The sequence below is a fragment of the Schistocerca gregaria genome, chromosome 7, assembly GCF_023897955.1.
Source record: "Schistocerca gregaria isolate iqSchGreg1 chromosome 7, iqSchGreg1.2, whole genome shotgun sequence".
Lineage (NCBI taxonomy): Eukaryota > Metazoa > Arthropoda > Insecta > Orthoptera > Acrididae > Schistocerca > Schistocerca gregaria.
The window spans coordinates 36,184,334-36,256,422 of record NC_064926.1 but is presented as its reverse complement, the minus strand read 5'-3'; the positions used below and the strand labels follow the sequence as shown (position 1 = coordinate 36,256,422).

The window sequence follows — 72,089 nt, the reverse complement described above, 5'->3', positions numbered from 1 at the left end:
ATAACCGCAGTCAGCGTTGGTTCATGAACAGGCGCCTGCACCGGAAGCTCCTATGCAGCAATCTTCGCTGAACGGTTGATAGCAGCTTGGTTCGTCTGGGCGGTCAGGTGTTTAGCAGTAGCACGCGTATTCGCCCGCACACATCTGCACAGCCGTCGTTCGCACCTGTCATCTGTGGACCGTGGTATACTTGCCTCGAATAGCGCCATTTTGTCACGGTACGGATTAACAATGGTGGCATGCAAACACTTTACAAGCTTAGCCGTTTCGGAAATGCTTCCACCCTTAGCCCGAAAGCCAATGATGATACCCTTTTAGGTCGTAGAGTAGCTCCGTTTCTGCATTATTTGACGGACTTCTCTGTTTTCCACGTTCACCCTGAAATCGCACTTACAGTACAACGACGCCTTATCGAGCTCAAAAATGTGTTTTATGCCTTATTTACGCCATGATTTTGTTTGCTGAAAAATGCCAGTGGCTCAAGACTGTCTTGTAATCACTCTCTTCTGTAGTAGCTGCCTTAGTTAATGGACGCAATAAAAGGTTGTGTCTTACTACGTTAGTTTCCATTAGCTGAACTACACTCAAATGATGGTTTATTTTATTCATTTCTGTTACTTAATTTATTCCTTAACCTCATTTAGTAACATTTAACGTTTTCAGCAAATATTCGTTATTGGTGTCTCAATCCGACGATACAATGGATCGACCACCAATGTCGCAACCCTTTAAGTGTTCAGAGGACGTTCTAGAAAAGTGATGATATCTTCATTCAGTTACATGATAACGAGGTCCGATGCCCACTTATAAGTGTCATTTTACTGCGAAGTTAATTCTAATTCAGAAAATTGACTAATCATCGTTCTACGGTCAATACCATCGTGTTAAAGATTCAGGCTTCGCCAATTGTCGTCATCCATCTCATCTTTACAATCGCCCTTTCTCTCTTCTGACGTTTGTATTCACTGCAAACAATGTAAATAATTTTCTGACTGGAAAGAGCAGTTATAACTGGCGAGACCGTGAAAGGAGTTTTTATTATCTAACGTCGTTTATGTTTCTATGTTGCATCTACCACATCTCAACGGGCAATTTACATTTATAAAGAGAAATAGAGATATACAAGGGTATACAATAAAAAGGAGAAAAAATCATCGGAGGAATCAATTCACCAGTTTCAGGAAATCCTAAGAATGGCAACGCATCTTTACTTGAGGTAAGGACAATCTGCAGCGCGTAATTTTAGCCTCTCATGCTGCGTATAGTGTAGTTTTCGTCCATGTCATACAGTAACAATATTTTCTTTGATACATTTTGGCATTGTAAATGTAAGTCAAAGTATATTGCCTAATCAACGTGTAGTGTTACTTTGTCTAGGAGATCTGGTCCGAGAATTGTATTTGGTGCTAGACATTCCACCAACACCTGGGTACGTTTAGTGCGTAAATGCCGATCTATAGTCATCTCATCTCCGTTATCAGTACTGTCGTAACCTTTTCAGACCTGAATCTTTCTGGAGGAAGGAAAATTATTCTATATGCTCTAATGGTCCCAGGTGATTTTTTTGTAATTATTTTAGCTGTAAGATTTATACACATACATGTATTCGTGTTCAGAAAATACTTTGTTCTCTTGGCTTCTGTGTAAGGACTAAAACAGTTTTGTAATATTAGCTGTTGTAATAAACTGATCATTCAATAATTGTCATGTAAAATAAGAACAAGTGAAAGTACGCAACACCTTGTGGCGTCCAGAATACAGGGAAGTGATTGGTTAGTTATATTCCACTGTGTAACTGAATTTTATTGTTGCAACCGCTACATGAGAAGAACACCTTGAATTATTGGACCAAATAGTAAGTAAATTTTCACAGGATGATCTCACAGTTAACTTGTTGATATCGAAGAGTGGTCGTGAGGAAATAAAATTTTTGGCTCACATCATATCTCCTGCAGAAACAAGGCCTAATCTAGAAACATGTGCAGTGAAAATTTTTCTAGCTCCAAACACAAAACGGCAGTTGAAAAATTTTCTTGGCCTTGGTTCGGTTCCTGGACAGTTACTTAGCGAGGAGGGGAGTGGGGAGTAGTAGTTGAACAGAGTAGAAAGGAGCAGCCTAACAGAGTGACAGAATGGGGAGCAGCAGATGGACAGTGATGATACGATGAGGAATCAGTGAGCGGGTGGAGGGGGGGGGGGGCGGAGGGGCTGGGAATGGATATGTACCGTCGTTGAGTGACTCAATATTTCTGGTTAACATGAAGAATGCAGAAAAATGTAGAAAAATGCAAGTTAATGCAGGTGAATAGGAGAAACAATCCTGTAATCATCGAATACAGTATTATTAGTGTGCTGCTTGACGAGGTCACGACGATACGAAATATAACGAGTACGTGATGTCGGTAGTAGGGAAGATGAATGGTAGACTTCTATTTATTGGAAGCGTCTTACGAGTGTATAGTTCATCTGTGGACGAGAGCGCGTGAATAACATTAGTGCAACCATTCCTGAGGACTGTTCAAGTGCTTGGGATCCCCATGACATGGGATAAAGGAAGACATCGAAGCAATTCAGAGGCAGTCTGCTAGATTTGTTACTAGTAGAATCGAGGAAAACGCAATGTTATGAAAATGCTTTGGGAACTAAAATTTGAATCCCAAGAGGTATGGAGATATTTTCTTTGAGAGAAAGAATATTTGTAAAATTTAGAGAACTGAAATTTGAAGCTGACCGCAGAACGATTCTACTGCAGCTAATACACACTTAGCGCAAGGGCAACGAAGATAATTGAAATGAGTTTTTATGGGCTTGTGTAGATAGTCGTTTTTCCCTCGCTGTATTTACTAGTGCAACAGGAAAGGGAATGAGTAATAGTCGTACGGTGTACCCCGGACCATGCACAATACTGTGGGACTGTAGAGTATAGACGTAGATGTAACTCTAGATGTTGTTGTACATGTAGAGATTGACTTAGAGATTGACTTAGAGAAGGGAGGAGTAGATGGACAGAGGGCGAAGACGCAAATGGTTAAAGGGGGAGGAGATGATGGTCAGAGACATGGGTGGGAGGAGGTAAATAGAGGGAGGGTTAGAAGAAGATAGACAGAGAGAACCATCTCCAAAACCACTCGCCGATATCCAGAAAACTCGGTACTTACTGTCTAAAAAGGATCACTGTGGGAGTGAGAACCACCTGCCAATCAGTGCGAAAAAGCAGTTTAGCCCATGACACGCGGATACCTATACTTCATTAATACATCACTTGGGAATGAGAGCACTTAGTGACTAGCAACAAACTTTACACATATTGGAAACCTTTATGAAACTTTTTTCTCGCTGACAGCTTCCACAAAATGACGAAAGGAAATAAGTTTCTCATTTACTACTTACATCAGAATGCAACATGTAGTCCAAGACATACGACGTCGTCGTATACGGTATATTGAGTGAAAATGAAACTCAAACGAAAATTACTGGACATACAGAGGAAATATGTGTAGAAATACTCGTGAAAGACGCTAAGTGTGTGTGAACTATATCTGAATGCGTGTACGCGGGAAAAGCCGCTGTTAAAAAGCTTATCCTAAACCTCTTGTGATATTTCCCTTAAAACTGTGCGTGTAGTCAAAAAAAAAAAAAAAGATGGAATGCTAGATTGCATTGTGTCTCAGAACACTAACTATTCAGAAGTGCGAAAAGCACAAAGGCTGCGTTGCGAGTGAAAATGATTTATTTTAGTTTTAAGATATGATTTGAACAAACTCCCACTGTGGCAATTCTGCGCGCGGTACCGCTACTTTTCCCATTGTTATGAAACCAGGGACAGACATTGCTGTAGGAGAGCGATAAGTGATAGTTAACCGTGTTGAAATGTAACACAATGCTGTGAAATATATCGCAGTGTACAGTAAGAATAATATGACTTCGAATAACAAACAACTTAGATTGCAGGTTCTAAGAGAAAGGATGCCAGTACACATATTATCCTGCTACAACGGCGCACAATCGTCGCATCAACGAAGTTACGCTTCCCAGCGGAATTAGGTTGCTAAAACAAGCAGCAAACTTGTGCATGCAGTTACTGATATTTCAGGTACTTATTCAACAAGTAGTAAGTCATTTTAAATCAACAGTAAGATTATTATTCACAATGATCTTGAAGATATAATTATGGCGTTCTTACATGCGGCTAGATCAGTGATCGTCAAACGTTTTTGCCCAAGAGCCAATATAGACATTTTAGGCGACACCTCGTTCCACATAGGGTAAAGTGGCCACTAACAGAAATCTAATTTTCACCAAACCGTGGTTACTTACAGAAGCGTACCATTTAAACATTTTGAATTTACATATTATAATTTGTCGCACCAAATATTTCTAAGTGGCGAAGGAGATAATAATACGAGTGTATAGAACTACGTACATACATTTTTCTGAAGACTTGCGTAGTGACCAATTTTCACGTCATGTGACCAGTCCATCGTAGTAGGATCCCACGTTTGTTTTTCATATTTTAAGGCATATTTCCTGGGCATCAATACGCCCTATTATCTGAAAGAATACAAAGCGGCTGCAGCTGATCGTTTTCAATCGGTTTTTTGTTTTACGCGAAATTTAACAAAAGAAGAGGTGGTTTTATGTAATATTACTTAATTAATTCCAAATTTGCACTAAGGGATAGAATGACGGATGGGAATTCTGTATATAAAAGGGTTTGGAACTCAGTTTCATCTATTATGCGTGTTTTTGCATGTAACTAATTCGTACTGTGGAATGCACCTCTACCACTTTCCCAGAAAAGTAGTGTCGCCACTCTTCTCGATGTGAGGCAATGACGGAATTAGTGATCCACAGAAGAACTGAAAGAAATAACAAGAAACCACATTTGCAGGCCAAACGAAGTTGTACAAAGATTGATACTGTAAAAAAAGTAGTACTCTCCATAAAAGTGCTGTAGGAAGGGTCTTAGATCAGACGATATTAGACCAGACGACTCAGAAACAAAGTTTTTACTAAGAAGTAACGGAACAAGCTTCGTCTCCGTGACAATAACGGCTGTGTGCATTAGAAATTGTCTGACCAATTCTCAACAGGTAGCACCGCTGTTTAGGGAGTATTATAGCAGGTTTAATTTTGGTTCATGTTTCTTGCCGCAAGCATGTACGCCTTTTGAAGATGCCCGTCCGTTAGTAAGCATTCATAGCTCCAGTTAATTTTTTTTCCAGATTTATACCATAGCAGCTGATAGGTGCGAGTTGCGCATGTTGATGAGTTCTTAGTACCGGAAGACAAACAATATAACATACCACCTCCTACTAACGCCACAGTGGCCGCGGTAGGAGGCAGCCGTCATTCAGCTCGCCAACGTCAGTTAAAATCGTCTCTGTATGCACTTTTGTTTGTTACGGAGCAAGAAAAATGCACTCTTAACAAGCTCTTCACGTTAGTTGATGTTCTTGGGTTGTAGGTTGTCAGAAGCATACTATAAAAAATACGGCTGAGAACCGCGGGCCGCGCGAATGCTTGGCCGCAGTTTGACGGTAACTGGTCTAGACAGAACAAGGAATGGGAAGTAACACCCAAACCTCCAGATGTCAGACAGATCGGTTCCAAACGTTGTGTGTCGATAGAGTATCAACCAAAACACCGATTCAGCTCGTGCTGTGTCCTGTTGTCTAGTAGAAGATGCGCAAACGGTAATTAGATGTAACACCAGAACTACGGAGTATAGCGAACCCGTATGCGTGTGAACATCTGTGGTAGGTGAGCTGGTAGAGCGTCACATCGTTGTAGTAGAGGTCCAGGCTTCGAAACACACTGATGACGATTCTTTCTCAATAGTTTACGCGTGAATTTACATGTAAAGGACGTTTCGGAGTTCGTAGCAATGTTCTTTTGGAAATCTGCTTTCGATTCGTTAGTGGAAAGTAGCAAACGGTAGAGTACATTAATACTGATAGCTGTGGTGTCATCTATACAAATCTACGCCGTCGATTTGAACTTGTAACTAACGAAGCGAAAACAGACTGCCAAAAGAAAATTGTTACAAACTTTACATTTCACGAAAATGTTCTCCCATATAGCAATTTCACGCATAAACAGTTTGCTATCAGTGAGTTTCGAAGATTGGACCAGGAGTAGCCATTCAAAAGAGCTGCCATTGGCTTGTTTCGTGAGACATAATAAGATTGCAAATTAGCTATATTTTTTATTCAGGTTCCAATTTTCTATTACAATTTCAAGTAATTGCGGAGTAGAGTTTTATTCTCTACTATAGTCAGGGAGCTAGAAAAAACAGTCATTACAATTTGGTTTGAACGTCTTTCAAACAAAGCTTTGTGGAAAATACATGAATCACTCTCAAAGCTGATGTTTGAAGACACTTTATAAACAACGACGTAATGTAGTCCAAAGCCCTTCGCATATAAAAGTTCTTACTATCACTTTTTGTCGATTAAAAATTCTTTGCTTATTTTTATAGCTTTTAGTATCTAAAGTTACAGCGACCTAACACAATGTGGCTACTCTCCGTACCTGATTAATATTCTCTTGTGATGCCGACGTAAGTGTTCTAGTTTGTGAAGTGTTGGATTTTAGGATTGGACATATGACGTTGCAGATGATGACCAGGAGTGCTGGAGCAAAAGGAATGGTACAGGAGATGTCATTCGGCTGTGTTATTAACTATCCTGGTATCGAGACTCTTGACTGAAGATCATCGGCCGGAACAATAGGCAGGAAACCTGTGTTCAGTTTGCCCAGCGTCTCAAAGTTAGTCCGCTTAGCGTGCAATAAACAGTTGTACCACATAACTACTAGTACTTAGTGCGTGACCAGCGCAGTACTCATTCAGAACTTGCTTACTGTCTTATCCTAATAACTGCATAACTTTGATATTACGAGTAGCACCTATAATATTTTGCATAAATAAATTAGCACCTCCTCTCTTTGTTGAGTCAAAAAGAATGATATTATAATTGGTAGTCCTTCTAACTGGTATTTACATATATACACATAATTTTGTAAGTATTCAAACTGTTGAGGCAACAGTGTGCCTAGGTAATTATCCGTACTCTGGCTTAATATTCCGAAATGTGGCAACTATGCTCATCTGAACACTTGTCCTTAGGTCTATTCGCCTTTAGAGTACCTAAATGTTAGTCTCTTTGACTTAGTAGTAGGTTTATCGTAAAGGTATTTTTTTTTTCTGTCTGGTCCATGGCTAACGTAGACAGTAAGGTTAACCAGTTACACATCATCTTCAATAAGTACACATAAGATAAATATTTTATGTACAAAAATACTATTAAATCCTTGTGAAATTCTTCATATCCTGACGAGAACATAATCTCCTTACTACATCACCTTGTTAATTGCCCTTACATCCAAAGCTAAGTGGGCATTAAAGATAATTTTAAGAGGAGGCCAGCCACTAGTAAATTCATTATACATAGTTGACTGACCATTAATACAGTATGGTAAACGGATATTGCCGCCAGGTTTTAGCACTGCGTCAGCTGTTTAGCGGATTTCATTTGGGTGACATAGATAGCTATTTTATGACACTCGAGCACCTGTTTTATTTATCTACTAATCATTGCTTTCTTAGACCATGAGATGGAATAGGCATTGTCGCAATAAATATCATGGGGGTAGACTTCCACATGGTACTGATGTTTATGATACCATGTTGTTTTTACTAAATACCTATACGTACTTTAATAATGTATTTTGCAATTCTGTTCGTTGTGACGAGTTGTTGTACACTCAATTACTTTGATCATTATTTGTCGTCAGTATCTTCAATTTGATCACTCTTTATAGATGTGCTACTGGTGGGTGCTTTTTAGATTTTAATTAACTTTACCTTTAGCCATTTGCAGTACTTACAATAGTCTACTTATGTCTTTACCAGACCTATTATGATTCTTTGGCTATTGACATTCAGATAGCATTTACCTGTAGAGAAGTCTAATCAGTGCGTTCTTGTGTCATAAAATGTTGAGGCCAAAAATACATTCGACTGTTAGTCCGTTTATCATTAAGAATGGATGTTTTATCACTCCACTTTCTGCTTCCTATGCTTGAATTCTGAGATTCCGCTATTTAACCCAATAGCGCACAGGACTCTACAGTTCTAGGTGGTACCTTTGCAGCCCCGTGTACTTTAGCGTATAAACTAGTTGACATAATACTTACCATAGAACCTGTAGCAGCTGGAGAGTCAATTGGTATACCTTCTACCACTGCATGTATGTGCAATCTCTTTAGTTTCATTAATGCATTCTGAATGATTTGTGATTAATTCTTCCCTTGTATCGGCATCATCGTTACAAAGTAGCATATTTACTAGATTCTCCTTGTTGCCCCTCCAATTTATCGTCAGTGATCCCACCTAATTTAGTATTTGCAATACTTCGTGACGTGTCTCCCTCGTTTGTTCTTATTAACAGAACAGTTTAATGAGAAATCTCGTAAAGATCGATTCTGTTAATGTCAGAGTAGAGCGTGCGTCATGTCCATGATATTGTCTGAGCTATGTATGAGGATAGCTCGTCTGGTTTTTGTCACCCTCTCTGTTCCATTAAATGAGATTTGGTAGGCCACATTCTGCGTGCTAGATATGAGGTAGAGGTTGCGTTATCGGCTGTGTTGCAGAATTGACATTATTCTTTTTTAGTATGCAACTTCATGTGCTGCTGATAGAAATGTTTCGTGCTTCTATTACTGTTGCTACTTATGTTTTAGTTCATGCTGTTTGTATGTACCCGAATTGGGTCATCATCACACAGATGTTAGGTACTTGGGTGAAAGATGTATTTGATGGTAAGAATTTCATTGTGTAGTGCAGAATAAACATTTTTACAATCTGTGAGAAAAAGAGGGACAAACCTGGTACTGCCTGTTTTACTTCAGATTGTTCTAGGTATACATTATGCATCTGTATTGTAACTTCGACACGTGGTTCTTGTACAATCACATTTAATGTATTCTCTGGTGGTTCCACTTTGCACTCGATAATCGTTTACACAATATCGCACTGGATTAAATATGCAGTGTATGAAGGCTGCACTAAAAGGGGTTGGCTGTAATTCGAATTTGATGCCTTATGTGCGTATCATAGTGCAATAAGTGTCTACTCGTCATACATTATGGCAGTGGCTGCATAATTTATGTTAGCATGTTGCAGTCACAAATTTGCTACATCACTGCTGAGGATATTATACTGTAATGTCAACTTTGGCATAACAATTTTTTTGAGCACAGATTTCTCCACTGTACTCATCGCGGTTTGCAGAAAATTCTAGCGACAACACACTGCAAAAAAAAAAACATCAAATGTAGTTGACATCCAGCTCTTAGTAGTCATCTCATTACGCAAATGGCCATCCTGTTTTTAGTAAACATTTCATTGTGCGAGGTGGATACTTGATACGATAATTGAGATGACGTTTGATTTGACTGTTTTGGCATTTGATTTCTTACGTTCTGATTCTGAAGTGTTCATGGCACCTACAACAATATCAACCAACCGATCCTCGCAAAAACATTTGCTATTGTGTGGTGTTGCTATCTCATTTTCCCATATTTACTATAATAGTACAATATGACTGAATTCTCTCGTAATTCAGTTAAACTCAACATTCAAGTACTTAATATTATTGAGCACGAATGTTATTGCAGTAGAGCTTGACTAAACTGAATCACCACTTAGCCACAGTGAATTCAGACAACTTGTATGGAAGATTAACTCGTATTGTTAGATTGCAAAATTATTAACTCTGCTGTGATAAGCAAGTCTATTGAATAATTACTGACTGCGATTGAAGCCACTCTACACATTAGCTGTTGTAATAGACGATGTCGTTCTTACCTCGTTTTCATAAGTTGAGGTCTGACAGCAATTTTCCTTGTTTATCCAATAAAACTTATTTGTCACTATTGAGCCTCTATTCCTATTGATAATCTGCATCTATTTGATATACTTATTATCAATTTTCTCCAATACCGATTGTTGGCAGTTCCCACATGAAAAAAGAAAGATTCCAATAATACAATAACATCTGATATACATATAATACACGTATAGTTTATAGAAGAATCTGTTTGAGGAAGCCAGTGTGATATTTCCCTTGAAAACGGGTGTGTAGTCAGAATAAAGATGGAATGCTAGACTGGACTGTGCCTCAGTTCTAACTATTTTAGTTTTCAGTTAAGATATGGTTTGAAAAAATTCCCACTGTAATGATTCTATGTCGATTACTATTATTTTACTCATTGTGATGAAACCAGGTTCAGAGATTGCTGTACGAGAGCGATAAGTTGGGTGGTTGTTGACTGTGGCATAATTCGATAAAATATGTTGCAGTGCACAGTAACAATAATAATAAACAATTTAGATTACAGGTTCAAAGAGAAAGAATGTAACTAAACATATGGTACTGCGGCATTGGCGAGCAATCGTCACATCAGCAAAGTTAAGCTTCCCAGCGGAATTAGGTTGCTGAAACACGCAGCAAACTTGTACATGCAGTTACTGATATTTCAGGTACCTATTCAATAAGTATAAGTCATTTTAAGTCAATAGTAAGATTATTATTCACAATTAGCTTAAAGATATAAATGTGGCGTTCTTATATACGTCGTACAGATGGAGTGGGAAGTAAATTGGACTGTAAGGAACTTACTTCGTTTCCTGTAAAAGAAGAACTAAATAAAATCATCCACTCTAGGATCAACGATGTACTTATATCCCTGTATAATACATAATTAAACGACAAAAAATAATTTATTACACCCTGGAATATTTTGACCTATGTTTATATGAAATTTTTTATTTAGTTTTACTTTTAGAGTAACATTTTAGAATATTTGCATATCTTCGTGAATCACTCTTTACTCGTAAGTGTTGAAACGAGTCCTGCGATTATAACAACGTTATCTACCGACCCTACATTATGTCATTGCCATGTCTGGGATCCAGCAGAGGGGCCACGTAGCACTCATCTGCCTGGCCACAATTAAAGTTCACCTCCATTTCATTCTCACTACGATTGTAATTACTTCTCCCACTCCAATCTGCTCCTTGACACACTGGTTTGTTTCCTTGCCTCTTCTGATGATTATTAAATGTTCTTACCCACTTACTCACTGAACGACTCGGTGCTTATGAATGGCTTTAGCTTAGAAAGGTCTTGTCTCACTGGCGTAAATTATTCACTGCCTGTGAGCCAACTTTCTCATAAAAATATGAATGCTAGTTTAACAAACTCCATTCACATTATTTAATATTCTCCAGTCCATTTTCCTCTTATCTATTTCATGTCCTGTCCATCCAATCATTACCTTTAAGTTTCACTTTACCATGCGTTTATTCAACGTTATTCTACTTAATTATTCAGCCTTTCGTTAACAATCTGCATTTGTGATTTAGGTTCGCGGTTTACGTAGGTATGACATGCATGTTGTTTATAGAAGTAAATAGTGTTTCAGAAACCACAGAAGGTTCATCTTTATATGCAGGTATTACAGATATATTATTTTCTCGACATTTGGGGTGTGGTTCTGGCGAAAATAACGGAAATTTAGGCGTAAATTAAAGAAAAGTGTACGAAACGAAGAGATATTTTGGGTATTTGCATCACATACCATCTTGGTATCGATAAGAAACCCACTCAGATAGTATCCATTTTAGATAGCATATACACACATGCACAAAGCATTTTAATGCATCACATGAAATAATGCGGTTTGGCAAAGTGTAACAACCAGTATCGTCACTCTGATTTATTTACATTCAGTATTCATTACATAATGTGTACATGACTGTGTTTTTGTACAATCTGCCTAAAGAGTATGTTGGCGGAAAGAACTCCATTTCGTTTCGGACACATTTCATTAACATACGCTGAAATTTTAGTTATTTTTGGAGATACCGCCACACCTACTCTAGATAATATCTTTCTCCGACACCTCCATCTGAAGATGATCCCGCAGTAGTTGGAAAACTAGTTCATGTCACAAATAAAACACCTACAAACGGTGGACAAAAATACCAAAACACCAAAAACACGTTATCAAGACTGACACGTTGTGGGAAAACCATTGGCTTTCAAAATAGCTTCCAGTCGTCTCCCAGTGAGTAATTACTGGGATTGTATTGTTTTCAAGGGAATCTTATACCATTCTTCCTGCAAGATAGTGGCAAGTTCTGGTAAGAATGATGGATGTGGCATAGTTATTACGCATACTTGTCTCGGTATTAGACCACAAAGACTCAATAACTTGAGATATTGTCACTGTGGTGGCCAGAGAAATGCAAAATATTCATCCTCATGCTGACAAAATCCGTCCTCGACGATATGAACTGTGTGTACGGTGGACCTGTCCTCTAGGAACACCACTGGGGAACAAGACATTGTATCATGAGATCGACCTGATCGACCAGAATGCGCACATGCCCCTTGACAATAATGCGACGTTGCAGGGTTCAGTTCACTTTATTTGCAATTATTTACATGGAGATTGTGCCATAGATTATAATAACTTTACAAGTCAAACATTCACAACTTCATGTAGGAAAATTTGTACCAATGGAGCAAAACTCTGAGGATTTGTATTCCATTAAATAGAATCCGTCCCATCTAATAAATACAGTAATTAAAGTTATATTTACTTTGACAAAAATAGTAGATTCGAAACTTGGTTAAGAAATTATAACTGAAGAATGACCATATAGTAGTTAAGGATGGTAACAGGTAACTAAGTCACACATAACGGAAAGATAGTTTTCAAGTATGAGATACACAAATTAACTGTTTTGACACCTCCTTACAGGCCTGTATCCCTCTGCTTAAAAATTAAAAGTTATGTATAGACGTTTATGACTCATTGCGCATATGTACAGTTTTTAGGGCAAGATGTTTTCATGGACTCATATCAATGTTGAAAGTTGTGTTAAAGCAAATTTTATGTTGTTGTCTATGTGATAAAAAATTTCTCCCACGTTAAGAGGAAATGTCCCATCTTTGATGTGATTATCTACATTTTTGTCTTGGACACAACTATGTTAATTTTGTATTTATTTTATGGAATATTTCATGTCAAGGCATGAGTGGATGCCTTTCAACCATCAGCTAGCATGAGAATGCATATGAGAATTGCCATAGTCTGAACTGACAACTTATCGAAACCAGTTCATAGGTTTTTCATCTGGAGGAATACTTGTCACATGCTATGATCTGATAGAATGGCACTCATCTAAGACTGATGCTGGAGGCAACTTCCAGACAGGGTGAGTTGCTAGCTGTCACGTATTTGTGTGGAATGCAATGAGAGGTGACTCAAAGAGGCTAATCTACTGCAAGCATGTTATATATCCATGGCAGACGACATATTAGGTTGAGACATAAGCCACATTACTGCCTACCATTGATACTGTTAAGCTTTCATAATCAAGTACAATTCAGTTATATCGTACCATCCATTTTGCAATATGGCGTAATTAGTGCTTTAAGTATGAGATGCAAGTCATTCGAAAAGTCTCTTTAAAGCCTCATTTGTGTGCGCTGTACGAAACTGTTAAGCTAATCATATGACAAAACTAATCAATCACCTTTCTCTTAATGGAAAAAAGCAAAATAACCATAATTGTCTTATGGATGATGTATCAGAACCTGTAATTTAACGTATACTACTTTCTAACACACATTCAGGTAAGGCAAAAAATATTATATACATACGTGGAGACTGTTTCAGATATGCTCAAAAGCACAGATACCACCCGGGATCTTCAGCAGTGATGCATACTGTGTAGGTTCCAGGGAAGAGGGGAGAAGGGAAAGGAAAGGAACTAGTGAAATCAGATGCATCAGGTTTATATGCGGAATCAGTGGCGACGAATGACGATTTCTGGCAGACCAGGGCTCGAATATAGAATCTCCTGCTTTCTAGGCAGATGTGTTAATGAGTGCGCCACCTGGATGAAGTGTCTATCACATATATCAAAGTGAACAGAACCATGCATTCATATAACTGATTCGCCTTGACGGGCAATGAGTCCGCGACATTCAGTGCCAATGGATATTTATGTTCCACCCCTGCAGGTATCTCAAAGTACCGAGCATGGAGGACCAGTACAGCGACTGCAGCTGGGTGGTGCTAGGTGGGAATATGAAACTACCAGAGAGCATGCCGAGATAGTCCACACATTTGTGACAAATGTGTCTGGTTGGCACAGTGGTTAACGAAACTTTCTACTAATCATGAGATACTATGTTGCAGTCCTCGTCCGTCATATACTTTCATTCGTCACCTTTGATTGCCCACAATGTCCCACTGCAGGAGAAATCATTAGTTCCTTCCCTTTCCTTTCCTTTCTCCCCCTCCCCATTATATTGACATAATACGTATCATAACTGCGGATCCCACCTGGCGCCTGTTCTTATGGACATGTCCAAAGGAACAGACACCCTACGTTCACATAATTAATTCGTGACATAGACAATGAATTGAGGACCTTCACAGCGGTTGCATATTTAGTTCGACTTCAAGCTGTAAACTAAAATCAATGCGTATGGAGGGTGTCGACTGCAGCTTAGTTGTCCTAGATGGAAATGTGAGTCGGCTGGGGAACATACCAAGGCAGTCCACGCATTTGCAATAAACACTCTAGCTGGATGGCACAGTGGTTAACGCACTTGCCTAGTAAGCAGAAGATCCCAGCTTTGAGCCCTCGTTGGGTAAACATTTTCACTTATCGCTGCTGGTTCTGCACAAAGTCCCAATGCAGCTGACATCATTTGTTCCTTCCGTCAGTTTACACAATTATTTATTCATGCATATTTTGTTCCAACATTATGTCTTCTGATTTTAATTACCATATTCTACTTGCAATATAATTCTTTCGCATATTTTGTGCCAACATTGTGCCGTTACTGATTTTGAGTACCCTATTACTTACATGCAAACATTTCTTTCACATTTTCATGTCATACATTTGTGCCAGTATTATATAATACCCATATACTAGTATTATGTTTTATGTATTTATATTAGGACGACAATGTGTCTATTTGTTCAATAGACTACAGGCCCTATTTAATTTAGCTCTGATCATGGAAAACTGAATGATCATTTATTGAGGTCTTCTGCTGTACTTCCAGCAAACGATATTCCAAACCTGCTCAAAAATGTGAGAGGAGTATTATGAAAATTATCGCTTTATGCATCACGTAGCTGCATTGCGTCTTTAAATTTAAGATTTATAAGTAGAACAGGTAAATTGATAGGCTGAGCTCTTGCTCACTGCATGTAGTTTGGATATAAGGTTGACTACTTTTACATTATCGAGTATCATTCTCTGATAGGGTAGCTGCCTTTGATAAAATCAAAAGGAGTACATGACGAAACTCTCTGTCGAACAGGTATGGCTCCCAGTCAGTAGCTTAAACGAAAAAAAAAATGGTTCAAATTGCTCTGAGCACTATGGGACTTAACTTCTGAGGTCATCAGTCCCCTAGAACTTAGAACTAATTAAACCTAACTAACCTAAGGACACCAAACACATCCATGCCCGAGGCAGAATTCGAACCTGCGACCGTAGCGGTCGCGCGGTTCCAGACTGTAGCACCGAGAACCGCTCGGCCACGTGGCCGACGCTTAAACTCACAAATAGATCCTGCAGGTAGTATAACGCCATATGTTTTGGGAATCTTGTCTGTATGTGATGATCTAAACAGAGATTTCTGTGCCTGAGAAACGTAATTAAGATTCAAATCAATTTTCTGAAGCTCATTCCCAGTTCTCATGCAAAAATTTTTTGCCGAGTTTCGGTTCTGTATTCTAAGGTATGGTGCAGTTGTATTTACAGTATTTCCAGAGCTTTAACCATCACTTCCTATGTTCAAATCTACGTTCGGTGTTTAGTGAGATGGTCAGTTTTTGTGTGCAACAATCCATTCAAATACTAGGATAGCTGAATTCATCTCACGTTGTTTAGTGAGAATTTTTCTGTACATTCTAAGAGACAAGGACTTTTTTCTGTATATGTCATTTGTGATGATTTATTGTACCACAAGGTTGATGGATGGATGCTGAGTGCATCAAAACGGCCATAATTATGCGCTAACAGCACACATATTTCCGCGAATAAAAAATTCTGGAGTTTGTTAGTAATGCTTTGTCACTGCATTAAGATTTCAGTATCTTTATAAATGCATGTGCCCTTTGCAGTTGACATGATGCAGTCTCAAGTACTGTTGTAGTTCTTCTGTTTATAGGAGCGATACCAAATTTTTCTGGGTCATTACTACAATCAGTAATTACTTTTCTCAAAACAGTACCAAACAACATTTTTGGTCTATTCCTGTGCCTGTTTTACTGGTAAGTCAGCAGATGAAGATGCAGAGAGCTGCCAATTCATCGCTTTATGCATCGCGTAACTGCTTTGCGTCTTTAAATTTAAGATTTATAAGTAGAACAGGTAAATTGACAGGCTGAGCTCATGCTCACTGCATGTAGTTTGGATATAAGGTTGACTACTTTTACATTATTGATGCTGGACTATGAGCTTACTACAAATTATTACATTTGCGGAATTCAGTCATGTTGACATCTGCCCATTATTATACATTTGACAAAGCAATCTTCCTCTACTCTTCTCTAGTTTTGATCCATAAAAAAATTGTATTCAGGAACAGTTTTCATATCATCTCATTTTCTGTTTATACAGAAGAGACCATTTCATTCAGGGCAGGCTTAAGAATACATATTTATATGCAATCTGACTTTAAAAAAAGAAAGTAGGAAGCTTAAAATTACATAGTTATCACTATATGAAACACATTCCTTGAAAAAAAAAATATCATGGAAATGGAGAAAGCTTTAGAGTGAAACAGTTCATTTAAGTTCCACTGAAAGTGGAGAACGAAGACAGTATGATAAAAGTGGGGCATACAATATGGTTCAGATACACCTATTTTGCAGCTAACAGGTGATGTGACTATGTAAGTGACATAACTGACATAAAAGTGATATGTATTGCTTTATTTGTATTCTGAAATGTACATTTTTTGCATTTTGTAGATCATTTCATTTCCTTTGTATGGTGACTGTACAGTAAGCACTTTCATTCAGCAAGCCTTACGAAGAGCTGACCCTGGTGAAGTAGGGCAGAGTGTTGAGTGGAGCAGGATATTTGCGCAGCCAGGTGGGGCCCTCTGTGACAGGGTGTGCAGGGTCCACCTCATCCCTCCAGCTGCCCTTGGGCAGGTAAATGTCACGTGTTGTTGCGCTGTGAGTCACCACCGGTGCCACAAGAATGTCCTCTCCCAGCAGGAACTCTGCACACAGAGAGCACACAGTCAGGCAAAAATCAGGCAACCTGCCATGCTGGCTCTAATGTCGCAAGGAGACATGTAAGTTGTTAGCAGCTCATGACAGCCAATTAGTAACCTGTAAGTAAACGTGGTGGTGGCACCAGTCCATGCAGTTCATAATGAAGACACAAAATATGTGAAGTTGAAGTTTCATTATCCCTTTTAACTCCTTAATTGGCGAACAGGTGATTGGTGTAGCAGATCAACAAGTGCTACACTGTTTAGTTTACTACCATTACTTAATAATGAGTACACTTTTCGAGACACGGCAGTTTTTCAGTACTGTATAAACGATTAATAAATTCCGTTCTCTCTTGAACTATGAACCTAATGCATGAAAAGTGCACAAACAGACCAGATTTTTCCCATTCGTACTTGCTGTGTAATGTTCCAAATGATTTTAACAGAATCCTGCAAATTTGACTCACCAGTTCTCTTTGTATTTTCGTCTAGATATGGGATGTCATTATAATAACATACTTTCTGTGGTTAAATCATATGTTGATCCCCTAATCATTGAAATAAAATATCTTGGTACATTGTATAAATGAAATTCAAAGTATAGTGAGATAAATTAAAGACAGTATGTTTATATGCGAAAGAAGAATGATTATGGGATGATGATAAATATATTATTCATAGTTTACGAAGCACCAACAAACTGTAAAATAAAAATGACGCTGGAGGTGAGATGACAGTAGTAACTGGAAATACAGTGATGGAAAATTGCACTGTAACCACATAAAAGAGAGTTAATAACAATAAGAAACAAGTCCACAAGAGTATGTGTTCTATCAGAGGATAGTTATCATCCTATAAATAATTAAAGAATCAGGCAAGACCTTTTTAAGGATCTAGGGGTCTTTAAACATGCTTATGTAAATTCAAATTACTTCTTGGCACTGAAATATGTAGACACTGAAGGACAATCGCTGAAAAACTCATTTAGAAATCCAAAGAATGTCTCCTTATAAAAGAAAACTCAGTAAATAAATAGCGACACAGGAAAAGAAATCATACATTTGAGAGAAAAATGAAAATGGGCCAAAAACATTAATTAAAAGTTGAACAATATGAAATGTGTTGGAGTGAAACCAACTCTTTCTTTTTGTAGATGTCAGAGACGTATGAAACAGAACAAAAAATCTTGAATGAAGAAACAGGATACTCAATTGCAAAGAAGAACGAACAATAAATTGTGCCAAATAATAATGAACAGTATAGTCAGAATCGAAATGTAGATACATAAATCCAGTAAGGTTCAACACATTTCGATCGAGAATGAAATTCTGTATTTATTAGAGGCAAGGCTACACATTGCAAAATTGTGGTCCATTCTGGGCAAGTGGATAACTGCAACAATGCGAAAAATTAATTAGAAAAATTTACAAAGATTCGTAAACTTCATTTTTTGCATTATTTTAAAACTGTTACTTTTCGACGACAGCACTTTACTTTTTTAGGACATGATAGTAATTAACACAGAGTATCAATAAGTACACCAACCACTTCCCTTGTGCTGAATATATAATTAATTTTTACTGACAATGAAGAACAGTGTACTTTTCTTGTAATCCATTTGGTAGCAAATTCAGAGCACTGTCTTAGTATTTCGATGGAAAAAATTGAAACCTTGATATTTAAAGGGCCAGAACCAATTAAGAGTAAAATAGTATTTGAAAGAAACTGATAGAGTGGAAAATTTATTCATTCTTATTGGACCAACTGTGTATCTTCATAAACAGATAAAATTACAAATAAAATATGAAGAATAAGTTAGATTAATCGTACAGATTATAGAAATTTATTAAATAATTTAAGGCGTGAAATTATGAGTAAAATTCAAAAAAATGGGTATTCCTATGTCCCTAAGTGATTGTGAGGCACAGAGTCTATTGACACAGAATGAATGTGAATGGCATAAATAGTAAAAGAGGTTCATACTTGAAGAACAGAATAAAGAAGAAGACAACATTAAAGACACGCTTAAACTACATAAAGTGCAAGAAAAGCTATAGAAAGTTGTTTGATTATGTAGTTGGAATGGACGGTACTCTTACTCCTATAAATATGTTTGTAAATATCAGACAGCAAAAAAAGCCCCAAAGCGGTACACAGCTTAATATTTATGTCAAAGATAGAAGATCACGTTGTCTCCGTTTAGATTAGAGGACTATTTATCTCACTCTGAGTAGTTCTGAATAGTATCACGCATCGGACACTCCTGTTCTCCTACAACATGGCATCGAGATTGGTAAGACTTCTAGATAGCTTCAAAATCAAGTTAGTTTAAAGTATTTCGTTAATTGCACAATATTATCCATTAGATGAGAACGAGCGATAGTCGTCTGTAGCACCAATGGAGTGAGTACCTGTCTCAGTTTTTCCCGCCCTTTAAGTTTCGTGTAACAGAATCTACGTATGTGTTGTGACATTGAACCTCCTCAGGTGGCTCGTCACTAGTTAGAATTTATTGTGAAACCAGAATCTAAGAATATTATGTAGCAAATTACGATTCACTCAGTATGTACTAAAGTGATGGTTTTGATTTGTGTATAGTATCTAGAAGAGCTATTAAATAATTAATTCTTATTGGATGGAACCCCCCCCCCCCCCCCCCAAATTTTGTGAATTGTGAGTCACTTTCACTTCTTATTTGGAGAGGCACTTTACATGGTACGTAAGAGCGGCATATTGTCTGGAGTGCTGGGATGTGAGACACAGTAAAATTGGTAATTGAAGTAAGTGTGGAAGTAGTACAGACTTATTTTTTGTGTTCATTATCTATGTTAAATACGTTCTATTCGTTGTTTGCTATCATCGTTGTTACAGATAACATATCAAATTATTTATGTGACATTTTACGAGTTGTGTCTACATCTTCTTTCTGTTCAATTTTTATCGGACAACAATCCCTAAGTTGCACTCTTCCACACGTCAGACGCAGTATAAGGTTTAGAACATCAATTACCGGACATGTAATGCAAAGTAAACCATATTTAGAGAAAGAGACAACGAGATGAAGGCAGAAAGGAGAAGAGAGCCGGAAGCCTCCGCCATTGGGAGAAGGAGAGAGGCGTAGGCCGTACCTGAGTCGACGGTGAGCGCCGTGTCGTCGGTGGGGTCGAGCCACCAGACGGGCAGGTTGACGGGGCTGCCGTCCTGCACCGTCCGCTTCATCAGCTCCACGATGCGCGGCGCGTACTGCGCGTGCAGCGACGTCATGTTGCGGGCGATCTCAACCGTCTGCAGCAGGAGCGACAAGTGGGCAGTAAACCAAAAGGAAATGCCTCAGTGTAGACAGGGACAATGATGTGTCGAGGATATCTCCATACACTCAAGTGTTCAAAGAACAAGGTAAAACGAAACCGTAAAACTGTAAATTTTCTGCTACAGAACAATATTCGCAGTCGTAGATTATCAAGCTTAAATTTCTCCAAAACTAGTGTAGTTATTATTTCGAAAGAAAAATATCCTTTATCATTAAACTTTTGCAGTTCTCCTTTACAACCACCTCGTAGCTGTATCACAGGCAACCACCCTTCCCCACGCGTTTTCACAAAACTGTTATAGATGGGGAGAGTAGGCGAGTAAATATGCAGATGTGAAGTCAGGTCCCGTACATGTGAGATAGATACTCAAGGGAAATAGATTCTTTAGTAGCAACTCCTCTCATTTTGTCTTATATTACAGCTTATTCAGAGTCGCAACTACAGACACAGGAAATGATATACAGAAAATCTGCCCCACCGACTGAGCTACCCAAGCACGACTCACGACCCGTCGTCACCGCTTTAATTCCGCCAGCACCTGATCTACATTCTACACTTCACAGAAGGTCTCCTGCGAAACTTTTAGGGCTAGCGCTCTTGGAAAAAAAGGGTATTGTCAAGTAAGTGATGAAGTACTGGAGGACGTAAATGTGTGAGAACATGCTGCCAGTCCTGCTTGCGTAGCGCAGTCGGTAGTGCACTTGCCAACGAAAAGCAAAGATCCCGAGTTCGAGTCTCAGTGTGGTACACTGTTTCAAACTGCCACACTCCTCTGCAGAGTAATTCCGTGTAAATAGAATTTTGTCTGTAAAAATCTGCTGAACAAGATTCAGTCTGTTCTACTTGGAGCAACGTTTGGTGGGCCATGAGTTGAGTTAGTGACTGCATGGCCATGAGGGATCTGCACATGTAAAGAAAGGGCAATTGTGGTGAAGGTGCAGCATATTCACACACTTTCCATCTATGGGCTATCTGTGCTGCGGTCAGACTCTGAGTACGACGATGCTTGTGTAAGAACGTAGCACTTGCTTTCCGACTGTTTGCGAATCAGCAATCTCAAAATATCAAGCGAAAGTTTACTTAAGATTAACAGTGCAATGAATCGCACTATTGAGTTCAAGCCACTTCTTGGGGAAAGTTTTCCGTTAAAGATGTTGTACGGTTTGGACTCAAAGCAGAATTCTCATTGTTTAGAGGTATCTACAGCGCAATTGCAGACAGTCGCCAAAGTTGCAGCACTTGTCTAAAGAGATAGCTGGCACATGTTCCTTAAACAAACAGCAAAAATTTTGGTACTGAAAAGTTAAACATTTTGCTTTCTGATCTTTGCCAGTAGCTGTCTTTTGATAATATGTTACGTTTCTCGCCATGAACGTTTGCCCGTGACTTTGATATGAATGGAAAAGCAAATATCTCTGGACTTGGTCGTTCATCCTATAGGTAGTGTAGTTGTCACCACATGCTGAATTCGTTTACTCACTTTAGTCTTTGAAGGTCTTGTTCTCGATACAGTGACTAGTAATAAGTAAAGATACTGAACTTTCTGCCATACGAGACACGTCTTGGTGCTTTCCGTGACAATATGTGAAACCTGAGACGCTTCCCAGAGCTAACGACAACAGGCAAAGAATGGTCTTCTGCTGCGTGCTGCAACATTATCTAGTTTCTGACATGGATTTTCGAGACTTGACCTACTGACACGTATTACCGCTCGTAACTAGTACCAAAATCTATAGAAGTAGCTCGAGAGAGGCAACATATATCAAAACATATTTTCGTAGATTTGTAGACTGTCTAGGTACCTTGTATCTCAACTATAAGAAACTCTTATGTACACTCCTGGAAATGGAAAAAAGAACACATTGACACCGGTGTGTCAGACCCACCATACTTGCTCCGGACACTGCGAGAGGGCTGTACAAGCAATGATCACACTCACGGCACAGCGGACACACCAGGAACCGCGGTGTTGGCCGTCGAATGGCGCTAGCTGCGCAGCATTTGTGCACCTCCACCGTCAGTGTCAGCCAGTTTGCTGTGGCATACGGAGCTCCATCGCAGTCTTTAACACTGGTAGCATGCCGCGACAGCGTGGACGTGAACCGTATGCGTAGTTCACGGACTTTGAGCGAGGGCGTATAGTGGGCATGCAGGAGGCCGGGTGGACGTACCGCCGCATTGCTCAACACGTGGGGCGTGAGGTCTCCACATTACATCGATGTTGTCGCCAGTGGTCGGCGGAAGGTGCACGTGCCCTTCGACCTGGGACCGGACCGCAGCGACGCACGGATTCACGCCAAGACCGTAGGATCCTACGCAGTGCCGTAGGGGACCGCACCGACACTTCCCAGCAAATTAGGGACACTGTTGCTTTTGGGGTATCGGCGAGGACCATTCGCAACCGTCTCCATGAAGCTGGGCTACGGTCCCGCACACCGTTAGGCCGTCTTCCGCTCACGCCCCAACATCGTTCAGCCCGCCTCCAGTGGTGTCGTGACAGGCGTGAATGGAGGGACGAGTGGAGACGTGTCGTCTTCAGCGATGAGAGTCGCTTCTGCCTTGGTGCCAATGATGGTCGTATGCGTGTTTGGCGCCGTGCAGGTGAGCGCCACAATCAGGACTGCATACGACCGAGGCACACAGGGCCAACACCCGGCATCATGGTGTGGGGAGCGATCTCCTACACTGGCCGTACACCTCTGGTGATCGTCGAGGGGACACTGAATAGTGCACGGTACATCCAAACCGTCATCGAACCCATCGTTCTACCAATCCTAGACCGGCAAGTGAACTTGCTGTTCCAACAGGACAATGCACGTCGGCATGTATCCCGTGCCACCCAACGTGCTCTAGAAGGTGTAAGTCAACTACCCTGGCCAGCAAGATCTCCGGATCTGTCCCCCATTGAGCATGTTTGGGACTGGATGAAGCGTCGTCTCACGCGGTCTGCACGTCCAGCACGAACGCTGGTCCAACTGAGGCGCCAGGTGGAAATGGCATGGCAAGCCGTTCCACTGGACTACATGCAGCATCTCTACGATAGTCTCCATGGGAGAATAGCAGCCTGCATTGCTGCGAAAGGTGGATGTACACTGTACTAGTGCCGACATTGTGCATGCTCTGTTGCCTGTGTCTATGTGCCTGTGGTTCTGTCATTGTGATCATGTGATGTATCTGACCCCAGGAATGTGTCAATAAAGTTTCCCCTTCCTGGGACAATGAATTCACGGTGTTCTTATTTCAATTTCCAGGAGTGTATGTTATCAATGGCTAAATTCGCACAGCAAATGCTACAGTAATTCATTTGCTACTATGTAATGATATCAGAAATGCTTGAAGGTTCTGTTGTCTTTTGAAATCACAAACATTAACTGTAGGAGTGATTATTAAAAAATGTTCCAATTTGTATGAAATCTCATGGGACTTAACTGCTAAGGTCATCAGACCCTAAGCTTACACACTGCTTAACCTAAATTATCCTAAGGACAAACACACACACACACCCATTTCCGGGGGAGGACTCGAACCTCCGCCGGGACCAGCCGCACACTCCACGACTGCAGCTTCCCAGACCGCTCGGCTAATCCCGCGCGGCGAGTGATTATGGAGAAGCTTGAAAGAGAAGGAATTCACGGAATAGTTCGTGTGCAGGGCCATAAAGACAGTAACTGTCTTCGGAATGAATGAATGGGTGAATAACGACTATTGCCATATCAGAGTATTAATTACCAGAGATCTATCGAAAGCATTGAGAGAGGTTAATGGAATGAAAATTAATTCTACGTCATTATCAAGTCAGTAAAAGAAAGGTACTATCCAAATTTTGTACAGGCTGGCACAAACTAGCTGTAGATATTTCTAATCGAAACACCTTAATCTCACCAGTGTGAATTCAAATAAATACGCCGTGAATGTGTGAGTGATTAATAATGGCTGTCCTGAAGCTGTACAGTGAAGGGTATTCAGAAATAATAATTCACGAAAGCGTGCAGTATTTCTCTTACTTTCAAGTGGGCAAACTTAAGCTATTGCTTGACTTGCAGGCCACATCGTGAACTAGGTAGTTATTCTAAATTCTGATTGTTATAGGTTAGATCCACGTTGGGTTAACAGTATGCGTCATCGGATTTAAATTTTAACGAAGAGAATGGAAGGATATCACTGGTAGAAAAAGGCAAACAGGACCAAACAGGACATTACAGGGCCAACGAGTCGTTGAACGCCTCGAAAGTTTGATAGCTGAAGGGAAGACCGGAACACACTGGACGCTGGGAGCGGACGCACCTCGTCGTCGAAGTCCCACGGCGCGATGGACATCTGCAGCGCCGGCATGAAGACGGTGGCCTCCAGCCAGCGGATGTAGAGCTCCTTGTCGGGCCCGTGGCCGCTGTTGACGTTGCCGCCTATCATGTCGGGCAGCACGAACGGGTGGCCCACCACGTTCATGTGCAGCAGCGAGGGGATGAGCGTGCGCAGGCCGTTCTGGGCGCTCCAGCTGCTGTGCTTGTCGAACATGCGGAAGAAGACCGGCTGCTGCTGGCTGCGAACGCTCGACCGCACCTCGATCAGGGCGCCGAACTGGGACACCGTCTTCACGTAGTCGTCGGTGAAGCGCACCGGGTTCAGCTCGAGCGGCTCGATCGTCGGCTCGTGCGGCAGCCAGCTCGTCTCTCCGGCGTCGAACTTGAACGAGTCGATGCCGGTCGCCTTGTGCAGTGCCTGCAAACAACAGGCAGTATCAGTAGGCTGCAGTCCCTGGTCGACGAGCAGGTGTTAAATGTAACACTAGCAGAAACGAATGTCGGAAAAAAAAGAACGGAAGGTGATGATACTTTCGCCGCTGAGAAATCGAGAAATGACTCTAAGCCCGATATAAATTTCCATTCTACACATACCCGTATCCTGTTTTCCAAATTCTGCAGATCTTCTGACCTCAACTTTGAAACACGGTGGCTGTTTCGCCTCGCTTTGTTGATTAACGTAGTTTCTATACACAGAGACGTCCGCCCCGATAGCTGAGTGGTCAGCGTGACGTATTGCCGACTTACGGGTCCGGGTTCGATTCCCGGCTCCTCTCAGGGACTGGATGTTGTGTTGTCTTCAGCATCATTTCATCCCCATCCGGCGCGCAGGTCGCCCAATGCGGCGTCGAATGTAACAAGACCTGCGCCAATGCAGCCGCACCTGCCCCGCAAGGGTCCTCCCGGCCATTGACGCCAAACGCGCATTTCCATTTTATACACAGAGGCGCGTACAGTTCGATTGAATATACACCTTGCACGACTGCCTTTGGTGTGAAAGTTTTGTGATGTTCTTTCAAGCTCTAGACAGTGACTACTTGTCCTACGAAAATTTTCAAGGGCAGTTCCTGTTGAAATGGTGATGGTTAACCTTACCTGACCAGTGGATACAGATAACAATGGGGTCACATGATGCTCTAATTTGTGAGATTCTCTTGTACATAGGGAACAAACTGTTATTCTACATTATGCGTTAATTTTACTCCACTCATGATGTTTCATTCGTTGTGGTCTTCAGTCCTGAGACTGGTTTGATGCAGCTCTCTATGCTACCCTATCCTGTGCAAGCTTCTTCATCTCCCAGTACTTACTGCAACCCACATGCTTCTGAATCTGCTTAGTGTATTCATCTCTTGGTCTCCCTCTACGATTTTTACCCTCAAAGCTGCCCTCCAATGCTAAATGTGTGATCCCTTGATGCCTCAGAACTGGTCCCTCATTTTAGTCAAGTTGTGCCATATACTCCTTCCCAATTCTATTCAATACTTCACCATTATTTATGTGATCTACCCATCTAATCTTCAGCATTCTTCTGTAGCACCACATTTAGAAATCTTCTATTCTCTTCTTGTTCAAACTATCTATCGTCCATGTTTCATTAGGCGTGGTATAATCATTCATTTTTTTGACCCACCTAGATAGTCAAGCTCGTTAACACGCGGCTTCCGTGATTCAGCGAGGCGCGCCAGGCTTTGTTCATAGTTGCTTGGCAGAATAATGACATAGGTGCCAGCCAAAGTGGATGTGATTCCTAGATGGTGTCCCACATCCCATTAGGTTAAGAGCGAGCTGGTTCCGATGTCCAGACTCGCAACGATCTAGAAAACTATCTCACACTTGAACATGGGCTTTACGGTCCTTACAAGGACAGGTAGAGTGTGCACCGAGCATCATGGTGCCAATTGAGATGGCTGGGAGTTCAGTGTGCTGACGCCAAGCCCCTCCATACCGTATGCAATTACGCCCTGGGCAAGGGATGACGGGGTGACACGGTGGTCGGTCGGTCTCGATACATTCCCGAGGGTATGAAGCAGGCGGGGCTGTGGTCTGTTTGTTGGCTTGTAGCCTAAACGTAGACAGACTGGGGACACGGTTTTCGTCCCAGGGGGAGGGGATGGCTTCAGGAAAGGTGTACAGCCACACACTGTCACTAACATTGTTTCAATCGTTAGGAAATTGCCGGCCTTGCAGTCGCACGGTGAATGCAAGGACAAAGAAGATATTCATTCATTTTACTGATGACTGATGTCAATCAGAACTCAGTGTTTTGCGAGTGGGTTACAGCTTTGTACCCACATGAACGAGGAATCCATCCGGTCGTTCATCATCCGTTCTTGTAAAAAGCTGACATAGGCTCTCTCAGATTCAATCACGCCCTTAACATGGATCTTTCTATTGAGCCTTATAAAAACACTATATTCAATAACCGTCTTTCTTTTTCATGAAAATATAGTGAACTGAAAACTGATCGCGTCGAAATGTGAATTACTTTGCAAAAACATATTACAATTTTTCCCGCTTGCTACTTTTATCATGTTTTCGTAAGCCTGAAACGGGTGGTGCTATGCACGTTCTACGAGTTTTAACTGAACTTTCACCCCAGATATTTCGCGCTAGAAAATGAATAACTAAGAATTTGAGCACTTGTAATTCTCATCCCCATGAGAAAAGTCGACAAGCAGTGGATCCAGTGACTAAGTGCAGTGCAGTGCACTTGCTTGATTCAGAAACACGTAGCTGCCTCTACAAGCTAAGCAGTATGCTTATAATTTGCAGTAAATTGAGTATAATTTTTGGTCTACTGTCTATTATATATTCCTAACGGTTCGCATGTTATACTGATTTTACATATAAATCTTATGTGCAAGAATGTAGTTGTATTGATGTTTTCAGACGCAAGTTGTATATTTTAAGGGACAGCCAACTAACATTGAGCTTGCCCTGACTGCATATTTCTCCAAGTAAATGAATAACATCAAAACATTATCCTTTCACCTTGAAGGATTATCACTCGTTCCAGACAGGAACTGGTAGAGAATGAATCTAAACAATACTCATGTTCTCAGATCGCTCTTCTGGAAACAAATTTCTCTATAATTCATAATCTCAGTTTCATCTTGAATGCTAACCGCTGAATAATAATAGTCGTCAGGAGCAATTCCAGCAGGTTTCGTAAATGTAACACATATTAAAGCCACCTACGACGTCGTAGGAAGGAGTATCGTCATAATAGCAGAGTCTGTACCTGGTGATTCGATTAATCATTATGAGGAGTACAGAAATTTGGCTCAAAGTTTGTTTCATGGAGGCGTGACGCGGCGTACTTTGCAGTGGCGTGGAACGATAGCGTGGCAGCTTCTTCGGAGACGAGAGCATGACAGAGAAAGAGCGAAGGGAACACGCTTTTCGCGAAAATGAACTCGGCCTAAAGAACCAGTGCAGCATGGGCCCGAGGATAGTGCATGCCTTACAGCAGGTTTCTACAAAAAATCTGTACAGTGATCGTACCGCTTTCACTTTCAGCGGAAACATAGTAATTAAGAGCATTACATGGGAAAACTCTCCACTCAACGGCCAAGGTAAGCCTAAATGTATGAGTGCTAACCCGGCGTCAGAGGGTCCTGTTTGTAACCACAAACTATAAGGTAGATTAGCGTGAAGCACGGCTGCGATACTGCACAGAGTCTCTGAATCACCTTGCCTACGATCCTGGTTTCCACGCCGCCTCAGACATGTATTGAGGTATGCTGCACATGTGCAGTTTTCACTTCTAACAGCTCTCGTGAGCTGAAGATAATCGCTAACGTCAACTGGCTTTGATCAATGAAACTAGTGTAAGATGATTTATCATCGAAGAAGTATAAAGGTATCGCTAAAATTTAGTGCTGCATCTATCTAAATATCACGGGGCAGTAGCAAGAGAACAAAATCGGATAGTTTTACCGAGAGTGATTGAGCCTGTTGATTCCCAACTATTTCTCACGTGTTTGTGGCTGCAGTGCTGTGATCTAGTAGTGTACCAGAAAGGGGATGCAATTCGGTTGTTGACTGCAATGGAGCTCTTACTCTGGTACTGGGCATAATTTGCACCAAAATTGAAAATGATTTTGTCGGCCACCTGCATCAAGTCTTCTTTTGGACATCACTTCGACGACTTGCGCATCAGTGAAGATGAAATATATAAGCCAAGCCTGACACCCAGTCACCTAGCGAAGAAAACCTCCGACCCGGCCGCGAATCGAACCCGTGACTCCGCGATCTAGAAGCCACGAGAGTAGCCACTAGGCTATGAGTATGAGGCGTAATTTTCAGCGCAACCATTGCGTTCCCTTCCCACTACGCACAGGTCCTTTGAATGTGTTACGGTAAAACGAAGCCTACCAGAGAAATAATGCGACAGGCGAGATGAAATGACAATTAATTCATCTGCAGGATGGCGCTATAGCTCAAGTTGAGTGCTCGTATACATATGTAGTTTCTGTGATCCAGTGCACTGTTTCATGCACCAGTAGCGTTGAATGGTTTTCTGTGAACCAATTCTGACATTTTTACATCTCCTAGAGAAGACTGAGATGTCTAAAACAGTTACAATGCTCTTTTTTTAATTTTTAGACATAATCACAATTGACAAACTGTTTGTCGGGTTTGACAATGCCAGCTTCTTGTTCTGGGGCAACGTCAGAAATCATCAAACACACGTTGATCGAGGAACCCGACACAGAAGCTAACAGGAAATTCGTCAATAAGAGGCCATGAAAGCCTTAACAATGTTGTACAATCACAATTATCTTTTCAGATGACCGGTTTGGTTGGTTGATTTGGGGGGGGGGGGGGGGGGGGCAGGAGACCAAACTGCGAGGTCTTCGGTCTCATCGGATTAGGGAAGGATGGGGAAGGAAGTTGGCCGCGCCCTTTCAAAGGAACCATCCCGGCATTTGCCTGAAGCTATTTAGGGAAATCACTGAAAACCTAAATCAGGATGGCCGGATGCGGGATTGAACAGTTGTCGTCCCGACTGACCGGTATCGTCATCTTGAGATCCAACTGCTATGCAAGAGGACCATACGTTGTCACTCATATGGTCTACTTGCGCATCAACTGTATCTGAAGGTGGTGAAACGGTTCGTCTGTAAAGATAATTGTGCTTGTGCCGGAAGATTAAAAAAAAATCGATCCCTTTGACAGGGTGCAAGCCAAAGAGATGTACTCGGAACAATATTTACTCAGCGCTGGACTCCAACATGGACCCTTGTCTTTGTGTAAAGTGCTAGCATCAACAAAACGATCCAGATGGGCTGGGGCTGATGGGAATGGCTAGATGCTCACCTGGTAAGACAGGGACTTAGATCGAATTCCGTCGAGTAATACAGTTTCAGTGCCCAAACAGGAAGAAGAATTCTCTATAGTTAAGACTGTAATGCTGTCACCATCCTTTCGGAGCAATGTAAGATTTATCTCAGCCACAAGAACATACTGTAAACTTTATATATTTACTAAGTCAGCATTTTTTTTTTCGTCAGTCTACTGCCCGCCACGAATTCCCTTCCTGTGGCAACCTCTTCATCTCAGAGTAGCACTTGCAACCCACGTCCTCAATTATTTGCTTGACGTATTCCAATCTCTGTCTTCCTCTACAGTTTTTGCCCTCTACAGCTCCCTCTAGTACCATGGTAGTCATTCCCTCATGTCTTAGCAGATGTCCTATCATCCTGTCCCTTCTCCTTATCACTGTTTTCCACATATTCCTTTCCTCTCCGATTCTGCGTAGAACCTCCTCATTCCTTACCTTACCAGTCCACCTAATTTTCAACATTCGTCTATAGCACCACATCTCAAATGCTTCTATTCTCTCTGTTCCGGTTTTCCTACAGTCCATGTTTCACTACCATACAATGCTGTACTCCAGACGTACATCCTTAGAAATTTCTTCCTCAAATTAAGGCCGGTATTTGGTATTAGTAGACTTCTCTTGGTCAGAAATGCCTTTTTTTCTATAGCGAGTCTGCTTTTGATATCCTCCTTGCTCCGTCCGTCATTGGTTAATTTACTGACAAGGTAGCAGAATTTCTTAACTTCATTGACTTCGTGACCATCAATCCTGATGTTAAGTTTTTCGCTGTTCTCAATTCTAATACTTCTCATTACCTTCGTCTTTCTCCGATTTACTCTCAAACCATACTGTGTACTCATTAGACTGCTCATTCCGTTCAGCAGATCATTTAATTGTTCTTCACTTTCACTCAGGATAGCAACGTCATCAGCGAATCGTATCATTGATATCCTTTCACCTTGTATTTTAATTCCACTCCTGAACCTTTCTTTTATTTCCATCATTGCTTCCTCGATGTACAGATTGAAGAGTAGGGGCGAAAGGCTACAGCGTTGTCTTACACCCTTCTTAATACGAGCACTTCGTTCTTGATCGTCCACTCTTATTATTCCGTCTTGGTTGTTGTAGATGTTGTATATAACCCGTCTCTCCCTATAGTTTACCCCTACTTTTTTCAGAATCTTGAACAGCTTGCACCAATTTATATTGTCGAACGCTTTCTCCAGGTCGACAAACCCTATGAACGTGTCTTGATTTTTCTTGAGCCTTGCTTCCATTATTAGCCGTAACGCCAGAATTGCCTCTTGTTAGCTCTTGCCATCTTCGGAATTGTGTGGATGATGCTTTTCCGAAAGTCAGATGGTATGTCGCCAGACTCATATATTCTACACACCAACGTGAATAGTCTTTTTGTTGCCACTTCCCTCGATGATTTTAGAAATTCTGTTGGAATGTTATCCCTTCTGCCTTATTTGACCGCAAGTCCTCCTAAGATCTTTTAAATTCCGATTCTAATACTGGATCCCCCATCTCTTCTAAATCGACTCCTGTTTCTTCTTCTATCACATCAGACAAATCTTCACCCTCATAGAGGCTTTCAATGTATTCTCTCCACCTATCTGCTCTCTCGTCTGCATTTAACAGTGGAATCCCCGTTGCACTCTTAATGTTACCACCGTTGCTTTTAATGTCACCAAAGGTTGTTTTGATTTTCCTGTATGCTGAGTCTGTCCTTCCGACAATCATATCTTTTTCGATGTCTTCACATTTTTCCTGCAGCCATTTCGTCTTAGCTTCCCTGCACTTCCTATTTATTTCATTCCTCAGCGACTTGTATTTCTGTATTCCTGATTTTCCCGGAACATGTTTGTACTTCCTCCTTTCATCAATCAACTGAAGTATTTCTTCTGTTACCCATGGTTTCTTGGAAGCTACCTTCTTTGTACCTTTGTTTTCCTTCCCAACTTCTGTGATGGCCCTTTTTAGAGATGTCCATTCCTCTTCAACTGTGTTGCCTACTGCGCTATTCCTTAGAGAACTTCAAACGTATCTCGTAATTCCTTAGTACTTCCGTATCCCACTTCTTTGCGTATTGATTCTTCCTGACTAATGTCTTGAACTTCAGCCTACTCTTCATCCCTACTATATTGTGATCTGAGTCTATATCTGCTCCTGGGTACAATCCAGTATCTGATTTCGGAATCTCTGTCTGATCATGATATAATCTAATTGAAATCTTCCCGTATCTCCCGCCCTTTCCAAGTATACCTCCTCCTCTTGTGAATCTTGAATAGAGTCTTTCTCCTCTTTCATTCCTTGTCCCAAGCCCATATTCTCCTGTAACTTTTTCATCTACTTCCCCTACAACTGCATCCCAGTCGCCCATGAATATTAGATTTTCGTCCCCCTTTACATACTGCATTACCCTTTCAATATCCTCATACACTATCTCTACCTGTTCATCTTCAGCTAGCGACGTCGGCATGTATACCTGAACTATCGTTGTCGGTGTTGGTCTGCTGTCGATTCTGATTGGAACAACCCTGTCACTGAACTGTTGACAGTAACACACCCTCTGCCCTACCTTCCTATTCGTAACGAATCCTACACCTGTTATACCATTTTCTGCTACTGTTGATATTACCCGATACTCATCTGACCAGAAATCCTTGTCTTCCTTCCACTTCACTTCACTGACCCCTACTATATCTAGATTGAGCCTTTGCATTTCCCTTTTCAGATTTTCTAGTTTCCCTACCACGTTCAAGCTTCTGATATTCCACGCACCGACTTGTAGAACGTTACCCTTTCGTTGATTATTCAATCTTTTTCTCATGGTAACCTCCCCCTTGGCAGTCCGCTCCCCGAGATCCGAATGGGGCACTATTCCGGAATCGTTCCTGGGTTCGATTCCCGGCGGGGTCAGGGATTTTCTCTGCCTCGTGATGGCTGGGTGTTGTGTGATGTGCTTAGGTTAGTTAGGTTTAAGTCGTTCTAAGTTCTAGGGAACTGATGACCATAGATGTTAGGTCCCATAGTGCTCAGAGCCTATTCCGGAATCCTTTGCCAATGGAGAGATCATCATGACACTTCCTCAATTACAGGCCACATATCCTGTGGATACACGTTACGTGTCTTTAATGCAGTGGTTTCCATTACCTTCTGTATCCTCATGTCGTTGATCATTGCTGATTCTCCCGCGTTTAGGGGCAATTTCCCACCCCTAGGACAAGAGAGTGCCCTGAACCTCTATCCGCTCCTCCGCCCTCTTTGACAAGGCCGTTGGCAAAATGAGGCTTATGCCGGAAGTCTTCGGCCGTCAATGCTGACTATTTATCAAAAGTTAGGCAATGACGGGGATCGAACCTGCGACCGAAGATGTTTTGATTATGAATCAAAGACGCTACGCCTAGACCACAGTCAGCTAAATGTGTCTCAAATTCAAAATAATTAAATAATAAACGTGGAGTAAGCAACAAGATACTCATATTTTACAGCAAGACGAAAACTTGGTGCATGCTAGCTCAACTGATTGACATACTGAAGTAGTAAATGTCAAACAAGATAATTTTTTTTTCTCTCTCTAATTTTGAATAGGAATTATATGAAGTGTCCTGTATGACGAAGAACGAATTGATCGACACAGCGCAAGGTGTAGCAGTCTTATTTCTTTCCTTTTGATCAGAACGAAACATTTCAGAAAAGTCACCGCGTTTGATTGTTAAAGGAGTTTCTGCTTCATTCTCAAAGTACCATGAATGTAAGACCTGTCACGTCTTGGCGCACATCAGTGTTTCTTGATGTGAATATTTCGCTAGAAGTCTAGAGCTGTCTGAGAAACAAGAGGAGCTATTCCGCGTGTTTTCCTAGTTATATAATGCGTTTCTCGATAACAGAATGCTAAGCGAAAAGCATTTCTCTTTATCTTCTCGTTCGTGTACGACACGTTGTTGCCTTCTTTGATAGGGATCGTCTAATCGGCGAAACTCCAATTTGGTCACTCTATTTGGTGTTTTGAGATTTTTCAAAAGTTAAACATCCTTATTTAGAATGCTCGCATTCTCTACAGAGCAGCGCTTTAGAGCAGATATCCTTGAGAAGAGATATTCCAAGGCTGAAGTACTCACCCAGACTCTGCACGCCCACCAGGCTGCTGCCTCGGAGTTGGTGAAGTCGATGACGCCGCCCACACCTCTCCACCACTGGGTGTCGACCGTGCCGTTGGAGCTGGTGACGAAGTATCCGCTGGCCAGTGCCTGCGAGTAGTAGGGCTCGCAGTCCTGGTTGACAAACGGGTGCACCCACAGGGTGACGCGGTAGCCCAGCTTGTGGAGGTCGCCGACCATCGTCTTCACGTCGGGGAACTTGTCGGTGTCGAAGGCCAGACTGCCGTAGCAGCTTTCCCAGTAGTCGTCGACCTGCAGCTGGCTCTCGTTGAAGCCGTGGGCGATGATGTCTGCGGCGATCTGCCTCACCGTCGCGTCGTCGATGTCCTTCTTGTGGCGCGCCCACGTCGACCAGACGGGGTGCGTGGCCATGCGCTCGTCCGGGATTGCTTCCGGCTTGCCGAGGAAGTTCTCGATAGCGTACTCGTGCGCCTGCTTCACGTTATCGTACGTGCACAGATTGAACTCCAAAACGTTTCCTTGTCTTCGTGTGGGGTAGGGATCGGCGTTCTCCGCAATGAAACACAGCGCATCCTTCGAGTCGTTCGTATTTTGTTCTATGAAAAGCGGTACGTACGGCGGAACGTGGACGAATCTGCCGTCGGAGAACAGCCAGTAGCGGACGGCGATGCCGACTTTGTCTTCCTTCTTGGGGACGTAGGAGAAGTGGTCGAACACGTCGGACTCTGCGGGCCACGTCTGCTGGGCCTTCTGAATTCCACCGTAGATATGCGCGCCGCGGTGGTTGAGGCAGCCTCTGATGGACCTCGTGGAAGACTTGGCAGACACCTTGATGTTGAGGCAGCGGTCGTCCAGAGTCCGGTGGCGGACGGCCATGCTGGAGTCGGTGAACTGCAGGCAGTCCTCGTCGGAGCGGCCATCCTCACACTTCGTGGGGGCGGACCCGTCGCTCGGTGACGTGACGTAGCCCACCTCCTCCTCCTTGCCGTCTGGAACAGGAGCGTCGCCACCGATAAGCTCAGATCCAGTTTACAATGCAAAATGTGATGATTGCAAGTTTTATTTATATCGTCATCACTTAACCTTAATTCAGCGAAATAGAAATCGGATACTGCCAAACTAAATATTACTTTCGATCTTCATTTGAGCACATACAGGCGCTGTATTGGCTACTAAGGACACCAGATCCTGATAGTCAAGCTAATATTACATACTTTAAATTCGATTCTCATGGTGTTGCTCACTACAAAAGATTGGGGTGATATCTGCAAAGCAATGACCACTTCTTGAGAGCATTAAGTCCTACGAGGAAGCATCACCAGCTTGAGCCAGTATTTTCAAGACAACTAACACCCCAGATATCAATGCTACCAATGGATCTCTCGTGAATATTTGGGTCGTAGTTCTGATGGTAAGGAGTTATGACCCTTCGAATGAACAGACTTTATAAACATTCGCGCCACCTGTTCTTTGTCATTCGGACCACCCCACTGCAACGGCTTTGTGCCTGAGAGTAAAATAGTGTGTAGTGGAGTCGCAACCAGAGCCCTCTTATTGTTTTGATGTTGAAGATGAAGGAACAGGAGGAGAGAGGCAGACTCATTTGTCTAAAACGTTTTGAAAGCTTATTGCAGAACATATGCACACTGGGGTGGGAAAAGTAATACCTCCTAATATCATGGCGGACCTCCTTTTGCCTGCCATAGTGTAGCAACTCGACGTGACATGTACTCAACAAGCCACTGGAACTCAGCTGCAGAAATATTGAGCCATGCTGCCTATATAGCCGCTCATAACTGCGAATGTGTGGCCTGTGTAGGATTTTATGCACGAGCTGATCTCTAGGTTATATCCCATTAATGGTCGATAGGTTTCATGTCGGGCAATCTGAGTCGCCGAATAATGCGGTCGATCTGTCCAGAATGTTTTTCAAGCTAATCGCAAACAGTTGTGGTACGGTAACATGGTGCATTGTCTTCTGTAAAAATTCCACCACTGTTTGGTAACATGAAGGGCATGAATGGCTACATATGGCCTCCAAGTAACCCAACATAAGCACTTCTAGTCAATGATTGGTTAACTTGGAACCGAAGACCCAGTCCATTTCCTATAAACACAGCCTATCTATTATGGAACCATCGCCAGCTTGCACAGTGCTTTGTAGACAACTTGGGCCCATGACTTCACGGGGTCTGAGCCACACTCGACCCCTGTCATCAGTTCCTACCATCTGAAATCGGGAATCATCTGGGCTCCGGTTTTTCAGTCGTGTATGGTCCAATCAATACGGCCAGGAGACCAGGACAGGCGCTCCAGGCCATATCATGCTGTTAACTACGGCAGTCACGTTGGTCGTCTACCGCCGTAGGCCAGTAACGCGAGATTTCACCGCAATGTGCGAATGTATACAATCGTCATACGTTCCACGTTGATTTCTGTGGTTATTTCGCACAGTGTTACTTGTCTGTTAGCACTTACAACTACGCAAATGACGCTTCTCTCACTTCGTTGTCCATGGGGAGAGCTGATACCTGAAATTTGTTATTCTCGACACACCGTTGACACTGAACCTCGGAGTATTGAATTTCCTGACGATTTCCAAAATGGAATGTCCCACGCGTCTAGTTACAGCTTGCATTCCGCATCCAGTCTGTCAATTCGCATCATATGGCCGTAACCACGTCGGGCGCCTTATCACTCAAATCAGCTGATCACTAATGCACCGGCCCTTTTACTGCCTTTATACTTTACTTTATACACTCCTGGAAATTCAAATAAGAACACCGTGAATCATTGTCCCAGGAAGGGGAAACTTTATTGACACATTCCTGGGGTCAGATACATCACATGATCACAATGACAGAACCACAGGCACATAGACACAGGCAACAGAGCATGCACAATGTCGGCACTAGTACAGTGTACATCCACCTTTCGCAGCAATGCAGGCTGCTATTCTCCCATGGAGACTATCGTAGAGATGCTGCATGTAGTCCAGTGGAACGGCTTGCCATGCCATTTCCACCTGGCGCCTCAGTTGGACCAGCGTTCGTGCTGGACGTGCAGACCGCGTGAGACGACGCTTCATCCAGTCCCAAACATGCTCAATGGGGGACAGATCCGGAGATCTTGCTGGCCAGGGTAGTTGACTTACACCTTCTAGAGCACGTTGGGTGGCACGGGATACATGCCGACGTGCATTGTCCTGTTGGAACAGCAAGTTCACTTGCCGGTCTAGGATTGGTAGAACGATGGGTTCGATGACGGTTTGGATGTACCGTGCACTATTCAGTGTCCCCTCGACGATCACCAGAGGTGTACGGCCAGTGTAGGAGATCGCTCCCCACACCATGATGCCGGGTGTTGGCCCTGTGTGCCTCGGTCGTATGCAGTCCTGATTGTGGCGCTCACCTGCACGGCGCCAAACACGCATACGACCATCATTGGCACCAAGGCAGAAGCGACTCTCATCGCTGAAGACGACACGTCTCCATTCGTCCCTCCATTCACGCCTGTCGCGACACCACTGGAGGCGGGCTGCACGATGTTGGGGCGTGAGCGGAAGACGGCCTAACGGTGTGCGGGACCGTAGCCCAGCTTCATGGAGACGGTTGCGAATGGTCCTCGCCGATACCCCAGGAGCAACAGTGTCCCTAATTTGCTGGGAAGTGTCGGTGCGGTCCCCTACGGCACTGCGTAGGATCCTACGGTCTTGGCGTGCATCCGTGCGTCACTGCGGTCCGGTCCCAGGTCGACGGGCACGTGCACCTTCCGCCGACCACTGGCGACAACATCGATGTACTGTGGAGACCTCACGCCCCACGTGTTGAGCAATTCGGCGGTACGTCCACCCGGCCTCCCGCATGCCCACTATACGCCCTCGCTCAAAGTCCGTCAACTGCACATACGGTTCACGTCCACGCTGTCGCGGCATGCTACCAGTGTTAAAGACTGCGATGGAGCTCCGTATGCCACGGCAAACTGGCTGACACTGACGGCGGCGGTGCACAAATGTTTCGCAGCTAGCGCCATTCGACGGCCAACACCGCGGTTCCTGGTGTGTCCGCTGTGCCGTGCGTGTGATCATTGCTTGTACAGCCCTCTCGCAGTGTCCGGAGCAAGTATGGTGGGTCTGACACACCGGTGTCAATGTGTTCTTTTTTCCATTTCCAGGAGTGTATTTAAAAGCTCTACCTTCAAAAGGTCAAGATTGCGTGATGACAGGATTATGATGCAAATTTTCGGGTGGGAGCGAGTTCTGGGGCTGAAATCTTGCAAGTGTACTTCTTGTCCTTAAAATTTGACGTTACGTTGGTAATGTTTACTTGTTAGTGACATTGTATACATCCTTTATGTAAATCTGTCATTCTGCAATGGTGCCATATTCTGGGCAATATTCAGTTCCTATTACAAGCAGAGAGGTGGTCCTGTCACAAGGGAGATACACTCCACATCACACTTGAGCGTGAAGCTTGCTTATTTTTCGAAAGTCCCATTCCCCTATCATACAAATGCCCTGCATCAAATGGAAGGTACAAGAGAGGCACTTTCGTTATTAATAAGAGAGCTGAAACATGGCAGTTCCCAAACACTAGATGTCAGCCGTTGGTGCCGCAACACCTACAGGTTATCTAGACCCATTTCCACTACAGTCACTCGCTTGAAAAGAATAAGAAATTAAGGTCTGTCATCATTAAAACTTATTTGCTCCACTTGGAATCCTCTAATTCGGAGATAACTACCGGTTCCAACATCGCACAGTATAACGCGTCGAGTATTCCTTTAGTGCTTGCTTGAAGCTACTAAATCGCACAAATGCTGCTGTGATCCACTTAAAGTTATTCTTTTGGCGGTGAAAATTTCATGGCCGTCATTTCAGCAATGGAATAGGAAACATAATGCCTCTCAGTTTCCATTCACTACACCACCGTTGAATGAAACCCGATATTGAACACGTGTCATCGATATAAGAATGTGTATGTAACACAGGGTTAATGCTTGCTCTTCTATAGTGCCAACATACGATCTCAGAGCCTCGTTTGAAACTTTATGCCCGTGAATACCTACAGTTTGTTACTTTTCAGTTTACTTTACTGACTGATTTAAACGACGATGAGTTAGGATGCAGAAAAAAATGTCAAAATTTTATTAACTTTTAATGTGCTTCTTTAGCAGCGTGCACTGACCAAGCACTCAGCTGTAACTGGGTTGTGACCTTTTGGCGTGTAGATAGTTCGATGAAATTTCGGGTGATTTGCTTGATATCAGAAACACGGTGCGTAGATATTTCGGTGCAGAGTCTTCAGGCCATCTTCAGTGGAATACTTGCGAAAGTACACAACCTTCTCCTGTTTAAAGTTTCTGTGACTGCTCTCCATGCAGAAACCTTGCCTGATCGACATACGAGCGATTATCTTCACTCGACAAATTCTGAAACAGCTGATTCATAAGCTCTCTTTGTATGTGTGTGTGTGTGTGTGTGTGTGTGTGTGTGTGTGTGTGTGTATGTGTGTGTGTGTGTGTGTGTGTGTATATAAATGAGTACTTCTGTAGTCTGTTGGGTTAGTAAGCGAACCCAATTCCCCACTGCATACTTAATACCAGAACACATTCTCTTCTTTAAGAAGTTTCTGACTAGCATGGTCAAATGCTTTACATGAATTATGGGAAATGATAACTGGTAAGAATGTTGTCATTTAGATATTTTATTTTCTCGTTAGTGATTGGAAAGGGACATTTTCTCTAGACAAAGCCATTTTAATTGCAAACTGAAAGCAGATACATTTACATCTACATGATTTCTCTGCAGTTCTTAATTACTTGCCTAGTCCCTAAAAGCGAGCTGGAAAAACGATTCTTGAGACTTCTGATTTCTCTTATTTTATTGTGATGTCGATTTCTCCCTAGGTAGGTGGGCGCGGATAAAATGTTTTCACACTCTGACGAGGAACTCAGTGAATTAAGCTTCACGAGAAGATCGCCTTTGTGTTAATGATGGCCACTCCAATTTTCATGCAATTTCAGTTATACTCTATTTCCTATATCGCGATAATAGAAAATGAGTTGCCATTCCTTGCACTTTTTCGCTGTCTTCCGGCAGTAGTATCTAATGCAGATCCCACATCGCTCAGTAATACTCCACAAGAGAGCGGACAAGCATAGTGTCGCTGTCTCTTTAGAAGACCTGATGTATTTTATAAATGTTCTGTCAATAAATCCCAGTCTTTCGTTCACTATTCTCGAAACATTATCTATGTGATCATTCCAATTATTCGCAATTGTAATCGCTAAGTATTTAATTGAATTTAGAGCCTTAGATTTATGATTTATCGTGCAACCGAAGTTCCTTTAAATATTCATGTGGATGACTTCAAATTTTTCTCCATTATTTTGAGTTCACTGGCACTTTTCACACCATACTGATATCTTGCCCACACCATTTTGCAATTGGTTTTGTTCATCTGATGACTTTAAGGTAAGGTAACTGTCAGCATTATGTGAAAACAGTCTAAGGTGGCTGTTCAGATTGTCCCCTACATAATTAACGTAGATTAGGAAGAGCAGAGAGCCTGCAAAACTTCCTTGGGAAACGCCAAGTAATATTTCAGTTTATCTCCTTGAGTCTCCGTCAGATGCTTGGAACTGTGACCTTTCTGACAGCAAATGACAAAACCTTTCGCACAACTGAGACGATACTTCACATGCACACAGTTTGATTAGAAGTCGCTTGTGAGGAACGGTTTAGCAGATTCTGGAAATCTAAAACTATGGAATCAATTTGATAGCCCCTGTGGAGAGAACCCCGTGAGGTAAAAGATCTAGGTACGTTAACTAGATCGATATTTCCTGAATATGTGTTGGTTCCTTTGTAACACATAAGTGAAAATGTAACGAATATTTAATCTTGTCCAGTATCACTGCACTGGGCAACATCTTTGATGCTGCGGTTAATATGCTAATAAGTGGTACAAAGAAAAGTGACCTCTACCATGCACTTCACACTTGTTTTCAGAGAATGGATGTAGAGGTAGCATATCATTCTTTTAAATCGGTGTAGTAAGAACTAAGCCAGTGAGAAAACTAATCGAATTATACTCTGTATGTCACTCAGGGCAGACGCACAACAAAATTTTATTAATTTGGCTTTGAGGTTATTTTATTTGCTGAAAATATCTTTAGAATTGGATCGAAATTTTCTATGAATACGGTAAATTTGGGACTGGCATCTTTAAACAGGCGGACGTCGCTCCAGATTTCGTTGTGATCAAGCACTTTAGTTTTGTGGCTGTTGTGTACAACTTTCAAACAGGCTTTTTACGACTATGCAAATCTTCAGTGTTCTGATATGTCGCCTCATAAAAATACTCTACCATAATCGCTCCCAGATAAAATTAACAGTAGAGTGTAACTGATGACTGTTTAGTAGTATTCCAAATCAGTTTTTTCATCGTGTCTTTCCAAATAAATGCTAAATTCACTCGAGTGAAGCTATCAAGAATGGGAAACTCCCAATGCTCCCAAACTCTGAGTCTAAAGTAGGAGCGTCAACACGTCTAGCAGTGGGGCACACGACTAGTTATGGCCCTTTTCTGATGTCTTTCACGCAGGTTCATCAGTGATACCTGGTAACGGATGTAGAATCGTTGTACGCAAAATGTTGTCGGGTAGTTTGCATGCAGATAATTTTTGCAGCCTTTTCTCTCTTAATGTTAGGTACTAAGTCGACCAAACCACACTCTGGTAAAATGACTGTTTCCTATAGCTGTGGAGGAAACACTGAAAGTTGCCAGTAGTAGTATTATGGTATTCTGCCTTACGGAAGGTCTTGTCATGGGTTAAGCCTCTACCACTTGTGTCTGCCCATAGCCAGTCTTTTCATTTCTGAATATTTGCCTCCTTTGATATTCTCCAGCATTTGATATCTTCTTTTTCCTCTTCCCCTTTTTCCCTCCATCATTCGTTCTATTCCTTCCTTCAATAAACAGTCATTTGTCAAACAATGTGCAATCCAGTTCCGTTTTCTCTTTCTGATGATCTGCAGCATGTTTCTTTCTACTCCAACTCTTCATAATACTTCTTCATTCCTTACTCGGTCTTCCCATTTCACTTTTTCCATTCTTCTCCATATCCACATCTCTACTGCTTCCAATCTTCTTTCATCTTCCTTCGTCAATGTCCAGGTTTCCGCACCGTGTAGTGCAACGCTCCAGATGTAACATTTGGCAAGTCTTTTCCTCAGATCTTTGTTTAGTGGTCCACAAAGTAATTCCTGTTTCCTCTAGAATCCTTCTTTTGCCATTCCAATTCTTTTCCTAATTTCTGATGTGCAATACGTATCATCCATTATTACACTTCCCAAGTAATTGAAGTTATTTACTTGCTCTATTTCCCCTCCCCCTATTTTCATACGGCATTTTCTCCCCTTTCCTCCAATTACCATGCTTTTCGCTTTCTTCTTGTTAATCTCCATTCCATATTCTTCTAATTTTGTGTTTAGACATTTGTTCCATGTCTGTTGCACTCTCTGCCATCTCAACCATGTCGTCTGGAAGTTGCCAGTGACTGAAGACCATTCTTGCATGATGTGCATTTGAAACCCTCACATCGAGCAAATGGGCTTGATAAAGAAACTACAGGATGGCGGTCAGAAATCCTCTCCTGTTTTCCATGCTTTTTCTCGAGCTCAAAGCAAACAATGGGGCGGTTACTGTAGAACGAACACAAAGAATTTATCCTTCCTCGCGCTTCGTCTTCTGACGACCTAAATGACTTAAGGTAAATGACCGGATGATTCCTTCGAAAGAGCACAGCCGGTTTCCTTCCCCATTGTTAACCACTCCGAGCTTCTACTCCGTCTCTAATGACCTCGTTGTCGACGGGAAGTTAACCTCTAATTTTCCGTTCCTTCTTCGAATGACCTAAGTGTTGATGGGACGTGAAACCCTCATCTTCGTAACTCCCTGGAAACCTTCAACGATTTTGTCCCATCACCTCGCAATAGGGAACGCATAACAGGTGTGTGCGAATATTATTGCGAATGACAACGATCCGACATCAGCTGGACACCAGGAGGGTGACCTGCCGCCCGCCGGCTCACCTTCTGTCAGCAAGATGACGAGGCGGCCGCTGGTCTGGTCGTAGCGGGTGCTGAGGCTGGCCGTGGCAGCGGCGTAGGCCACCAGCGCCCCCAGCAGCAGCAGTGACGTCACACACGAAGCTGGAAAAAAAAACGGCGCCGTCAGCTTACGTCTACCACTGCATAACATGCACACTACTGTACACCAGTCATGCTAGAACATGAAGCAGACAAACACGTGACCACTCAGCGACACTGGTAGTCCACTGAAGTAAGTGGAGAACAAGGACGCTATGTCTGACCACACAAGCTTGTGAACGTCAGAGGAAACAAAAAAAAAAGTCAACGTAAGTTGTGAGACCAAGCGAAATTATTTAAATGGTTCAAAGGCTCTGAGCACTACGCGACTTAACTTCTGAGGTCATCAGTCTCTTAGAACTTAGAACTAATTAAACCTAACTAACCTATGGACATGACACACATCCATGCCCGAGGCAGGATTCGAACCTGCGACCGTAGCGGTCGCTGGGTTCGAGGCTGTAGGGTCTAGAACCGACCGGCCAAGAGAAATTATTACTAGAAAGCATCAACTCACCTTTACGCATTCCCTCAGGTGATGAACAGTACTGTACAACTTATGTGCATTCCCCTTATTCGGATCCGCTTATATAGGCAGCTCTTATCGCCACACGTCTATACTGATTACCCTAAAAGGTACTTAGCTCCGGGGTACTCACAATACTATCAGGTAGTCACGTGAAAGACATTAAATTAATCGAATCGCATCACATTTTTTGCACATGGGTAACTTATCTGTATCACCTGATTTTAAAAAACTTAGCGAACAAAAGCATCATCAATTAGCATCGGAGAGATTAGAAGTCCAGTAGCCTATGCATTTTTACATTAGCGTTGGTTGCCGTGTAAATTGCGTGCAGTTTGATGAAATATATTCTAGAATTGGTAAACACAATAAATTACGTTGTAAATATTACTGACAGACTATCTGCGTGTAAAAAAAAAATTAAAAAAATAAACAAACACTAAAACCGCAGTGGACGTAAGATACTAATAATAAATATTTATTAAATAATCATCCTGTACTGATGCGTATCTTCTACACAGCTTCTCCTCTATACTGCATTTATGTGGTTACGAAAAAAATAATTGTGTTGGAGCAGTGGAGTTCGGTAGAAAGTAAAGGAAGTGAGGGGAAAGTAGTAAGTGACTAGACTGGAAAATACACGGACCAAGGAAGCCACTTGGTAGAATTTCCTACAGTGCATAATTTTATCATTGCTAACACTTGGATTAAGAATCGTGAAAGAAAACTGTACACGTGGAAAAGAGCTGCAGACACCGAAAAACAGTTTTTAAAAAAGGTAAGACACATATCCAGAATAGGAATTTCAAACTAAAAAACATATCCGTGTGCATATTTAGACTTTCTACATAGTTTATTGGTTGGAATTGCAGTTAAAACCTGAATAAAATTCTAAAAAGTTAATAAATTAAAAAAAATGGGATATGGATAAGCAGCAAAAGCGAACACACACGTCGACAAAATGAGAAGGACAGAAAATGCAAAATGAAAACGAATGAGTAGATCGAGGAGAAGAACCAAAGCTATAGAACCACACATGGCTATGGGGAACGTAAATGTCACTTGTAGGACAATTAGAGAGACTTTTGTGGAAAATAGTAGAATCGATGTGATTATTAAGAGGACATATGGTACTCCAGTACTAGGTAAAGAAGAGAAAGCTAATAGATGGAAGGAATGTATCGAAGAGCTTAAGAAGGAAAATAATTTCAGACAATAATATTGAAAGAATATAGTGTTCATCTTTGGCATTGTAATGCGCAAGGTGCCTCAAATTCAGCTAAGCAAAAAGATCTGCGCATTTCGGACGTTTATTTACGTTTGTAAACCGACTTCCGACTTTTCGTTTGTACGAGACTGCAAGTGCCAGATGGGTCGATTAACAGTTACAGATTCTAATATTTTATTGCCTGTACAACTTTAATGTAGTCTTTCAATGATTGTGTCAAGACTCGTATATATTGTGATATATTGCGTATCTTCGAACATTTGGAAGCGCCACAGTAAATTCGTTTTATATCGTCAATTGGAAACTTAACTAGTGCATTTGAGAACGTTTGGCATCAGTACCCTCGCTTAAAAAGTTGCGAGCATTATGCATAATATATTCCATAGTAAACTGGCATATTAGATTTATAGTTTTTGTAGCACATACTGTAAGTAACATATCGTGTTGCATTTAGTTTCCACTTTCCACAAGAGTTATGTATTTATCGTAAATAAACGTTGTTTGTGATTTTGTTGGTGAACCAAACCTCACAAACTGCTGAAGGAATTAGTCAATTTTATCCCAACTCTCCTTGCTGTCACAATACACCTCTCTTTTTGCTGTTAATCGCTTCAGGTCATAAAGGCGACTGATAATGTGATCTCTCAAAATTTTTCGGTGCGATGCTATCGTTATATGTTCTTATTCTGTTACTTACCCTTTAAAACTTCCTTTTCTGCTGCTTTGTCAGAACGTTTCCGAGTGTTATTCCTCACTTTCGCTTTTTCCAAAATCATTTTCCATACAACTGACGTTAGAATTTCCGAACGTTGTTTAGGCCTTGCTTGATTCTAATGGTTTTCTTGTCATCGTAGATATTAGAGAAATGCGTAAAATTGAGGCCACCGCTCCGCTGCAACCAGATTCATCATCTGGGTTTGATCGGTCTTTTCTTTCAGCGGTCTATACATCCACAGGCGATTCATTCATTGGAATGAAATCCTCCTCTGAGAACCCTCTGGATTGACGGGAAGATTCATGTCTTTTTAAACAGACTGTACCGATAATAAGTTCAGAGTTATTACAGATGATGCAGTTGTTGTATTGAAGTACTGTATGAGAAAAGCTTCACAAATATTCAGCCAAATCGTGATAAGATGTCAAAGTGATGCAAAGAAATCGTCTTGGTTTCATTGTACCAAAGTATTAAATTATGTGTTTTAAACAACGAAGAGGTGTAGTCTCCTCTTGTTAAAATATAAATTACTTACATTTAAAATCTGTCAATTTACACAAATACGTGGGTGTAAAATTTGTAGGAATATAAAATGGAATAATCACATAGGCTCAGTAGTAGGCAAGTCGGATGACAGGCTTGGTTCATTGGTGGGATATTACTAGGTTTGTAATAAGCTAAAGGGCGTTAGAGAAGATAAAAAAAGCTGACGTTGTGCCGTCAAAGCTCTGCTGGATAAACTTAGAGGAATATTGTGAAGACTGTGAAGGACTGCTGCGAACTGAGCGTGGAGGTGGGCAGGGGTGGGGCTGGACCTACGCGTGCTTGTGGACGGCGAGATTCTGACTGCACCAAAAAACCTAAGTTGCATATATTCACTAGGAACACTAGAATCGCTTCCAGACTAGCTACAGAAGGTCCGAAACCGCAACAAAGAGATAAATTCGATAAAATTTGTACCATATTTATACAAAAAATATTATGAAGCTATTGACGTTTACATGTACAACAAACAGGAGAATCAAGAAATAATATTACTGAGTGCCAAAACGTACAGTTCCTCACAATTACAGGAAGAGCTTACCCTCTGTATGTGGTGGTGGTTAGGTCTTATGGGACCAAACTGCTGAGGGCATCGGTACCTAAGCTTACACACTATATAACCTAACTGAAACTGACTTGCGCTAAGGACGACACACACACCCATGGAGGACTTGAACTTCCGACCGGCACAAGACGCCGTAGACCAAGTGGCTACTCCGCTCGGCACTCTCTGCATGAATGTCAGGGACAGAGTTGTGTTATGCTCCACTAGGCAGCCCTGTAATAGAAGTATAAAGTATTTTCTTATTCTGTTCTGAAATAATGGCATTCACTTTTTATGTGTTGCAGTCTTTTCCTCAAATTATTCCCGAAAATTAAGAGTTTTTCAAGTGTGAAACATACGTAACACAGTCATGTAACCATCAACAAATATTAGATTGAAATTCAATTATTTAAATCGAGAAAATGTTGTCAATACTGCATTTAATAGTCAAGGTGTGACATTATCACTCTACTATATTTATATTACTGCTCTGCTACAAGTAAATAATCAGTAAATGAAATCAAATTAAGCAGGAGGAGTATTATCGAAAGGCGGTTACAGCGTAAATACATTTCTAAATAGATGCTATTGAAAACAAGGTAAAATTTCCACTTTAAAGACATGTATCTGAGTTAAAACACGAAAGAAACTCAGTTCATTTGTATGCATCCACGCTAAAAGACCTTAGTCTGTTTCGAGGGGCACGACGGACGAAATATGACTTAACTGTCCATATGTCATACGCAGGGTGTGTAAATAAAGATACAAGACTGGTCTCAGAACGCAAAATTTATTGAATACTTTCAGCGGACTAAAATTGTTCAAAATAAGTGCCTTGGCAATCCACAAACCGCTGGCAATGAGTTTCCACTGCTGGTAAGCTACCTGGGATGCTGTTCAGAACCCACGTCGAAGCATTTTGGACCGCTGCGATTGTGTCAAACTGCTTCCCTTTTAGGTCCATCTCCATCTTGGGGAACAAAAAGAAGTCGCTGGGGACAAGGTCGGGACTATAGGGTGGCTATGGCAGCGTTGCCACGTTAAGCCGGGGCAAAACGTCAGTGACTGTAAACCGTCGCACTGTCATGGTGGATCACCCACTCATCTTTCTTCTCCCAGTGACTTCGACCCCTCAACTCGCTTTATCTGCAAACATTCTGACGCTTTTGATAACATTATGGGAGTGACAGTGACCAATGTGTTACACTACTCCACCAGAAAGAGGTTCCTACTCAATGGTCTGAAGATGACCGCAGTAGTGGTCGAAACTGGTCACCTTAATAAATAAATCGTGGACTGTTTTTAATAGTAAATAATCTGATGCTGATTGGCCAGAATTTCGTCAGTTCTACTCACTGAAGGTCTTCCAGAGCGTTTATCGTCCTCCAACTCTTCACAGCTATCTTTGAATCACTTGTGCCACATGAAAACCATCACACCTTACATGGCATATTCTTTACAGGCCACTTGAATCATTTTGAACGTTTCTGTACCGGTCTTGTTCAGTTTTACACCAAGTTTGATCGAACACCGATGCTCCAAGAGGCTATGCATCTGGTACGCTCCGATTTCTCGACAACGTTTCGAAACACTTTCCCTGCACTCGCGAAGTTTTTACTCCAGCGTTTCGTTGGTGAATGCCAATGATCCGGCTCGCTTAGTCAACACTCCCCACGACCTGCTGGAGGTGGTGAGACCGGTACTCGCACGCACCGCTACTCAGTAAAAAATCAGTGTTGAAACTTCATTTACATACCCTGTCGATGGTGCTAAAATATGTAGACTTTAACTCTTCATTAAATCTGTATCCAAAGAACTAGTATTAAACTCCAAATAGTTCTAGTATATTATACAGTACTTAAATGTGTAGAATGCGAAATATTTACCAATGATGCACAAAACAAAACCTCATTTCGAACAACAACACTAGAAAATGGAAGAAACTACTTTTGGCGGCCTTTTGTGTGCATTCCTTCATGTGGTTCTGAAATCGATCCGTATAGGGAAGTACCGACCAGGAAACGAGATGTGTTGCCGGGTATACTACCCTCGAAGTTGTAATATTTTTATTTTAGTCTTTACGTTGTATTACAAAAGCCTAAATTAATATTTTATTGCTTGCTATAAATATGTACCGCATTCGAGGATTACCATCTCTGAATGTGCATTCGGAATTCCAGGTTAGTTTCATTTGAAATTAATACCATAGCAGCTGAATGGTACGAGTCGAATACTCCGGTGAGTTCTCAATACAGGAAGACGTACAATAAAATATTTCCCCTCTCACATCCTCCAACTCTTAACACGACAGTAACCGCGATACTTGTTTCTCTTCGTCTGCCCCTGAGGTAAGCGGCTCACTTCACTTAAATCACGGTCTTCAGCAATTTCAATTAAGATTAAGAAAATCTTAAAATATCAATGTCTCTGTAAGCACTTTTAGCTACGTGGATTTCTAGCAATTTTTAGGTTTTGCTGGAACCACACGGGTTCCTACCAAGCAATTTTGTCTAAAACTGACATTTTGAGCCCGTGGCTGTGTACAAAATATAGCTTGACTCTTACACAGAAGATTACAGCAACCAGTCACTTTTTACAATGCTATTTATTTAATTAAACAGCGCCGTTAACGGTTTCGAAACAATAGGTTCATCTTCAGACGACTAGTTCACGTTCTACATTGTTTTTCGTGTTTTGTCTCTCCACATGTGAGACTTCCTTGGGGTGGTAGTGCCAATGAAGAATCCGCGCCTTTCCTTTCCGTTGTTTATCATCTTGCAGCAGTGAAAATTATGTAACGCACTTTTTTGTGTGTATATATGCACATAAAGTAGATGCTGCAAGGTGATAAACAACCTGTACTGGAACGTAATGGCGCGGATTCTTCATTGGCACCACCACCCTAAGGAAGTTTCATCGTGTGGGGAAACAAAACACGAAAAAAATGGTTCAAATGGCTCTCAGGAGTATGGGACTTAACATCTTCGGTCATCAGTCCCCTATAACTTACAACTACTTAATCCTAACTAACCTAAGGACATCACACACATCCATGCCCGGGGCAGGATTCGAACCTACGACCCCAGCAGTCCCGCTGTTCCGGAGTGCAGCGCCTAGACCCGCATGGCCACCGCGGCCGGCAAAACACGAAAAGTAGTGTAAGACGTGAACTAGCAGTCTGAAGATGAACCTATCTGTTCGAAACAGATAAAGGCGTTATTTAAATCAATAAATAGCATTGTAAAAAGTGGCTGGTTGCTCTAACCTGTGTAAGAGCCAACTTGTATTTCCTACCAAACAGTTTTCCACCATTGTTTTTTTCCGATTAGATCCTCGCGCACAGCTGACTTACGCCAGTTGTTAACCAACAAATGATGTGTTGAAACTGTCAGACACGGTCCTCGCCGACAGTCGTCCCTTCCATACAGTTTCGTAAGGCTAAACTGCCTGAGTCTCTTGCACTGTGTGTAGTGGAATGAACGAGAAAAGAAAATGTGATGTCGTTTCAAAATTTCAAAAAGCAGATCATGGCTGAACAGCAACATTCTTGATCACCTGACGGAACAGATTAGAAAACTAAGCAACGAATGCATGTTTGTAGGGAAAGGGATTAAGAGAGCTCGAAGACTCCATTCTGCAAAGCAAGAAGGAAAGGTATTAGCATTGGGCATTAGTTCGGAAATTCAAATGAGTGAAAAAATTTTGCAGTTAACTGAAGGTGATGGTGGAAGGTGAGGTGGAAATATAAGAACTGGGATTAACGGAGGAATACAGAGAGAGTGAAGATGTCCGAGTGTTTTGCTGTATGTGTTCTGCAGTGGCACATCTTCCATAAAACAGTGTTGACGAAGCGTTGCTGGTAATAATTAAGGAAATTCCTGTAGATAAAAGCTGATGAAATTTACAGAGTGTATGGTAAATTAATGAATGGAAAATCCTAGCATACAAATTGAAATGTCGGAAACTTTTAACCAGCAGCATAGGGCCACAAATGCTGTCCCTGGTTGACATAGGACACTAAACGCCTCAGTAAATCGAAAACATTAGTGAATATACTTTCTGATAAATAAGCAGAAGGAGGGAGCAGTAAGCGGCAAATTTTAAATTATGAAAATATGTCATTGCTTTAAGTTTTCAAAAAAGAAAAGGAAAGAAAAAGAAAACGTGCAGAGATCTTGACAAATGAGAAAGGACATACAAGAATTTATAAGGATTCGGAGTGACTTACAATAATGCTGAAATTCTCAGGCTTTCTTGCAAAAAATTGAGATAGAAATTAAAATTCACAAGAAGTTGAATCATTTGCTGCAGTAATGTTGTGGGAAAAGAAGCTAAAAATAAAAAATTAAAAGATTCCCTTGAAACATGCCCATGTACTATCTGCATACCTAGTCCTAAGCCTTGCTAAAATCTGACAGTATATGTCATTCCAAAACGGTGAAAAGTCTCTGTTGGATTTCTTTCATGTTAATTTTTTAAAACTGTTGTCATTTACGGCATACATTCCACCTACATCCGCTTTCTTTTATATACTGTATATGATAAGATGCTGCCATACCCTTCCCTTCTGTGTGAAAAGGTGAATGAGCAACTGTATTTCTAGTTGCACGCTTGATGGTAGGACCAATGTCGGAACAGGTAGCTACGCTTTCTAAAAGCAAAGAGGTTTCTGTTCTTAGTGTGGTCCTGTCCCTCCCTTGTCATGTTGGTATAGGAAGCTGCCTCTCTGGTCACTTCAGTTTCGTATCTGGAAGCACCCTTGGTACGAGACCACGGCAGTCTGTCCGCGGCGAGCGTCTGAAGTGGTAAGATCTCCAGCTAAGCTCATCTCTGCTAAGTCCGTAGGAAAATAGATTTCTTAAGTTCAGCATAACTGAAAATTTAGTCACCTTTATTTCAGGTTTAGATCTAAAACATCTAATGTTGTCTTATATTGCAATGCAGTGTAATTCGAGTGTGAAGTTCAGAATATCTTCCAGTAGTTGCTTTGTCACTACTTTGTGAGTAAAGTGGAACCACGTGTGGATGATCTGTAACTCTAACTAAGATCATCAATCTTAAATGCGAATGTGCGTGAGATTATAACGTCTCGTCTTGACAATATTTTTCAATATAGCAACTTTTCTTTATGTTCAACCCACGTGGGGTGTACTTTGTGAGAGCAGTACCACGTGCTTATACAATTGTTTGACCCATCAGATTAATAGTATGACGATAGTAACGAGTTCAAGATTTTTCTTTTGTAATTTGTGTTTCGATGTAATTTATTTTAACTATCAAAATTATTGTGGATTTACACTCTTTGTGTAAATCAAGTTGACCACGTGAAGCATGTAGTGTAATCATCAAAGTAGCCCTCAGCTATTCTTTTCGGGAAGATTTCACAGAGAGTTAGTATGAATTTATTATACCAGTGAGTGGTAATTTCATGACGGACGGGATTGCTCTACGAACGTAACTTCTTTGGGTGAAAATTGAATCGGTTGGTTGTGGTTAATTTCCTCTTGCATATGTTTCAACGTTCTTCTTGTGTTATTTTATGAATGCATTGTTGTATGCAGTCTCCCAATCTTGGCTCCATAGTTGATGTTCCGTAAGATTACAAACTCACATTTTCACAATCCTAAAAAAGGCACCAGTTTAGTTATGTATAAAGTTGAATATGCTGAAATTTTAACGGAAAAATGATCAATGTTAAAATAAATGTCCAAATATAAACTGATATATATATATATGTATCACCTGTTATCGTAAGATGACTACTAAAAGATTATAATTAATGTTAGTGTGGTTGGGAATTTGGTAAGCTAGACTGGAAACCTGGTGAAACAGTTGCTCAGTATTGCAAGGTTAACTTCCTCAGATAGCTCACAGCTTTTAAACCGCTTTTATTGTCCTGAATATCAGCACCGCTTTCAGAACAAATTAATGTATCAACATTACAACGATCAGTAGAGCCTTCCCCACTGTTGCAAATTCCTTTGACTGTCGGAAAACTCACGGCTACGGTATCTGTGGTCGGAAACACTACGCTGACGTCTCGGGTCGCAAAGCCCACAGTCACGAAGCCCACGATACCGTATTTTTGTAATTATTGAGCAGGAAAAGTGCAAGTACACTCTTAAGACGCTTTTAACGTTAGTGGAGGATTTTTTATTCGTCTGTTGTTTACTATTTGTCCGGGGCGCACGAGCAGTTGAATCGGCTCGTATGCGGCCTGTGGGTCGCAGTTTGACTACCATTGCTTTAGATCGAGGTAGATGGTCACGGCACAGAGTTGAGGAAGGAGCAAGCAAAGTAGCTTGAAGGATCTTTCGCTGTCCGTGTGTATAAGTCACAGTGTGGTGTGTAGTTTGTTTGGACATACAAGGAAACGTCACCGAATTGACCTCATATTTTAAAGAGAAGAAAGCATCCTAGTACGGTATCAGTCCCATCAACAGATCCCGCGCGAAAATGTGGTCCGTAATTATGAAAGTAAGTATAGGTTTCAAACTTTTGCGAGAACCATTTGTTAGTCACTCTCTCCACCCCACTGCAACCGCTATGTGATCAAAAGTATCTCGACACCTGGCTGAAAATGATTTACAAGTTCGTGGCGCCCATTGTCGGTAAAGCTGGAATTCAATATGTTGTCGACCCACCCTCAGCCTCGATGACAGATTCACTGACATACGTTCAGTCAGGTGCTGGAAGGTTTCTTGGGGAATGACACCCCATTCGTCACGGAATGCCGCACTGAGGAGAGGTATCGCTGTCGATCGGTGAAGCCTGGCACGAAGTCAGCTATCCAAAACATCCCAAAGGTGTTCCATATATTCAGGTCAGGACTGTATGCTGACCAATCCATTACAGGGATGTTAGTGGAAAGACTCCGCCAAAGGCCGCCCGTTGTGAACAGGTGCTCGATCACGTTGAAAGATGAAATCGCCATCCCCGAATTGCTCTTCAACAGTGGGAAGCAAGAAGGTGCTTAAAAAATCAATGTAGGCCTGTTCTGAGGTAGTGCCACTCAAAAGCAACAAGGAGTGCAAGCCCCCTCCGTGAAACACACGACCACACTACAACACGACCGCCTCCGAATTTTACTGTTGGCACTACACACGCTGGCAGATTACGTTCACCTGGCATTAGGCATACCCACACCCTGCCATCGGATCGCCACATTGTATACCGTGATTCGTCTCTCCACGCAACGTTTTTCCACTGTCCAATAGTCCAATGTTTACGCTCCTCACACCAAACGAGGCGTCGTTTGGCATTTACCGGCGTGATGTGCGGCTTCTGAGCAGCCGCTCGACCATGAAGTACAAGTTTTGTCACCTCCTGCCTAATTGTCATAGTACTTGAAGTGGAGCCTGATGCAGTTTGGAATTCCTGTGTAATGGTGTGGATAGATGTGTGCCTATTAATATTACGACCCTCTACAGCTGTCTGCGGTCTGTGTGTCAACAGACGAGGTCGGTCTGTACGCTTTAGTGCTGTACGTGTCCCTTCACGTTTCCGCTTCACTATCACATCGGAAACATTGGACCTAGGGATGTTTAGAGGTGTGGAAATATCGCCTACAGACGTATGACACAAGTGACACCCAATCACCTGACCACGTTCGATGTCCGTGAGTTCCGCAGAGCGCCCCATTCTGCTCTCTCACGATGTGTAATGATTACTGAGGTCGTTGATACGGAATATCTGGCAGTAGGTGGCAGCACAATGGACCTAATATGAAAACGTATGTTTTTGGGGTTGTGCGGATGCTTCTGTCTCATAGTGTACTTCACAGTGGAGCAACAGGTTTATGAAATATCATCTATGACGTTTTAGGCGATTTTCCACATCCAACTGGGCGGATACTGTGCTGGTAGCTACTTTCGTTTTCAGTTTCACACTCTGCAAACATATGGCAATCGTTCGCACACTTTCACTATCTGTATACGAACACAGGTGGGATACGCCAATTCCGGTTCGGTTGGGAATGTGAGGTGACAGAAACGGCTTTTGACCACCCTCTACCACTAACAGCGTCAAATCCAGAAATTAACGTGCAGACTGCGTAAGAATGCCGGATAACATTCAGGAAAAGGAAGGTGACAGGAAGTGTTTTAAACAGAGAGATACTGAATGCGCTAAGAAACCGTTTAGGGGAGAATTGTAAAGCAGTTTGCTAGGTCCAGAATACTAAGAAACAGCAAGGAAACTTCCCGTTCTCAACAAGTCTAATTCACCCTTAACTTGGTCAAAAGCTGCTGCACACTTCAATCACCCGCTGAAGGTAAATAAACGTCTGACGTTCCGTAACTTTGAAACTGAGATAGTATTTTGGGGGGAGAGGGTGGAGGGAAGTAAAACACTTACTTGTTATATGGCCTATTTCATTGTTCACTGTTGCTTAGAAACAGATTCATTTTCAACGTTTAGAAGATATAAATAAGACTTTGCTCTCTCACGTTCTGAGGGAACTCATACCAAAACTGTCTTTCTGCTACGGAAAAAATAAATTAGAAATAGGGACTGCTGTGTCTGAGTACTCGTAGGACAGAAAGGAATGTTGTCCGTTGGTAGCGAATGTTTCTGTGACGTTTTGCGTCTAAAGGAAATAAAGTCGAGGAAATGATCGACATCCTCGGCATTTTTCTTATTTACATTGTCTCAACGCGAGGCATAAAATAGTAGCCACACAACTGTCGTAAAGTCATGTTTGTAAACCAGGTGCATACGAATCCCTGCAAGTACAATCACGGTCTCGTAGGCAATCGTAAACATTTTTGCTTGAAAGCATAGACAGTCTTGTCTCACTGTGGGATAAATGTATTAACATTTTTTGGCGAATTAATTTCGAATAATTACCTTTAATAATTACTTTTAAATAATAAACAGTTTATTTGCTATTTTCCATCTATCTCGTTTTCTTTTGCCTGTTCCTTGTAACTATCACGGGAGTAGGATTAAAGATTCATTTCCCATTGTAAATAACTTTTAAGACGCTTTCACCCAAGAGTACTCTTCCCGTAATAATTTCTTAACGAAGTGGCCCAAAAACTGCATCCTCATTACAGCCATAAAGCCTTGCTACTCACGTAGTCAACAATCCATCGACGTCTACTCTGATATACGTGCGCTTTTCTCGCAGTCACATGGCATTGAACCTCTTTCACAGGTAACTTCAGACACTCCGCTACCATAGACCGTAGGTAATACAGACTGCACGTGGTTTCATTACGCCGAAACCAACGTGTAAGTGACGTGACTCGGGGCAGGAAGCCGAGTTTCTGTTATTACGCACTGTGCGGAGTGTAGTTGGTAGTTGCAGTTTTTTTCTTGTTTAGCTGGAATGAAGCACTGATTTTTACAATAAAATAGTTTGCCTTGTTCTGTTACGCATGTAGCAGTGCAGTCAGCCTGATTCTCCGGAATTCCTAACATTAGTGTGATGGGTATCGTTTTTACATGTGGCCAGGTGAAACGTACTGACAGTTCTGTCTGAAAGCGACAGAATTACAGTTCTTCACTGAATACCTGTTTTTAGTGAACTATAAGTCTTTTAGTCCATCGCTTCCACAAGAGTGGAAGACAAAATATCAGTCTGGCGGGCAACATTACTTTTCTGGCGATTCCTCAACAAAACGTGTGAAATTTTTTATGATGATTTTACAATAAATGAAATCCATTTATAATCATGATGCCCGGTTTTTATGCAAATATATATTTTACGTATTTTATCGCTTATGGTGGCCGTATGTGAAGTGAGTAAAAGACTGCCAGTTTACGTCAAAACGATCTGCTGAGGAGACTTTAATGGTTCACTCACCAAGAACAGGTGGTATAGGTAGTTGTGTATGACACTGTCAGAAGCAGATCTGCAGCGAGAAAGGCTTTCGTACTGGCATATAAACTCAGTCAAGACCTGCTGCAAGCGTTTTTCAATGCTGTGATTAGTCCTGGAGGAGCAGAATACGTCCAACAGTCAGAAGCTACTTCCAAGAGGTTTTCCGCACACATCCTGATTGGTGCAACTACTAGTGCTAATTTCTCTGCCATTGTAGTAAATAACGACTACGATTACATACATCATCCATGTTTTGTGTTTATCTAGGAAACTGAACAAAAACTGGAGTGATATGTTTGGCAAATTTCACCATGTTCTGGAGCTTCTAGTACTGATATCTTGAAAAGAAAAACAGAGTTGGCTGGTCTATTATATATATTGATAATGTTTATCTGTGCCAAATGGGCAAGAAACTATGAAGCAAATGTCCATTTTGAATGTGAGAAATCGTTTTAAGAAATTAGTTGCCTCAGCTTTGCAGGACATAAGGAATGATGTTTTCCTTCAGATGAGTAACAATGTTTCAAACAGTCGTCCTATAGATAACCGCATTCATGAACTGAGAAAAAGCCGTACTCATTAAGTATTGCAAAATAAGCTTATGATGCAGCAAGAAGCTACACCATGCTCTGATTAGAAGTGTCCACACAAAAATAGTTTTGTTTAATGATCAATGATTTTGCGATTGTTTTGAAAATAGAATTACGTAGATGTGTGGTAGCACCTAGAGATCAAGAATTTCTCACTTGTCAGAAGTAGAATTTAAGGAAAATAAAGGGGAATTTTATGAAATGGCACTCAATTTCATTAATTTATTTCGCACAAACAAACATAAAAACTACATTTCAGCTGTAGGTGACATGACAAAATATTTCGCATGTAGCGTGTAGGAATTGTCATTTTATCTTTTACCCCCGTGAAAGCGGTGAACTAATAAATTTTCATTTTAACAAAAACAGGTATTCACTAAAGAAATGTAATTCAGCTGCGGTCTCTGGTACTCCACAGGTTTTGCATCACGCACGCTACATCTTTACTTTTATACTATGCAAGATGCCTGATATTTTCATCGTATCGACGTACAACATTTGCAAAATAGTTTTCAATCACTTACAAGAAAGCTTTTTCAACGTATTATAGTTGTCAATTTTATTACCGGGAACGATTGTGCATACTGGTTTTGTTGTGTGCCAGCTTTCAAGGCAAGTACTGCAATTTACCGTGCGTATACGTGGCCTCTGTCTGGAAGTGTTGTCTGATGAAGGAGGCGGTCTTACTAGAACTAACTGAAGGCAATAAGAACCGTTCTTCCACTGGAAACTTGAACTGTTGTTTTTTTGTGTGTGTCCTCCTGTTGCCTGACTTCAGACCGTTACCGCATTTTGCCTACGGAGAAGACAATAGGCGGGGATTCCTAGATAACGGAGACTCTGTACTGCCTTGACTGGGTGCTCGTTTTGCAGTCTAGTGGTCTGGAGTCTTATGAAAGTTATTCGGTTTCGCAGGGCACCTGGGCTTCATATAGGAGTGGTGATATTCTTAACCATGGATCGCGGGTCAAAGGGACGGTTAGACCCTTTTGTAGACATTTAACACTGCAGCAGTGTGGAGGTTGAATCCCTGTCCGCCCCGCGCCACAGACGGAAGGAACTTTTCAATATTTCCAAAGTGTTTTCATCGACATATAAATAAGTGCGACTTCGGCTTAGTTTTGTGCAATTATGGACTGCACTTCTCAATACTGGGCATGAACGTAACGTCAAGTAACGCTACTTACAAATCTTTTTGTTCAGTTTCACACACATGCTCATTTTTCTTTCTGTTCTTTCATTTTATCGACACATGATTTTTAGAACTTCAACAGAAACGCAGCAGCAAGGTAGATATGAAATGTAAATGAAATGTAAATTAACTGTGATGACTGACCCACAGAGACCAAAATGCGCAGTGTATCATAGAGAAGCGCAAATGTTTGCGATTTAAAGTGTTATATTTTACACTTTACGTATATCGTAACTAACAACATTATTTTTATATTAAAATGGCTATCAGAAGCCGCTATTGAAATAATTGAGGGAGACAATGAATTATCATTACCTAGTCACTGTTAGGAAATTTTTCTTGATCCATCCAGAGTCGAATAATTTTAGTTGTGTTAATGGTCGTGACTTTCAACAAGAAAATGAAGACCACGTTCAGGTGGGCTCAAAAGAAATAAATGTAAATGTGGCTTTGGTGCGCTAAATAAAATCAAAACAAAGCTTCCGAGGAGTCAGAAAAACATAGGTCACAAGCAGCGTGTATCATTAGATTGAACTTACATGAACGAGATGTGGACATTCGATACGAAAATCCTTTAAAATTTTCTGTTCCCTAACGAGTAATTAGAGATGCATGTTTTGGATTACCCGGAGGGAGAGGAAAACAACAAAAGTTTGGGGAACAGAGTAGAGTGCGAGATGTAATTATGAATGCAACGGAAACGAAATTCAGCCAAGCTAACAGACAGGCAGATGCACCAAGACAACACTCTGCTGGTTTCCAAGCAACAAGAAGAGACCAAGGCGATGAGGCCGTGGAAGCTGAGTGTGTCAGGTTAGAAGTAATGCAAGAGAAACTGAAGTCTAGAGGAAGTAGTAGATAATAGCACATTCCCGTTGGTGATTTCAGTAGTGAAACAATTTACTTTTTACGTAGTACGGCATTCGTTTCTTTCATATCCGATCTCGGCAGCTGCCCCTGTCGGAGGTTCGAGTCCTTCCTCGGTTATGGGTGTGTGTGTGTCGTGCTTAGTGTAAGTTAGTTTAAGTTAGATTAAGCAGCGTGTAAGCTTAGGGATCGATGACCTCAGCAGTCTGGTCCCTTAAAGCCTTACCACAAATTTCCAATTTCATATCCGAATTTTGCTTATATGTTGTCATATATCACACCTAAAATTGTCTAACATATATTGTCTAGGACCTAACATTTGTAACAGCTAGCGGCACACTAGTAAATACACAGCCGATTTATATTAACCTTCTCAGTACCAGGGAGGAGGGGTACTCTACACCCGCCTTCTGAAGCCATTGTAATCTAGTCAGGTAATTAAAAATAGTTATTGTTTTTAATTCAGTCTTCTATCAGATTCCATAGCTGCTTTAAATTTTTCTATTAATCTAAACCGAAAAATGTAAGTTTTAGTAGTAGATGTGATGAGGATGTTGTATTTAATATTTTCACGTGCAGGACCATATGACTATCTTTACACATGAATATCTCTTTAGAGAGGATGTTGTGTCTAAAGGTCAACCACAGTAAGGAAATTTGCGTTTTTGGAAATATTTTTTGTGCTGGTCATAAGGTACACCCCTCCCTTCCCCACTCCCACAGTAGTACACGTTATTAGCGCATTGGTATGTCTCAGAGTGTGCTTAAAAATATTTTCAGGTTCTGGACCACAATCGCATACCAGTATCTCTGTAAAAGGGATGTTATTAATGTAAGGTAACAACAGTTAACAATTATATTTTTATGGTGAGCATAGGTAATACACGTTACTGAAAATGCCTTGGTATTTCAAGGTTTAATACATTGAAAAAGGGTTTTCAGTTCTTAATAACTGTATGAAAATCAACAAATCACCTTAAATGACTTTGTGATGGAGGAGACTGCCTGACAAAGAAGTGAAACACACAGAAGGAAACCAGGAGAGCATACGCAACTTCACATGTTACCAGGAGAGGATATGAAACTTGACACGTTCAGAGGATATGTGATATTATCAGTGATTACAAAATAAAATTAAATTTATAAAAGTTGCAAAATGTACCCACTTCTCAGTATGGCATAGCAACCCCTCTGGCCAGGATAAAGCAGTGATTCGGAAGTGAACGGTGTCACAAAGCCGACGTATCCAATCCTGTTGCAAGCTGGCCCACTACTATTGTCAGTGGTCCTTCATATCCTAGATACTGGAAGTGGGACGGAATTGACGTCCCACATGTTTGGGGGAGACAGATCTGGGTATTTTTATGTCCACGAAAGTACTCAACATCGTGCAGATAGTTCATAGACACACATTCCACGTGTCCTCGCACCACGATAATGTCACATGAGAAATAACACATGAGAATTCAAGATGCCTGTGACATACAATTTAATAATTAGATTTTCCTCAGTGACTTCCAGCCGTCAGCTGGAGTCATGGCCCACAGACTATGACGCCAGAATTAACAAGTGGTACCTCCGCACAGCACTAGAAGAATGGGATATCTTACCATTTCACCGCTATATTGGACGATGGTAGTCATTCGAGGAAAGGCAGAACTGCGGTTCATCGCTGGACTCTGTGTGAGTCCACTCATCAGTGGACCACACGTCCTGGTCACGGCACCGCTCCACACTCAGCTGCTTGTGATGTAAACAGCAGCCTAAGTACCGGACGGTAACTTCCTAATATGACACCTGCTAGACCACGACCAATGGTGTGGCATGACACAGAATGTTGCAACCAGTTCATTTCCTGTTCCTGGATGGCGGGTGCAGAGATGAAGTGTTTACGATGTGCTTTTTGTACAGCGTAGCTATCCCCCCTTGTGAGTCAGGCGCAGTCGATTTGAACCTTGATGTAGAGTATGCCTACGCTCAAAAAGACGTTCCAATGTGTGTGAAATCTTATGGGACTTAACTGCTAAGGTCATCAGTCCCTAAGCTTACACACTACTTAACCTAAATTATCCTAAGGACAAACACACACACCCATGCCCGAGGGAGGACTCGAACCTCCACCGGCCTACGCTCACGTTTCTATACTGTCAAGCATCGAGCCAGTCACATCTGAAGCCCATAAAACTGGATACTACACGATTCGACTAACGACCCAAATAGAGACCTACAATGAAGGTCCTTTAAAAATCGTTCAGGTACTGATAACACTGTCGCACACGAGTATGCGGCATCTCCGTTTCCTTTATAGTAGTACTCTGTACGTTACGCTGAATGAAATTTTCACTTTGCAGTGGAGTGTACGCCGACATGAAACTTCCTGGCAGATCAAAAGTGTGTGCTGGACTGAGACTCGAACTCGAGACCTTTGTCTTTTGCGGCAATTGCTCTACCCACTGAGCTACCCAAGCACATCTCGCATCTCGTCCTCACAGCTTCAATTCGACTAGTCCTCGTCTCCTACCTTCCAAAATTCACAGAAGTTCTTCTGTGAACCGTGCAGAACTATCACTACTGGAAGAAAGGATATTGCAGAGACATGGTTTTGTCACAGCTTGGGGGAAGTTTCCAGAATGCAGCGGAGTGTATGCTGATATGAAATTTCTTGGAAGATTAAAACTCTGTATCGAACATAGACTCGAACTTGGGATCTTTTCGTTTCGCGGGTAAGTGCTATCCAAGAGCTATCCAAGAACGACTCACGGCCCGTCCTCACAGCTTTCGAAGGTAGGAGACGAGGTACTGCAGAACTGAAGATGTGAGGACGGGTCGTGAGCCGTGCTTGGGTAGCTCAGCCGGTAGAGCACTTATCCGCGAAAGGAAAAGATCCGATGTTCGAGTCTCGGCCCGGCACACAGTTGTTATCTGGCTGGAAGTTTCAATATGTTACGCTATTCACACTACTTGTTTTTCCTACCAGGTATGGCAACAATTCTATACACGAAAGAAATTTCTGCTAAATCGGAATTTCTTACCCACCCACACCAGGAGCTACAGTTTTAACTTCGAGCTTCTACTGATTTCCAGAGCCCCAATGCAAGATAATTAAATGCGAGGGGATGGAAAAACAGCCAAGATTCCAACCGATATTCGAACAAGTTCCTCTTGGCAAGAGCCTCTTCTTCCAAATGTCTTTCAGTTTCTGGAAAGGCACGCACAACCGATTTGCTCGATTGTTAAAGGAGTTTTGCTAATCTGATCGTAGTACACTGAACAACGAAGTGAACTAAAATACGAGAAAATCAGATTCTGTAGTATCTCACAAAGATAATAATTATAAATACTTGTGACACAATATTCCATCACGAGAGATGATTTTCAGCACAGGAAATATCTCTTGAAGACGCATTAAATTTTTATCATTTCACCGAACTCAGGTTGCTATCTTAGCAGTAATGAGCTTTTCAACATCTCTTAATCCATTTGCTTCCTTATCACCTGTCACTTAGAAAAGGTAATTGCATTTGACTGTTGTGGCATAAACGTATGCACTGGACAAGCTGATATCTGATACTATCACAGCAGATAACTAAAATGTTACCTTCAATTACGAATCTCTTTTCTTATGGACATTTCCGATTACTAGTATTCGCAGAGCTTTCTTTTTCTCACATGTGGATATCTTCAATAGTTGTAAAGGGTGTGTTGTTGCCACCATAAGTATCATATCTCAGCGTCACTTCTGGCGTCACGTTACGAACTTGGGCTGCTTATTTTCAAGAACACTCCTCACCCCCTCCCCCTGTTCCCCCAAGCAATCAATGGCAGCTGTGCGAGTTGTATTCATGGTCACTCAGAGCTATTCTCGTCCTGCCAATTCGCCCCTCTCCCCAACGCACCCTTCTGGGAGACTAGGAACCCTGTAACAATGGGAGTCGAGTTCTCCGTTGCACTCTCCATAATCATATTATTAATCCAGTTGCCCAAGCCCCCTTATTCGAATTTCGTGTGTCATAGTGGAAGGATTACCATGAAGCATCAGTAGAAGCCAGCCAGTGCCTTGAGACATAGTAAGAAGAACAAGACTGATTTGAAAGTAAATATCTAGTAATAGTATTACTATTAATGTTGCCACTTACAAATATACTCATTTACTCCTATATTCGTTTTTCATTCCAGGAGAGTACGCCCCCCTCATCCTGTGAAGGGGAACTGCTGGATGAGGAAACTCAAGTCATCAATATACTATTGCCCACCAGGCTACAGCAGCAGCTCCCCAGATGGCTTCCGACGATCCAGTACAGCCCCAGATGCAGCAGCCACTATTGGAAATCCAACAGCTCACAAATTCTTAACTACTTTCCCACAGGACTACTGTCAGTGCCAACACAGGCAATGTGACTGCAAGCGATTCTAAAATGGTTCAAATGGCTCTGAGCACTATGGGACTTAACATCTCAGGTCATCAGCCCCCTAGACTTAGAACTACTTAAACCTACGTAACCTAAGGACGTCACAAACATCCATACCCGAGGCAGAATTCGAACCTGCGACCGTAGAGGTCGCTCCGTCCAGACTGAAGCGCCTGGAACCGCTCGGCCATTCCGGCTGGCAAGTGATTGTAAACGTGTTTATGTGGCCTAGCACTTGACAATGTCTTTGAAATAGTTATAGAAGTAGACGTCCAAATCTGATTCACGTCAAATTCGTATTGACGATGTAATGTTAGGATTAAAGGGGTCTATAGTTAATGTATATGGAGAGGCAATGCTTCATTACCCTCATGGGACACGAACATATATCTGAAATATTCCAGTGTTACAAGACTGAAAGACCTGCATTGTACCTTGCTGTTGTACTTTGCTGTTGGCATCCACACTTTTTAGGGGCATACCACGATTTGTATAAACGCCTGTGCTTCCTCAGTACCTGCTATATAAGTGTAGATCTCATAAAATTCGTAGGAGCTGAATTCACAGACGATCTTCCTGTATACATTCTCCTGCCTGCTGAACTTAATGCCATGCATTCGGAATTTAAGCCTTGTAGAACATAAGTGCTTGTGAAACACTGTAATCCACAGTGACTGTAACAAATATGAACAAAACAGCATATACCCTACAAAGCTGTACTTATTTCTTCCCCTGTCGTAAGGAAATATTACTTGCACACTCCTGCTACTGCCCCCCCCCCCCCCTGTCACGCCACCTCCATCTCCAGTCTCTGTACACACACTCGTCAAAATCTGTAGTGGAGCAATGTTAGAGACACGGTCTCACCATAGGTTTTAGCAGCAGGCTGATTAACCACCCAACTATGTAACGCCTGGTGACTGCAGGTTCAGCCCTTTCGATAGCAGTAGTAGTCAAGAGTCATATGAGTTCGTGAAAAGGCGAAGCCACTGTGGCATAGTGAGTAGCGTGTTAAATATTATTGTAACCCAACACACTTGCTAAGCTGCAGTATCTACAAATATTGTTGTTTAAAAAAAAAGATGCATTGAGAAGAAAAATAATTTATTTTCGTTTTAACAACCAGCCCATTGAGAATTAATAGGAAGAGGTTCATCAAACTGGCATAGTGCTTGCACATCATGCTCTTTATCACGGGGCTCACACGTAGAAAGAAACACATCATTTTCAAACTTTGAGGCAGCAAGGGAAGTCTGTGGGAAACATCATATGATACAATCACTTCTAAAATGATCTTACTCCGAAATCTTAAGTTTTCAGGAACGAGGGAAAACATTCTATGGGTTAATGTAGGGAATCTAACAGGATGGGCTTTCCAGATTAAAGAACAGAATAAAATGGATATTTTGCCATTACTGCAGTTGCTAGGTTTTGAAATCGCTTTGAAAAAGTCCAAAGTATTTGAATGAGGTTCTTTTCTTGAGCAAGTAATTCATATGTATGGTCAAGTTATGTTTTTAGTAGTGTTTTAAGTTGTATCTTTGTTACTTATACATTTTCATAGTGTCATAACTTTAATCAAAGTACATGCAACATTGTTTCATTGATGGTCATCTGCAACAGTAGAAGCAACAATGTTACATACAGGCCGTTACAGCAAATCGTCATAGTAATACCTGTATTGACGCTGAGTATAATAAAGTAAATGTCTAAGATGTTGCATTTTGTTCCTGTTAATAGCCACTGTGGTCACTGGTCCAGTGTAAGTCTTTTCAAAATCAAAGACGACAAAAACTTCCAGAAATAAAAAGATCGAATTATGCCGCAACACCCAGCTGTTGCTTATTTGTACTATGTTCAAAATACGTGAAGGAACATCGGTGACCTCTGACCTTCTGGCATTTTGCAACATGCCTTTCTTTGATTTCTTCATCAATACCTTTGAGAGTATGTTGGCTACAACGCAGAGAAGTTTTGCGTATGGTTACTTTCTACTAGTTTATGGTGAGCTTACGATCTTTGGAAGCACGCGCACAGATTTTACAATATTATGTCACCATTTAAACTCAATAAGCTCCTCTCTTTCACAATGAGAACATTTCGTGTCTTATACGTTATACTAATCTCGACGAACGCGAAAACACAGTTCCACTTTATCAAAATGTTTAGTGTTTACCAAAAGTGGACATATTAGAATCTTACAATGATTTTTATTTTTCACAGTGCTACCGTCAGAAAACAAACCTAATTCTTTGATATTTTCGGGTACATTTACTTTCATATAATGAAATCGGAAGGAGCACATTTCATTTGCTACTTTCTTCACAATGTCTTCATTGTACACATACATTACAGATTCATCATTTTTCATGTTATGTACACAGTTTAGCAGTATTAAATGGAACAACGAAAGCTAAACGTAACGCATAGTGCATTAGGCATTTGATTAGATGATCAGCAGTGAAAGGGTATATTATTCAAGGAGTAAAGCCATTTCAAAACTGACGTCGCTGTACCGAAGTCGCAAAAACATATTTACAATACCTGGAAAAAAGTCCTTTTCATGCAGAAAGGTGTATCTGTGTGTATAGAATCTTGTACCGTTCTTAACTCGTTTTGTCAAAATTAGGAGTATGGCCCTTTCAAAAATGACGGTATCATTCAGGAAAGGTATAAGCTATGGAACAAATAAATAATAGTCTACAACATTCAAACCGCGATGTCTTTCAGTACGTTTCCTATAAATTTCCAAAAGCACTTTCTATATATTTTTTGTTTTCAACGATTTAAACAGGTAGCAGGCAGTAACATGATCTTTGTATTTTTCTTAGACACCATAGTTCTACAGCTAAAGCTTCATAACATACTCGGGAATATCCAGAACATCTTGGTTAAGTCGATTTCTTAAGTACATCAAAAAGTTTTGCTGTTACTGTTTTTTCCTAAGAGCGATGTAATAGCTGTATTCAAAGTTGCGTCAGTGGTCATATATTGAAATAGACGTTCACTGCCGTCAGATGTGCTAGGATCATAACCTCATTTATTTCTGCGGATGACCTGGCAATAAAGCTCAGTGTATACCCCTTTTATCCCAAAACAGAAGGTAATATACTTCATAGAAGTTACAAGAACGGTTGCAAATAATATATATTTTAGCAGTAATCGATAAATAGTTCATAAAGTCATGAGAGAATCGTCAAGGGCAAGATGCCAAGGCGCATAGCAGGTAAGATGAAGCTGCATGACGCGTTAATTATGTTGTTTAACGGTAGCTAAAGTTTCAACAATGACAGCTGGAAACTCTTCAGTGTGGGTATGATACTGGACAGAAAGTTCTATCTGGTGGCTTTAGAAAATTCGCTATTTAGTGATGCCAGAGTGATATTACCCGCAAGTGTGTGGGTTCGACTAGATGATTTCTGCTTTGTACCATGGAAATGTTGATTCTTCTTGGTTATGCTTGGAGGTCATATATTCACAGTAGGAAGCTTGCCTGTAACGATTAAAATATTTAACTACAGAGAATGCTCACACCAACAACAGCAGACAATTAAAAATCTAATGTGTATAAGGTTCGTAATACTAAATGCAGCACAGTGTCATCTACGGTGTCAACTGCAGTTCAACTGATTCTATGAGACATTGTGGAATGTAGAAATGTATGATATGAACGCAGAACTCTGATCTTATTTAAGTCTTCTCATATGCCCCGCTCTATGTCAATGTTTATAAATTAACATAAGTTTAAGAGCTACATATGTTTTGTACAAAATTCCCTGAATGCTGATGTGACTATGTAGCCGTCGTCACGGCCGAGTGGCCGAAACAGCCCCATCACATTTGTCTTGTAGCTGTAAGGTGTCTGTTTCTTCAACCACCCTTCATTTCCATTTTTCGCGTAGGTTCTAGGAGATCTCTTTGCCTTTATTTTACGCTCGCATGTTTACCTGTTTCGATATGTATCTCTGACACATGGAAAGCACTTAAGTTTTACGTGTGTTCTTTGGAGTAAGTAATTGGAGATATGAACGGCAAGGGCGGGTCGTGCCACGTGAACACGTATAATTTGAAAGGAAGAAGAAGAGGCAATTTTACGCAGTCCGTCTGTCTGCTGTGGTCAGACGTGGGAAGTCGTAAGTGGTACTGCATGCTATTGTGAGCGTCACGCGCTGAGTTGTTTAACGTGAGTTTGTATGGATAGGCAGCGCCTGTTTGGAAGAGGCCATGCTGTTGTATGATAATTTCTGCTGCCGCTCAGCTGAACAAAAGGAGTGCATTATTTTGGTATTGAAATTGGCTAGGCTGCTACATTTTACATAGTGCTATATTTTTAGAAGTGATGACGACCAGCACATGACGTTTCTCTCTTTTTATTCTGCTCACCGATGCGGGGTAAGATGTTATTGGTTTCTCAGAGATTGTTGTATTTTGTAGAGGTGGATTAAATGGTTACTTTTTATCAGGTTACATTTCATTTGCAAAGTGGGTGCACTCAGCGACCGTTATGTGGCTTATAAATTATAGAGTACTGCAATAAGTCGTCCCTTTCTAAATTTTATTACGCAAATCCAGATTTCGGCTAGTGGTTAGCCATTCCCAATGCACTATTTTCTTTTCTCGATGCATGTAAGTCCCTGTTGTTTGAACGTCAGTCACATCAGTTTTTCTTATGGACCGTGCAACATAGTGACAATTAGACTGAGATCAATACTCAACATTCTGATTAGTTGGTGTTCCGAGCTTAACTCACCACCGGCAGGTAGGAAATTGTTGTGTAAGTAGGCTGTTTAGGTTTTTATGTTGGTAACGCCACGTAGCGCTCTGTATGTACATGACAGACTTCACCAACAGATGGCTGTTGGCTGTCTTTACAAGGACTACAGTAGGTCTGCACCTTTGATGACCCACCAATACCATTACTTCTACAAGGACTGCAGTGGGTCTGCACCTCTGGTGGCCCACCAATACCGTAATCTCTAACAGGACTACAGTGATCTGCTCTGTGATGACCTACCTATCAATATTCCTCAAAACATCGACTGACTCTGTTGTGGGTTTGCTCTGTTGTGGCCCATTACCTGTCTGCATGTCAAGAGTCAGCATTGTCTTTCCGCTGGAAGGACAACACTACTTCTTCAAGACTGCATGGAAATCCACTACTTCCGTGTGCATTTTCTTTTACTGCTCAGACTTCGAGAAAAAAAAACACTGCAATTTTACTGTAATGAATGATCAGGACTGTCTTTATGGACTGTGAGAAAATCTTAGCTTTTGACCAACATTGTATAGCTAAGTGTGAGCATTTGATTCCTTTGTTATTGTAATGATAATTTGTTTTTTCAAATTTGTATTGGCCACTGCCCAAATCAATTTGTAACATTTTTGTGGGGAGCACTGGGGCTACGTAAGTAAGCTGTTTAGGTTCTTATGTTGGTAACGTCACGTAGCGCTCTGTACGAAAATCACTGACTGTGCTGTGTGCAGTCTGTGGCTGGTTTGCATTGTTGGAATATTCTAGTGTTGGGCAGTTGGATTTGAACAGCGCGTAGCGTTGCGCAGTTGGAGGTGAGCCGCCAGCAGTGGTGGATGTGGGCAGAGGGATGGCAGAGTTTTGAGAGCGGATGATCTGGACGTGTGTCAATCAGAGACAGTAAATTTGTAAGACTGGATTTCATGAAGTAATATATATATATATATATATATATATATAGACTTTTGAACACTGTTAAGGTAAATACATTGTTTGTTCTTTATCAAAATCTTTCGTTTGCTAACTATGCCTATCAGTAGTTAGTGACTTCAGTAGATAGAATCTTTTATTTAGCTGGCAGTATTGGCGCTCGCTGTATTGCAGTAGCTCGAGTAAAGATTTTTGTGAGGTAAGTGATTCATGAAAGGTATAGGTTATTGTAAGTCAGGGCCATTCTTTTGTAGGGACTGCTTTGCGCTAAGAATATAGTGTGTCAGTTTAGTGACGATCAGAATAAGTAAAGAGAGAAATGTCTGATTTCGTTCAGTTTTGCTCAGCTGTTTGAAAATCAAATAACGTAAGGGATTTATCAGCACAGTAATTCACTGATTTTACTAAGGGGACGTTTCAGTTGTTTCTTTCATCCATCAGATTGGTAATATTTCTCTGTCAGTTTATGCTGCAGATTCAGTAATCGAGTAGATTCTAACTATATTAAGCATAGGTACAAATCTATGAGAAGGATTTGTCATGGAAGTTGTTCCAACAAATCATATATTTATTTGAGAATTTCATTTTCATTGCCTCAGTCAGACTAAACATTTCTGAAGTAATAACAAACCAGCGAAAATATACTACTATCGGAGCACAAAAATTTTCATGTTTATTTAAAAGATTGCAATTATCTCTTTGTGCGCCTCTGTCTCTTATTGTTTCTTGGGCGACAGCCACAGTTCCCTTCGATCGATGCTACTACTACAGTCTCCTCTTTCTGCCGCTGTCTCCCTTTTTCTCTCTCTCTCACTGTTCATAATATCGCTCTTCAATCGCACTGCCGCTGTCTCTTTTCACCGTTACTACCTCTCTTTTCCTAGTTCCTACTGTCATACAATGTGTTTCTTATTAAAACTGGTTCTCACTCTCTCCCACTTCTCCTTTCTCTGTACTCCTCCACACTAGTACTGTCTCCATTCATTTCTTATCATTGTTCCGTCACTTTCAACTATGTTCCACTACCACTGCGTCCCTCTCGTTCTCTCAAACTGCCATTGTCTCCTGCGCACGTTCTGTAATACTGCCACTGTCTGCTACCTTCCAGTATTTGTTACATTTCCGTCTCATTTTGCCACCGCCATTGTCACCTTCTGTCTCATCGTAGAAAAGCGCAAATATGTTTTCATGCTAAAATTTTTGAGAAAAATTGTAAAAGTGTTGAGGAAGACAGAATGAGGCTTCTGGTACCCCACTTTTGAGTCAGGGAATTTTAAATAAACATTAACTCATTTGACTTTTTTGGGCTCAGATGGGACGGTTTTCTTCTGGTTTCCTAATTTTCCCTGCCGCACCTTGCAATGTAACTCTTCTGAAAAGAAATGTACTGGTGAGTAAAGTTCACATAATTAACTCACGTTAAACTGGAATAGCGAAAAAGTAATTTTACCTCTCACACCGTATTTTACATGCAAAAAACCTTTGTATGTGCGTTAGTAGTACCGCACAGGGTTCCCAGATGGCAACGGAAACACTTTACAGTAAATTGCCCCATGCTGCGTAACTTTATAAACTACGTTTTCGCTTCACATCGGATTTTACGTAAGGACTTCTGGTGTGCAAGTAGGGTAAATGTGAACCTTTCTCTCTCCGAAAGAGACAAAAACACTAAGAAAATTTTCAAGTTTGTTATATATCGGTATCTTAGGAACGCATAGTAAAAATTAAAGTCGTTTGCCGTACGTAGCCCTCTCGGAATCAGAAACTCGATTTTGGTATGCATAAAAAAGTTTCGTGCTGCTTCTCGATGACGGATAAAGACGTTTGAAAACGGGGAGATGGCTCTTCTAGGTAAATGCTTAGAGAATAAACAGTTAAAATTTGGACAATTTGCTGTGGTTATTTATTGTTTAGATTTTACCTCACACCGGATTTTAAGTGTAGAAGTGGGATAACTTGTACCTCTGTAACTTGGCAACAGATAAAAATATCAAGAAATTTTTCAAGTTTTTTCGAGATCGTAATCTTAGGAAGATATGGTAAAAATTTCAATCATTTGCTCTGCACTACCGTATTGTAATCTACTGCTCGATTTTGGTCCGTCGGTGAAAGCGAAAATATAGGAAAAAGCCTATTGTTTTCCGAGAAACTAATGCTGCCTCCATAAGGTCTATCAAGCACACCACGGATCTCATGAAATGAAAAAAGAACTAATCGATTTGCTCCACTTGCCGAAGCAGGAGGATTTGTGTAGTATTCATACTTTCACCCTGTACATTAGGATAGTGACGCTAAGACTATCCTCCTGTTGGGTATACAAGTGACCCATAATCCAACGGGTCTCCAAAATACTTGACTCTACCTTTTCATCCCCAATAGAACAACGAATTATCAGCACCGGAACCCAT

At 41.4% G+C, this 72,089-nt stretch overlaps 1 protein-coding gene across 1 annotated transcript; it reads right to left on the bottom strand.

Moving 5' to 3' along the window:
- Window positions 1-17,025: 17,025 nt before the first annotated feature.
- Window positions 17,026-44,125, bottom strand: LOC126281512 (myogenesis-regulating glycosidase-like). The gene is made up of 6 exons (XM_049980535.1): window positions 44,079-44,125; window positions 43,505-43,624; window positions 34,408-35,396; window positions 24,935-25,369; window positions 20,468-20,624; window positions 17,026-17,342 (listed from the first exon to the last, which is right to left on the bottom strand). Exons 1-6 carry the CDS (start codon window positions 44,086-44,088, stop codon window positions 17,143-17,145), a joined length of 1,911 nt encoding a protein of 636 aa, XP_049836492.1. The 5' UTR covers window positions 44,089-44,125; the 3' UTR covers window positions 17,026-17,142.
- Between the last annotated feature and the right edge of the window lie 27,964 nt (window positions 44,126-72,089).

Bases quoted from the DNA above. Each gene is read 5' to 3' on its own strand.
- LOC126281512 (XM_049980535.1), bottom strand. The intron at 35,397-43,504 runs GTGAGCCGGCGG...CTCCTGTTCCAG, and splicing joins CGTCATCTTGCTGACAGAAG to ACGGCAAGGAGGAGGAGGTG. The intron at 20,625-24,934 runs GTGCGTCCGCTC...CTCCTGCTGCAG, and splicing joins CGTGGGACTTCGACGACGAG to ACGGTTGAGATCGCCCGCAA.